This window comes from Psittacula echo, assembly GCF_963264785.1.
Source record: "Psittacula echo genome assembly, chromosome: 4".
Classification (NCBI taxonomy): Eukaryota; Metazoa; Chordata; class Aves; order Psittaciformes; family Psittacidae; genus Psittacula; species Psittacula echo.
Genome location: NC_137738.1, coordinates 99,667,428 through 99,739,516, shown reverse-complemented (window position 1 = coordinate 99,739,516; position 72,089 = coordinate 99,667,428). Strand labels below are relative to the sequence as shown.

Here is a 72,089-nt window from a genome sequence, read left to right as displayed (position 1 = left end):
TCTTTAAGAACTCTGTAGTTTTAGTCTAAGAAGTAACCACTGTGTATTTTCATTGTTCTCTTAATTCATTTCTGCTTAGCATAGTTCTGCAGCATTTCTGAAGTGTAAAATGGGAAAGGAACTATTGAAATCCTTAGGACCACAGTCCTGCCTGCTATCACGAGCAACTGTTTTCTTATGCTAGTCATAAATCTATTGAACTAATCTCTAAAAATGTTTGGGTTTGGTCCTTTAGATACTATCATTCCTCTGCAAATAGTCATAGACTGATGCATAATTTCCAGGTTTCAGTCTTGATGTACCTTTGACTGCCTTATTTTGAGCCTGTAGCAACATAATCCTTAATCTTGTATGGCTCTTCTTTCTGCCTGTGGATTTACAGGGAATCAGCCATAGCCTTCAGACTTTTCTAGGATAGAAGTATCAGGCTGCTTTGTCCCCTCCTGGAAAAAACCCATTTTGTTTCTGCATTGATTTGAATAGTCCTTTCGTTCCCATCTAGTTTGAGTCCATGTTTGCTGAATGTGAGTAACCGGAAGTGCTTAGAATGTTCTACATGTACTCCCAGCTGAAATTATTTTCACAGGAAAAATAATAGGTAATTGCTGTTACATTCTAATGAGTAACATGTAATACATCCCTATCACTAGTACAAATATTTTGATTGATAGAGTTTAAGATGGCAGCTGCTTTCCACTTAATCACAGCTCAGTATTCACAGTTATCCTGCCCATAGCAATATATATAAATCCTTCCCTTCCTTTTTTTTTTTCCCAATATAAAATTTTCTAGCTTAAAGCAGAAGTTACTCCTATCTGTTCTTAAGTGAATGACCTTTCCCTTTGTAATATAGAAATTCATGTTATTCCTAATGTCCTAGTTCTTGAGATAATTTGGTCCCTTCCTGGGTGACCTTCTAACCTCTTCTGTGTTGACTATAGGCTAGATCCACAGAAAGGTACAGCAGGATTCAGTCAAAATTTTAGGTTTGCTGGTTTTGCTGAGTACCTCACTATCTCTGATGGCATTGTCATTATATCACCAAAAAGTACCATAATAATTCTGTTTCTACATGTGCCCCAAGTTTTGATAGTGAGAATTGAGGCTGATGTCAATTTAATTTTCAGACCAACCTTAACAGCATCTTTCTATGAACTCCTTTCTTACGATCCTTCCTTTGCTTTCTTTTTTTTGCAGCACTCATACCTTCCCTCTGGACTTCTGGCAGTTCTCCCTTAACCCTTCCAAGATTTAACATTTTTGCTGATCTGCTCCTTTTTCTTCTTCATTGCTTATGTTCTGTTTATTTTAGTGGCATTTTCTGACATAGTCACTTATCGAATTAGGCTTGGAGTTCTTCCTTTCAGGGTTTTTCCTCTTGTTTAACATGGAAATTCTGAAGTGGTATTGAAGTAAAGAAGTTATATTCTTCTTCCACATACTTATCATGATCTTCATTTTTTTTCCCAGAAGAACAATTTTCTTTTCATAAATGGTTGTTAGTGGCTGAACAATCCTCAGTTTCCTAGAAATATTAATAATCTACTTATTTTCCTTCCCTTGTCAAATCTTTATCCTCATCCTTTGGAAGAAAAATACTCTGAAATTCCAGTGGAAGAATCACTGAGAATAACACCACTTTCTTGAAAGTTTTCTCTAAACTGGCATAATCTAGATCTCTTCCAGTAGGAAACCAGCAGAATCATTGTTTTCCAGTGCACCTAAAAATTAACACAGTTTTTCAGGCTTTCTCAGGTTCATATTTCGTATCCTTACTTTTAGCAAACATATCCTTTTGTTCACTGTATACACTTCGATAACAAAATATACTGGCTTTGGTGGCTTTATAAGTATTTCTTGTTAAGATGTTTTGCAGGTTTGTAGACTTGATCTTTCCTGTACTTGAGAGAAATTCCAGCATTTTTCCTCCCTGATTTTCTTCGGTCCTCGGGTCATGGCATTCCATTTTATCTTGCAGTACTTTGCGTATTATCTTCATGTCTCCTTGGACTCTACTCTCCCAAGCTACACCCACACTAGTAAACTAAACAGAATGGTGGCAATTAGGCTTTACCTTTTTGTTACGGCTAAATAGGATAGTCAACAGAATGTTTTCAGCCCAGGCCAACAAGCACTTTCCCAAATAATGCCGAGGCACCACTTGAGACTTATCTCAAGTCAGGAACCATTCCCAATACACATACTGCATGTGAGCTCCTTGTTTGGTGACATGAGAGAATTTAACTTGATGGACATGGACTGTATCACAGCCCCTGGACTCAGACCCAGAAAGTGATCCTTTACCCATTTCATTTTTTAGTACAAACAAACCCAGCTGTCCTCATTACCATTTTCCCCTGGAACTAGTTGAATTTCTGTTCTTCTTTGCCAGACATTTTCTGTTTGTCTCTTATTCTCCCCTACAGGAAATCTGTTTGTCAAATCAGTTTTTCTGTAGTAAGGGGTATCTTCATTTCTGTTCATGAAATAGCCTGTTTGCAGTCTATTTGACTGCTGACCATTTAGTGTTTCAATGCAATCCTGCTTCTGTGCTGTGGCTGAGTTAGATGTCCATCAACAGTGACTGAAGGCAGAAAGCTTCCAGCACAGACTCAGCTAAGAGCTGACATAGAAATGTTAAGCCTGTGTGTAATTTCATTTCAGGATCATTTTTTTACCAAAGAGTAAATTCATGGGAAAATTTCAAACACTCTCCCAACATAAATCTCGGCTAACTGAGATTCAACATTAGGCTTGATATTAATCCCCTGAAACTGAGTAATAAAAGTTCTAACATCTGAATTTCTAAACAAAACTGTCTTTTCAAAGAACTGGAGAAGTTTTACATTCTTAGCTTCACTCATTTCAAACTGTACCATCCATCATGAGGGAACCTGATTCTACATTCTACATTCTTCCTTAATCTACATTCTACACTCTTACTTGGGTGAATCATTAATTACTTTAGTCAAGATACTGGAAAATAAAGGTATATTGATGTAAGTCTGTTGAGAGCAAATTTTATGTGGGAACATAATTGACACTTTGAAATGTTTCATGCCTCATGAATTAGTATTCAGACTAAAAGATGGATTTTTATAAAATATAAAGTAGACATACAGATACAACTACACTCTTTCCCCAGCAATATCAGGTGATAAGATCCCAGTCCAGCTAGAATAGGACATCCAGGAGATAATCTAAACCAAGAGGTACATAAATGGATTGACTTAAACCAGAGGTCTCCAGAGGTACCTCTGAATCATGTTTAATACTTGTTTTTATTCAGCTGGTTTAGCTTTTACATTCAGATTTATTGCCAACTTTCAAATTCACTGAAAGTAAGATTAAATAAACTTAGACATTTAGTATCATTTTTTCCTCAGTGGACTATCTGTCTTCTCTGACCTTCAGTTTCTGACTGAGAAGTATGCAAATCTCCTGTTATCTCCAACCACCATACATATGTCCTTGATACCCAAAAAGCTGAAAACAAACTTCGATGGCTATATTTCAGGAACTTATTCCACATGCAAGCACCCCACAAATGTCTTCTAGTACTGCAAGAAAAGGAGTTTCTCAGTGCTTTTCATCCTTCTCTGTATTTGTAATTGGTTTGTGTGCCTTTATCTTATCTCCTCTTTAAAGCAAACAATTACAGTCTCTTTAGTCTCTCTCAGATAGTAATATTTTCCATGGCTGTGACCTGCATATCTCTGATACTTCTCCGTGTCTACTATATATTCCTTGAAATGGAACCACAGGAGCTGAATAATGGCTTTGTTTGCTTCTATTATTATTATTGTTACTGTTGAGAACATACCATTGTTTGCATTACTATAAAGCTGTTACAATATTTTGACACGGATTTCCATTCTCTTCCTTCATTATGTGCTTTGTTTTTTTGCCACTGGTACACACTGACCACAATTCTGAATTGCTGAAAACTATGTCCACATTCTCTGCCCAGCAAATCCTTACCATTACAGTGGAATACATCTTATCTAAATTTACTATAGGAACACTGTAGGCCTGAAATCTACACTAGCCAAGGAAATAGTGTAGAATTATTGCATCATGGGCTTAGGAAATGGGCAGAGGGTTATTTCAGGAAGCTCCACAGTAAAGCACTTCGAGGTTATATGTAGTTTAATGCAACAGAATTGGCTATTTTAAAGAGCTGAAGTGCTGTGAGATGAGAATCTGCTAGATTGTTCTCCCAGAGGAATTATGGATGAGATGGTGGACTACAAGGGCTGAGTGAACAGGAAGGTGAAGAGATTATTTCAGCAGTCTGACACCAAAGCAAGACTTAGCAAATGACAAAGCAGAAGTAAAGGTAACACTGGGATACCATAAGTAATGTGCTGAAACAGAGAAAATCATAGGAATAAAAATCTAAAGAATAACACTAGAGAATAAAATTCTTTAGGTGCAATTGTGGCAATGAAAAATCAAACAGAGGTACCCGATACAAGGGGAAAGATGGTGATAAGTCAAGGAATAGAATGGTGAATGGTGGAGCATCAAATTACAGAGGAAGCTTCAGAACTGAGCCAAATCGTCGTATCAGATAGAGTAACATAGCTAACTCTGTCATTGTCAACCAATTCATTACTGCAGATAAAGTGACTGTTAGTGCTAACATTTCTTTATGAAACCTGTCATTTTTCATTGAACTATTTCATTATTGGCATGTTGATATGTTGGGATTTTAGGCCAAAAAAATATAATTCAGAAATCGTCATTCTTGCCAACTAAATAAATATTTAAATGTTTTATTTAACTTGATTAAGCATGCTTTCAAACAACTTTAAAAAATTAACTTCTGGAAGTTTTCCTTCGGTTACTAAATAACAGCTGAACTAAATGACATTTGAACAACAGGATGTTCCCTTTTCTTCTGTGAGCCCCAGCTACTATTGAAAGATGAACTTTAACCTATTTTTGCAGTTTATACCTTATCTTAGTGTTAAATGAGGTTAGTTTCGTTTGAATGATCAGCATAATGAATCACTGCATTGTTGATAGCAGAGGCAATTGGACAGTCAGACAAAACTATAAAACAAAATGCTCCATCTTCACTAAACCCTTGATGTAAAGGAATTTTAGCTTAAGTGGCAACTTTTTGCAACCCCTTATTAGCCAGAGAGACACATTTTTCAAAGATGTCATGGACTGGTTTTCAAATCCTCAGACCTCAAAACAGAATCTTTATACAAAAAGAATTCAGTGCCCAATGTGAAAACCCAACCATATAATTTGATACTTCAAGTTGGAATCATGTTACAATGTCACTGTAGCCCCTGGGACATCGTCAAATGTGTAGGGAATGCCAGTAAGAGGTAGCATGCTTATTTCCAACAGGATTATTTCTGGCTGTATTGTGACATTAACAAAAGTAACATGATTTTACTAATAAAAATATACTAATATTGGACATAAGTTTTAACCAACACTTCAGATTTTGAAACCCCTTGATTTTGTCAGAAGTCCATATCAATCAATGCACGGATTTGCATTCCACATGCAAAATCTTCACAGTAAAACTCCTATTTACTATGTGAAATAATAGGGACAAGTTAGTATTCTGAATAAATACACTTCTTTTATGCTGATTTATATTCCATATCATATTCTCATATTCCATCAAAACTGAATTTCATTTGCAAACTTATAACTGTTAATAATGTGGATTTTAGGAGACACATTTTCATTTTCAGTAATACAATAACAAAAAAAAAAACAAAAACAAAGTCTCATGGTGGTTAGAAGACTGCTACGTTTTTTTCTTTTTTAATGTCTTTAAAATATGAATCTGATTCCTGTCAGTTGTATGTTCATCTAGGATGACATATTGAGTTTAAAGAGGAATGCAAACAGAGGTTAAAAAGACCTTTCTTCTTAGAGGACATTTCTAAAAATCAAGAATTTTTGTTATCATCAGTAGAATTGTGCTGTTTAATCAGATGAGTAAACTGAAGATATGTCAATGACACAATGCAAAACTTCTTTAGGGATAAAAGACAGGGTTTTTTTCTCAAATCTCTGTGACTCTTGGCTTGTCCTAGAATTTAGAATCACAACCACTACAATAACATTTTTAATTTTGAAAACATTTTTACCCTGGGAAGGAAACTAAACGCACTGCTCGTTAAGGCTGTATTTATGAAGGTGACCAGAAAGGGAAAAGCCTTTGATGTCAGTACCAATAAGATGAATGACATGTCCCCTTCCTTCTAACTTTTCAGAGCCTCAAGCCTAACAGGTGCAATTCATCATCCAGTAATGAAATTTATAACCTGGTCCATATATAGATTAAATATCAGCCCCCACCTGACAGCTATATCTACTATCACTTTTGTGGCTTCATACATTTCATTATCATTCCTGGTAATGTCATGCAAAAAGTACTGACTCATTTTTATTTTTTTCTTTTCTTCCTTGTATTACATCAGTGCCTTAGTAAGATGAAAAAAGAAAAAAATCTCTTTCTCCTCCTCAGATGAGACACTGGGCAAACCTATTTCCTTAATTATCATGTGCGAGCTTTGTCCACAGAGCCTTCATTGTGGCCTTCAAGCAGCTAATATGTCATAGGGGGTATATTCCGCAGTATTAATTATCTAACATTAGGAGAAAGCTAGTAGTTAGGGCTTCCTATGCTCTGCAAGGCAAGGTAGTCCATGTGTCGTTCTATTCCCTATTGCTAATGTAAAGACAAAATTTTTTCCCTATCTAAGAAGAACAGTGTCTTGAAAAGGCTTAAGAATGATCTAGTAAAATTCCCTATAATATTATGTAGAAATTTGTGTGGCACAATACCTATCAGTTAAAACTATCAGACTGATGGATCAGCTCAGACGCTGAGTGAAGACGACATGTCAGACTGTTTGACTTTGAGTGATTATTGAACAGCTCTCATAAGCAGAAAGAAAAATGAACTGTTCAGAGTAGTGGAAAAATGAGCTCCCAAAACAAATGGAAAAGATTTAAACATTATTCCTTGGTGTATTTTTGAGCAGCAGAAGCCAGCAAAAACAGCAAGTCAGTAGTTCTATAAACGATAGTTCTTACAGTCAAAGCTTCCATTTATTTGAAGTGCTGAAGGCTAAGTATTTAACTGTAGTGTTGTCCATTTGAGGAACATGGTCTTCTGTAGAAAATTAACATGTGACAGATAAATATTTGAAAAGAAAGAATAGAAAAAGGAAGGAAACTGTTTCTATGTTGATGAACTCAATTCATAAGTCTGGAAAACAAATTGAGTCTCTGAGAAGTGGCCAGATGCAGAGATGAGGTAAAGCATCATAGAAAGCGCAGTAGTGGTGTGAATTAATTTTGGGAAAGCAGTTGGAATTTTGCAGGCAGAGATGACATCCTGTGTACATGAAAGCCTGTGAAGACAGCATGAGCTCTGGCAGTATGAAGGGTTGAAACCATGGGAGAAATGAAGCAAAGAGGTGCACAGATTTTCAAGTTGGAGTTTTCAAAAACCATGATACACTGAACCACTTATGTCATGACACTCCACTGGAATATGATATGTTGTCATGGCTGGCAATACTGGACCATTACAACCTGGACAAAAAGGATGAGAAAAACACCACTGGTTCAATGGAAGTTACTAGAACAGCAGCAGGTAATTTTGGTACAGGAAATCCCTGGATTGTCGTTGTGAAAGCAAATAGGTTATTTCTTAGTCTTACCTTTTTGCGGATGCACTGAACATCTGTACCAGAAACAGTGTTATTAGTACTAAAAGAGACAGCAGATCAGTCTTCTAGTGGTGAGCTTAGAAGGGAACGTTTGAGTGAAATGTATGGATAAATAAGAAATTGGAATTAATGGGGTGAGGATCAGGGTGAGAGAGAGAGAGAGGGAGGTGGAAACACAGAAAAGATGCTGGTTTAGAAATATACTGAGCACTTCACAGTGTCACCTTGTTGGTGAGAGACTGTAATAAAGTAGAGGTTTGCAATGTCTTCGTAGGAATCTCATGGCAGAATTCAAAATTGAATTTAGAGATCCCAACCTATCTCAGTTCAAAAGTACATTACTTTGCCTAGGGACAAAACAGAAAATGAAGGAACCGGGCAAGTTTAATACTTTGAAAGGAGTGCATGAATAAAAGGTTCAACAGAATCCGTACATTTTTTTGTTAGCTCAAAAAGACAGACCCTATGCCCAGGAATATTCTCAAAAGAACTGAATAAATACGTAAAAAGGAAACATTTTCCACTACCTACAAGGAGAGAAATTCTGGAGGAGATGCTTGTGCCAAATATTTTTCTACTCCTGATGCCTCAGCAGGCTTCTGGCAGTGGTTCTTAGACAAACAGAGTGTATGTTTATGCACCTCCAACACCTCCTTTGGGAGACACAGTTTCCTCCAGTTGCCATTGGGTTATAGTTAACACCATAGGTGTTTCGCCAGAAAATACAACCATTTTTCTCTGATGAGGGACATGCAAAGACCTAAACAGATGACACTGTGATCTGGGAAACATAGTGGAAGACTAAGGCCAATGTTTCCAAGGAGCTCCTAAAGAACCAGAAGTGCTGGGCATTAATGTGAATGAGTAAAAGCAAAAAAAAAAAAAAAAAAGTGAACACTGTGTAGTGGGTATATCAGAAAGAAGAGGAGAAGAGAGGAGAGGAGAGGAGAGGAGAGGAGAGGAGAGGAGAGGAGAGGAGAGGAGAGGAGAGGAGAGGAGAGGAGAGGAGAGGAGAGGAGAGGAGAGGAAAAGTATTATGTTTGCAGCTAGGACTTTGTACTTCCAGATACATGTCCCAACATGCAGAGGAGTTGTTTCATTATTTACTTGTTCAATTTTCTGGCTCTACAAACTTCTAATTGTGGCTACGTAGTAGTCCAGATTCATCAGAATGGCTGCTTCCACCCAAAATTACATGTAGCCTTCTACTTAGGACATATACATAGGATCGAATCCTATTAGAATCAAACCCTGACTCATGATAGCAAAGCAGGAAACTTGGTCAGCCAATTCTCAAGCAAGTGCTGCAGTTCCAATGGAAATTCACCTGTTTATCAGTCATTTAAAGTAGAGTTACCCAACCAGATGCATAACTCCTTCATGTATGTGTGAGAAGGCAGTAGCCTGTTAATGCTGCAGCTAGATTGAAGTCCATGAAGGACAGAATATTAAACGATCGTACCTTCATAACTGGTTGGACTCCACTGTACAAGGCCCAGAGCATCCTGATCTGGTAAGATATGTTTTGAGTGTGGAGCTGACTAGATGACTCTTAGAGGTCCCTTCCAAACCAAGTTTATTCTGTAAGTCTAAAATTGCTAAGGCTTCCATGTGATGTCAGATGATGTCAGAGGTTTTCCATATCCATAATACCCATGCACAAATTGTCTCTCCATAAAAAATTAATTCAGCATATTGGAAGTATTGTCATACTTACTATATTTCATAAGATCATTACTTGAGTATGTCTGACGAATGCGTGAAGATTTTTGAACACCCAGTCCATGCACGTATGTGTGGCAAATTCAATTTATCAGTCATTCTTTATGTATATGAACTGCACTTGCTCTGTGTTCTACAAAGAATCTGTACATGTTTTGTGCATATTCCATGCTTTTAATTTTTAGGTAGAACCAACATATGAATGTGCAGGACATCCTAAACCAATGACAAGATTGAAGAATGAGAGGAAGAAATGAAGAATGAAGAATGAAAAAAAGAAGACATAATTGGCAAAATTCATTAATATATGACAGCTCTAGCTAGCTTATTTCATCAGAATTAATAAATGCCCTAAACTTTCCTCAATAAGCCATGAAATTTCATTTCAGAATGGTTAGTTTCCAGAAGCTGATGACATATTTATCTCCTTTAAGGCATTTTCCCCTCACTAGGTTTTCCTAAGGAAAAAAGGTGTGGAATGTCCAGAAATGGTTCCTCTCTAAATATAGTTTCGTCTTTGGTTTTTAATATTTTTTAATATTGGTATTTAAGGTTTTTGAAAGGAATGGTGAGCCAACTTAATGGTCTCTTGGCGGTACCTACTGATTCAACAATGTTACCTTACAAGGGTGAGTACCAAGGCCCAAATTGTCCTTATTTCTAAGCTTTGTGGACTAAGGGGAAAAAAAATAATTTTAAGGGAAAAGCAAAAACAAAGCAGTCATCTCACATGGTCTTGATCCAAAGACAACTGGAGAACTTCTGTTTAAGGGATTTGAGTTTAGATCAGGACCAAATCTGTGCAGATTAGAGATACACAGCATATACCACAGGTTGGAGCAATTTCCAGTGTAGAACATCAAGGAGTAGAGCTTGAGGTTCCTGTCATTCTTTCTCTTTTCAAATCTGCACCAATAAACTGTGCCTGCCTTTGCCATAAAACATGCAAAAGATACAAAGATGTAAGACCTGTGATTTAGTCACCAGGCTTTAGAATGGTTCCGTCTCCGAAGTCTTCATTTCACTTCCAAGAGACGCACTCAGAGGAAAGTGGTACTTAGCCAAACATATTGAGAAACACAAAGAATGAAATGAGATAATATGATTTAAAACAGATTAGTATGGAAGATAAACTGTGTTCTGGGGTCAAAGCCCATGATTTCACGGACAAAGGTGAAATAAGAACTTCGTTGTCTAGCTCCATGTGAACATTGACTTCTTCCAATGAGATGAAAACATGAGGATTCCTTGATGATTGAATAGGTAAAAGCAGTGTGTGGCATTTTGTGGCACCTGTTATGGGAAAAAAAGCTGTCCCTTGACTAGGTAATCCAGCAATATAAACCTGTCACAGTAGAGTGGTGCACCCTTTTTATCTGCATGCTTATGGGCTGAGTCATAACTTCTGTAAACTGTTTATGTCCATGCAATGTTATATTAATACAATCAGCTTCAGTCTGAAGCCCAGATGACCACCTGGAGGCAGTGAGGAGACACAGGCAAAATTGGGAGATAGCTAACAAATCTGTCGATGCTGGACACTTCAGAGTTCTATTTATCTGCAGTGCTAAAGTGAATAAATACGTGTATTTTAAGTAATAATCAAAACTTCTTGATGTTTTAAAGGATTAAATTCTATGTGAATAAAAATATTATATTTATGTACAGTCTCTTTGGCAGAATCATGCTACAAAATAAAATCATTATATATCACAACACACATTGAGGCAACTGTGGACACAAAAGTAAACAAGAAGCTGTGTCGCTTTTTGGAAGTAAAAAATAATGATCTCCTATTGGTTGTTTTATTGTATCTGTGATTGGTATATGCCAAGGACAGAAACCACAATGGAAAAATCTAAGAAATGCTTTCTTCATGATGCCTCCAATACTGATGAATCCACAATAGAAATCACTGCAACAAATCTCTGAAATAGCATGCTCTTGTTGATGTCATCAGACAAAATCCTAATTACAAAGGAAGATGTCTTTGTTATTGGAAAGTACGCTCCATTGTACATCAGTGCTTACCATTTGGTTGAACTGATGTTAGGAGTTACATGGTCATAGTGCATCCTGGGAGATATAACCCAACTCTCAAGTCTGAGAGAGGGTATGAAGAAATTAGAGACTTTAAAGATAACTACCAGGATGCATGGTAACATGGTAACATTTCAAGGGGAAAGAAATTACTGCTTAGCTAAGACAAAATTTGGTTTTTGAGTCAACTGGCTAAAAGGAAATGTTTTGATTTGGGCATGTCAAAACATTTCCGTTTCATCAGATACATGAAAATTAAATTTTCTGAACAAAATGTTCTTAACTAATTCCGTAGTATTTTTTTTTTTTACTGCAGTTAGCTTTGATAGATACAAGTAGAGAAAGAAACTAAACTCAAATTTCTAAAGCCATAAACCCAGTCTTTTTTACCAATATGCATATTCATTAAAAGGTTCTTTTGTTTATATTTTAATCAGGTTTATCTTCATTCAGATAAATTTTATCATCTATTTTCATATTTTTGCTATTATTAGCAAAGAAAGAAATTAAAAATAAGGAAACAAAAGAATTATGCAGACCTTACTTTCAGCATGAGCATGACTGGAATATTGCAAGTAAATGTAAAATTATTTTTAGAATGGTAAATGACAAACTTTGGTGCAACAGTGGAAAAAAACTAAACTTTCATTCTTCTGCCTGTAAAGGAGAGATGTCTAAATTGCATAATATTCTCATTTTCTCAAGTACCCATGCCCTTAAGCCTCTCAGCATCTATACTGAAAGCATGCTACAGTGATCATTTCTTCTAGCTATAATCTATGAATTGTAATTGTTCCTGTGTAGATGTGGGAGATTTACTTGAATACATTGTTAGCTGGAGGACTTTGCTTTTAGGACTCTGTTAAAGAAAAAAAAATAAATGAAGTGGAACAGTGACTTATCCACAATATATGCTCAGTCTTCTGCCTTCAGGGGCTCCCAACAAGCAAAGTGGAGCATTGTCTGGAGTGCAGTGAGTATCTGGAACTCTCACCTTTGGACCTTTGGCAATTTGCTCTGAGCTTTCTAAACCGTTTGCCTCAGCTGCTTGCTACACACTATATAAATGGAAGTCCAAGTCAGAAGGCTCATTCTCCCTCTGAGGCTGTAGGGAAGAGGTGAAGAGGGGAGGGAAGGAAAAACAGTGGAAAATAAAAAGCAACAAGAGTGTCCAGGGCTCACCATGGGCCCTGTACAGCTCTTGCTGCTCTTGCTGCTGCTCAGCAGTGGTGTTCTTACACGTAAGTACTGCTTTTAATGTTAGTGGTTTTTTGCTGCTTTATTTATGAACCCATTAAAACAACAACAATGCAAAAATCAACAGGACAGTGGCTTACAGAATTAGGGTAAGTGTGGCAAAGATCTCATCTCTTCCCTTTGTAGGAATGGGCAATCAGGAAGATCCCATCAAAAATTCACAAAATTTTCTGGTATCTTTTTATCAGATTTAATGTATTTTGCAACTTGTAAGGAATTCACATAATTTATTTTGGCCTCATTGTTTTTCTGTAATGCTGTCCTTTTAAACCCCCATGAAGATACTGAAGTTTGGAGATACCATACAGATTTATCCAAGCTGGTTTTAACCTATTTTGTGGCAAATGTGAAGATAGGGAGCAGTAAAGCAAAATGTCTTTGGCAGGTAATACTGACATTTGAAACACAATTTTGTGTTAAAGGCACATAGTCATCAGTAGTAGTAGTGGTTAAAGAGGTAAGCCAATAAAAGGTACTTTTCCCCTAAAATCAGAAAAGACAGCCTAGATCAATATGATGCTGTGGAGTGTAAGCTATCCTTCCTTCCCAAGAAGTGGCTTTTTTAGAATATGACACTGTAGTGTTACTTAAGACTTCAGGAAGCTTAAGGAGAAGACTGAGTCTGAGGCCAATTATGCAGGTCTGGTTTTATATATAAATTGAATTCACCATAAATACACCTTTGTTGAACTAATATTCTACTGATGACTGATACACAATTTCAAAGGATGCACTTTTTTTCTAGTGATTATTAATAGTGTTATTACTCTTACTATTGTAATAGTAATTGTAGTATAACTATTGCTATTGCTGTTACTGTAGCTAATGAGACACTCTGTTTCTATAGTGTGGTCAATCTTAGAATTAGAATGGTCAATCTTAGAATTTCCAGAATGAAAACTTTGAAAGTGTGCAGAGAATATTGTGATAAGTGCTGGTGTTCATCCTAAAGAATGACATAGCATCAAGTGAATGCAGCAAATTATAGATTTGCTGCACTACATATTTTCTATATTATATATATGATATACTTTATTTTATTTTAAATAGAGTCATATGGGACATATCTAAAACAGATTGGAGCAAATTATTCTTCCTAATTTGAATAGGCTTCCAATAAGTGTTCTTTTCCTCCAAAGAATGAACTCTAAATATTCAGAAAAGATTTAATAGAAAAGAAACGTAGTATTAATCTTCAAGATTTTACCTTTTTAAATGCACAAGAAGCAAAATACAGCCATGTATCCATTATGCAGTACTTTTTGTGCTCAAATAGGCTAAAATTTTAAAGTAAACCACGTTATATGGCACATTTCATTTGTCTACCTCTATACATTGTTTGCTCATAATTTATAAACTTTCTATTTCACATAACATAGTGTTTTTAAAAATACTTGTTAACCAAAAAGCTGATGCTTCTCAGTTTAAGTCAAAATAATTTAATTCAGTGACTTAAAGACATTATTCTGAGGTCTTAGTTCACAGTATCATTGCAACTGCTGTAATTCCCTCTGGATTTGACTCTGTACTGTTAATAGTAGCTTTGTTATTTACATCAGTGTTCAAAAGTTGGTATGAATTTAAAAAGCCTGACAATGAAAATCTAGTATTTCTGATTATATTTCTATAGCACTTGTTTTATAGCTATAAACTGCTTTTCCAGCTTTTAATTCTTTGGGGTTTTTTATTCTTTACAGAAGAAGAAACACCTGAAAGTGGAAATCCAGGATGTTCAAGTAACTGATTTCTTAAATCTGCTTTTGTTATCTTATTTCACTATAGTAACTGAATACATCTTTCTAAGGCTGACTTTTCCATAAACCTCTTCCTCTGAAATAGAAGTGATGGTAATATTCTTTATTGCCACTTACTTTAGGTATTTAATTAGCCAAAAAGCTTGGCTCAAATAATCTCAAAAGTTTCCTAAGTAGTGATTGAGCTTCTAAATTTTTAAAAAGCTGCCATTAATTAACTACTTTGTTTTGTTGATTTCTTAATTGTCAGGTGCAAATTCCTTAATCTAGAAATCCCAGTTTATTAGATGTGATACTTTAGCAGTGAGGTTATGTACATTAAACTCTACCGTGGGCTGAATTTGTCTTCCCATTTACCCCTTCCAGTGACTGCTAAACTCACAGAATTGCACTTGGATATGTAACTAAATACCTGTAGAATAAATCATCAACTCTGTCAGCAAGGACAGCAGTTTCTTTAAACAAGTCAAGACTCAGGAAATGCTGACTTTATGCCCTATCTTTGTAATGAACTCTGACTAGCCTTGACTGCTTGGTTAGATACATAATGTTCCACCATAGGGTCAAAGTACTGCAGAAGCTGTTTTGTTCTCTGTCTTCGTTGCCTTTTTTTCCCCTTGTTTTTTGCTATAGCGCCATCTCCGGGCAACTGCGTTTATTTCAGCTGCCTGAACCAACTTGGAGACTTCTGGGCTTCATCGCCAATTTCTCATGTATTTTGATGCAATAAATTACATTATATTTGCAATTCTAATATAATAATTTCCCTATTCCTTTTCCATTTATTTCTGTTTAAAAGCAGGACATGAAGGAATAATCAGCCTTTTGGCTTTAACATAGTAGATAATGGTGTTGAGAAAATTTTTGAGAACATTCCGTTAAACAGTATTATAGTTCAGGACAGCCACAAGTGACAGGGATAATGCTGAATTTTCTTATAGCAGTTAATTTTAGTGTTAATTAGATAATTCAGTTTGCAGATGTTTTTGATGCTAATTACTGCATGATAGTATTAATTGTATTAATTCTGTTTAGAAATACATGAAAGTAATCTCGATTGAAACATTATTACATTATGTAAAGTTTATAAAAGTGATAGTCCAAGGAGGAAATATGAGATTTATAGTACTATTCTGTTCTCCTTTTAAATATGTAATTCTGTCACATAAAAAAAAAGCAACCTACATTCATGGCACATATAGAAAGGCAAAATCATACAGATTTGATGGTGAGCATGTGGGTTTACACCAAGATAACTTTACTTTTTTTTTCTATAAAACCAGATCAGGACTCTAATATGTTCAAACAGTCACAAATAACTGCAAAGGAGCAATTTAGGAAATTCCTTTTCACTCAGCATCGCAACAATGTCATAATCCCAGTGAGCTGTTCAGTCTAAACAGAAGGAGCAGTAACTTCTGGTTCAGATAGGCTTAAACTGCTCTAACACAGTCACTTAATATATCTGATCATCATATGTTCATTTAAAAAAGAATTCCTGCAGTTATAATGGGAATGAATTGTAATTGAGAACATTGTTTGGCCTACATTATGCATTCCAGACATCAAAGGATCTTATAACCCTATGTTTAATACTGAAACAAAAAATTCTTTTCTTTATGTCTCTATTACTAAGTTCATTCCTACTTTTAAGGTTTAGAATTACAGGTGAATTGCTCTAAAAGCAACAGGAACAGATAAAACACAGGTGAAATTCATCCCTTTGAGGAAGCTCACTAGGTTTTGAGGCTTCCTTTGACAGAAAAAGAAACACCTCTGCAAATACTTCCTCCTGCTTTGTTCTTAGTCATAAGTTAGTGCTTTTGCCTTGTTCTGGATGCTTTTCATATAACTGATGTCTTTCTCCATTAGTAAAATTTTATGATCTAATAAGTGAATTAGAGTAGATCATGTTTCAGGAGAGTCTGGAGCAGAAAGATACTCTGTAGATTTGGGTGAAATGATATTGAGGAATCCTAGATTTGGTGTTCTGTCTCTTTCTGTGTCTATTTGCTTTCAGTCTCAATCATGTGATTTAGATAAAGCATCTCCTTGCATTTGAATTATGATGGATAAATCTAAGCTGAAATTAATAATTTTGTTACCAGTTTGAAAGCTACCATTTGGTTGATTTAATTTAGAAGCAATAGGGTCATTTGAGCAACCTGGTGTAGTGGAAGGTGTCCTTGTCCATGCCAGGGGGTTTGGAACTAGATGGTCTATAAGGTCTCTTCCAATCCAAACAATTCTATGATTTTTAAAATGTTCCATATCTGAAGTTTTCTCCTGCTTTTGTCAGTAACTTTAATGGGGTATTATTTGAAGGCCAGATGGGGTCATGTTGTCAGATCTCATCATACAGAGCAGTGGACCCCAAAAATTATGTCTCCCCCACAAGTTTTGTCTTACTCTTCAGAATATATCTCTATGACATTACTTCTTTGTCTGAAAGCTGTTCCGCACAGCAAAATAGTGGGAGGGTCCTCATGCTTCCTTTATATGTGGCATTCATTTTACTTGCACAACACTAAACATGTATTGTAAGGGTCTACATATACATATTCTACACGAATCATAAAAGCACTCTTGTTTTCCCAATTTCAGAAGATGCAGCCAGATTTAAACACCTCAGAAAATATGTTTATTCATATGAAGCAGAAACATCAAATGGGATCACGGGAACAGCAGACTCTCGAAGTGGTTCAAAGATTACTTGCAAGGTAGAGAAAGAGGAGTAAATAAAACTGATTTGGACTGTTATATGTTATCTGTACAGAATAACATGGAAGCTGGCAGCTGGGGAGCATTCTTCAATGTTTTTCCAAACAAGATAATTCTTTTGAAAGGCACATGTTAAGAGTCCTGAAGACTAAGCCCTTCCTGTCCCAGAGGGGGCACTGAGTGAGGGTGGCAGAAGTCCTTCATACCACTGTGCCAAATGCATTTCAATCCTGATCTAGCTGTACTTTTACATGAGAGAGGGAAAACCTGGTATTTTGGTTTTCCTTAGCTCTCAGGCTGAGTCTGCCAATGTCCACAAACAATTCTAGAAGTTGAACTAAAACAGCTTATTGGTGCCATGAAGACCACTTAATTGCTTGTTGATGGTAACAGTCAAGGCAGAACTGGAGCTATAGGAGTAAAAGATCCTGTAGGTGATTAAATTACCCAATGTCCCTCCATTTAACCCCAAACTTTCCCTATCATGGGTTTGTTGGTTGTTTTTTTTTCTGAAATGGATAACTAAGGAAAATATTTTTTGTTTAGCACACACTGTTCATGACAGATCACTGACAGTAATCAGTGCAATGACTCAAGTTTTCATACAGTTTTTCTAGCACTAAAAATTTTCAGAACCTAAGCTGATTGCTTAACATGTATATAGCATACTCCCTACCATCAAACCAAGCAAAGACCTGCTTTTATATCATTTCCCTCAAGCTACCATAAGTTATTTAGAGTACTCTGGAATGTTTCCCAAAAGTTTCTGGCAGGGTGATTCTGACACTCCGAAAACCCAAGGCATATCATATTTTCAAAACTGTATTGGATGATCCTGGAAAAATTATAATGAAAAAAGGATAAATACATCATATTTGTGTTTCCAGGTTGAACTGGAGGTACCACAGCTGTGCCACTTCATCCTGAGGACAATGCATTGCTCCCTGAGGGAGACATTTGGTGTTGACACTGAAGGAAGGGCAATGCTAAAGAAGTCAAAGAACTCTGAGGACTTTGCAAATGCCATGTCCAAGTAAGCGTTATCAATTATTATAAGTACTTGTAGCCTTAATATGGAACAGGCTTCAGTGTTACAGTCCACCCTATGTTTCGCTAGGCATAGAACATGTTTCACGATAGCATGTTAGATTTATAAGCTGGTTCCACGGCAAAGTTTTTTAAAGCTAACTTGGCACAGTTCTCAATTGCTAGTAGAGGAGGTTTTTCCTATCCAGAATTTTCACCTGGAATATTTTTGTTGTCTATATCATCTACATCAAGAAACTGTTGGGTAGTCTCCTAAAAGATTATTACAAGTGGAATGTTTCTTCTTATAAACAAATTCTTAAATAGCTCTGTGCAGCCATTTTAAGATAATTTTCCTCTGTTGACATGGTACAAAGACTGTGCAATAGAAAGGCATTAGAGATTGAAGTCCAGGTTTCCTATCCAAATCTTTAATGACCTATGCAACTTACCTTTTCCTTACTTATCTGCTTTCGTAACTTATTGCTGCTACTCCCTCCACCCAGCTAGTCTTTAGTGCTTGTCAGTGCATGTTTTACTCATGCACCGTCATGCTGTTTCAGTGCCTCAGTATCCACTCCCTCTTGTTTCACAAGCCATAGATCTCAAAACAACTTGAAACAATTAAACTACGTTTTTCAGAAAACAAAGTATAATTTAAAGACTGCAACTAGTAGAGAATCCTTCGGATCATTTTGTAGCCTATTGCAGTAGTTAATAGTTACCTCATTCTAAAAACTAACTTTTCTCCTCTCTGAATTTGTGCAATTCCAACTTCCAGCCATTGCTTTTGATATTTGCTTGTCCTTAGATGACGTAGTCTGATGGTATCAGAATGACCTTAGTTAGAATTTTGCTGCTTTAATAGTAATACTTTCTAATAGTAACAACAGTGAATTGTAAATAATGATAGACCAAGATAAACATGTTGCTTCATTCATGCTAGCTATTGCCCAGCAGTTTATTGATAACATGTTCTTCACTGGGTGGCTTTAATGTAATTTCACACTAACAATGATTTTTTTTCGGGGGGGGGGGGGCAGACATGAACTAAAATTCAGCATTCAGGATGGAACAAAAGTCAAGCTGTATCCAGAGAAGGATGAACCTCTGAACGTACTGAATCTCAAGAGAGGGATCATCTCAGCTCTACTTGTGCCAACAGAAACAGTAGAAAGCGTACAAACTATTTCAATGGTAGGTGTTTTGAAAATATTCACTTTATTTCCTTAAAAAATGGAAGAAACCTTACCTAGTAGAATTACTCCTGAACACCGTTTTCAAAAGACCTCTTAATTCAGATCAGAAAGGGTACCTTTCAGCTAGATCAGAAAACGTCTGACAGCATGAAAAAAGACACTGATTTCTTTCCTACTTCCAGGATACTGTATATGGAAAGTGTAACAGTGAAGTTGAATTCAAATCTAGAAAAGGAAATATTGCAGAAGATATTTCAATTAACAGAGACCTGAAAGCCTGTGACAACTTCAGTCCTATCAGAGATTATGTCAGCCCTATTGCCATTGTAAAGGGACTAGTAAGTATGCCATTAAAAATTACATGAAATTCTTCAATACATCACCTAAAATTATAAACAACTACTACTATAAACTGTTTATATACTATAAACAACTAAATTTTGTATTTATCTTCTAAAAGCTCAAATAGGTTTTCTGCACCCTTGCATTAGGTCACACTGTGGTTTTGTTGGCAAGCAATAGAGAAACAAAGATGCAGAGAAAGAGTGTAATTATCTTCTTTCATATTCTTGTTATTATTTTTTAAAAGAAAACTTCTCTTAGATGGACTTAGTACTATTGATTACATGATAACCTATCAGGTCAAATCCGTATTTTTAGTTTTGTGGGTCAAAATTTTCACCATTCCAGTTTCACAGAAAACGTGTTGTTCACCAAAACCCTGATATGTATATGATGTGCAGGAGGAGAGGGCTTTAAATGCTCCAAAGTAAATGGTTTTACATGCTGTTCAGGCTACCTCTTAATCCATGATGATCAAATGCAGTTGCTTGAATATCAGCAGATTTTTTCCTGGTTTTATGGCATCTGTGCTTTTGCGTGTTTCCTCTCAATTATTAGGAGTTCATATCATGCTAAAACCACATTTTATATTTTCTGCCACTTCTACAGCTTGTAGAAATATGTAAAATTTGTATGATAAGAGTGAAATTAAAAGGAACATGAGCTGTTACGAGGGGCTTGAACTACTCTAAAAATTACAAACTGGTTTCTATGAAGGAGTCCTTTGTTGTAGGCAGCAGGGGATCAATCATGAAGTAACTGCTAAGCCAAACACCTCAGTAAGGCCTGAGGGAAAATTTCAGTGGGATTTTTGCCTGTGAAGAGACTCAAGACTAAAGATTGTTACTGGCACAATTTTGTCTTTGTGTGAGAATGATTACAGTTATGCACCTTTGTTTCTAATATGCTGTAACTTAATAGTACAGTAAAACTATGGCAGCCTCAAAACTGTTTTTTTCCCATACAAGTCAGTAAAATGACTGCCAAACTATTTATTTTACAGAACATCCCGTTATCTACCCTTCTAAGGAGCACACAGTTCTGTCATTACAATATTGATGCAAAGAAAAGGCATATAAGGGATGCTGTCTGCAGTGAAAAACACCTGTTTCTGCCTTCCTCATACAAGTGGGTTGCTCACTATTTATCATTACACTTTCTTTATGAATATTCATTTTAAATGGTGATGTATCACATTCTGCAATGACTGCATCCCCAAATATGCATTTTGTTCTCAAAAAGGCAGGAGACCCCTCAGTGGTACTTAGACTCAACTAAAGGACTGAATTTTTCTTTATTTGCTAGAAATCGCTATGGTGTAATGACGGAGGTCAACCAGACACTGAAGCTTGAAGATACCCCAAAGATCAATAACAGAAATTTTGATGGAGGTATAGCTGCAATTCTCAATAATACAAGCACAAAATACAGATTAAATACAGGGATATTTAAAAAAAAAAAAAACAAAACAAAAACAAAAAACAAAACCGCCAAAAAACAACACTGGATTAAATAAAGATGCAGTTGAGGGGACCAAAACAATTCATAATTTTTAATGATTGTTGATAAATTTAGCCAGGAAAAAAGGTTGAGGCATAAAATGGAAAAACCAGAAACATTTAAAACCACTGCAATTTTGAATAATCTTTGTATTCTCATTTTATCTTTTAAAAAATATTATTTATAATTAAAAATTTTAAAATTGCTTGGAAAGTAATTTTAATCTTATTGGAAGTTACTTTGATGAACCCTTTTTAGCTAAACATAATTTCTTATGAAACTTTTAGCTTCAGCTGCCAAACCTAAACAGTCCATCATTACTATATATTTGGTTCCAAAACATTTTTTTCTGATATGCAGTTGGTAATTCTAGTCATAAATAACTCTCCTAAGGTATGCTCATTAAAGGTTAAAAAATCAAACTATGCTAATTTAAAAGGTGTTAAGGAATCATCTTAATGAAAATTTAAAAGAATTATGCAAAAGTATAATTTGGCTTTTGAGGGGAATTATATTTAAATTCTACTCCATTATTTTTAGTAACTGTTCAGCTGTTAAACTTCAACAATTATCATCTAATACAATCCACAGACTTTATATTTATACTAAATGTATGGTGGAAGATAAAAATGAACATAGCTCCTTGATAAAGACATAAAGAATGTGATTTTTTTAATTGCCAGATGGATTGGAAGAGAAGGGACTTGCCCTAGAAAGTACAGATGCCAAATTTCCCAAGCAGGGGGATGCTGTTCTGAAAATCCTTCAAGAACTGCAGAAACTTACAGCTTCCCAGCAGAACCAGCAGAGAGCAAGACTGTTTTACAAATTTGTTTCTGGGCTCAGAAGTTTACACGACACCACTCTTAGCTCTCTTGTGCCAAAGATGATGGAAACCTCAAGGTATGTTACAACAGTTCATTGCAAAAGCACAACATATCTCAATGCCACATTCTAAATTTTTGCTGCAAGTGGTTTTCCATTAGAGGTTAATTAGATGTAAACAGTGTGTTTCAGAGAGATTAGTATCATCAGGATTATCTAGAAAAAGAAATAAGGAATTGAGAGTAAAACCTGTGGATTACACATTTTTCCATCAGAAACACTCAGTTGTTAATTGAAACTTGAATATTAAATATATGAGAACAGTATCAGAATTCAAATAGATCTGAAAGTTCTAGCCTTCTATGAAGAACCCACAAAACCTTCCAAACTTATTGGAGAAGCCAAACTCTAAATTAGAATATAATGTGGCCCAGTGCAGGGTTTTTTCCTCACCACCATCCCATGCATGTATGCCAGATGCAATCCTGTGGATATGTTATTATAGCCAAATATCTTGAGTTTTGCTCAAGGACAGTGACTGTAAGTTCAAACTCCCAAGTATGACTTACAGCAAAAAATACAGTTTTTAAAACAAGATTTCTGGAGACATGGAAGAGTGCAATTCTTTGGTCTAACCATGCCCTCTACTTCCTACCCATACTCTTCTGTCCTAGCTGGCATCAGTTTGCACATACTTAATGATCTCAGCCTGTACAGAGACTAGAGCCTCAGTCTAGTTCAACATATTATAATACTTAGAGTTGTAGGAAAGCCTCTGATGAAGAAAAAAAAGATATGTCTGTGTAATTATAGTTTTGCTAATACTTTCTTGTTGTTCACAGCTAATCATATTATTAGTATAACTTAAGTAGTCTCTTTTCCTTTCAGTTCCATCACAGTTCAGGCCCTGACTCAGTGTGGGACTCCAGGGTGCAATGGTGCAGTCCTTCAAATACTGAGAACTGGAAATGTGAATCCACTTGTGGTAGACCTGGTCACATATACACTGGGACTATTGCCTTCTCCAACTCCAAAAAGAATACAGGAAATTCTTTACATGGCCCAGTATCAGCCAAGTAGAGCTTCTTTTTATGGCTTGAGTCATTCTGTTACTAAGTAAGTAATGATAGCGTGTAATTGGACAAAATATCCTCAAGAATGCTGAGAGTAAACCCTAAAACTAGTCATTTTTTGAGGATTTTTGGTTACTCTCTTTTTTGTTATTTATTGTTGTTTGGGATTAAAAAATAGACATTCCTCATTTTCTCCTTTTTTTCCTAATGTGTTTCTCTATTTCTTCAGATTCTACAATGAGAAGATGACTGTGACAGAGGAAATAACAAATGTTGCAGACTTCATGATTTCACTGCTTGGTGCTGATTGTTCTGGGGAAGACGAACTCACATACCTAACGCTTCGGGTATTTTTATTTCCTTTTTTCCTTATGCTGCTACTAGTTTGAATTGTAGCTCAAATATTACTATCTTAGTGGAGAAATTATGTTTATCATTTTTCTGTGTTTTCATTACTGACAGGCTATTGGAAACATGGGCACAGTTATGGAGAAAGCTAAGCCCAACCTGAAGTCTTTTCTTAAGACATGTATGAGAAATGAAGCTGCATCACTTTCAGTTCAGAAAGCAGCCATCCAGGCATTCAGGAAAATGACTGTTACTGAAGAGGTAAATTGAGTCACAAGAACCAGCACAAACTGGTTTTACTTCACTTTGTTCAGAGAAGTTATTGAATATGCAAAACCATTCCCATTATTCGATAGTTTTGTTATCTCCCTTTTTAGCTGTCTCCTGCTTTTTTAGAACTCCTTTAGTTAGTTTCCATACACATATCTGAGAAGTTCTGCAGAGTTCTGACTCAGTGGCTGTTGCTTCTTTGAGATGCAGTTGCTTTGTATAGGCAGTCTCAGTTTAAATGTGAAGTCTGGATCTGTTCCTGTTAATGTCTTAAATGGAGTTCTACTTATTTAAAAGTGGTTTTAATTAACAAAGCACTCAATTTAAATTTTATTGTCATTGTTATTAATAGTACTGGTTAGATTTATTGTCTAGGTTATTATTACATTACAATGCCATTAAAGCACCTTCTACAGAATGGGTGCCAGCTTAGTATATTGATATAGTTTCAATATCAAGAAGATATGCTCTTGTTTCCTGACAAGGCTTAATGAGACTGGGAGCATGGAAACACCTGGAGTTCACATCCTCAGATTCAGTTAAATTTAAAGAATTTTTTTTAATTCAAAATATGTTTTTAATTTTCTGCAACAGAAGATTTTTATCACCTTCTCAAACTGAATTATCTTTTTCCAAAATTTGACAATTTGTCTGCTGACCAGAACTCTTCTGATTCCCAAAAATGAAAACTGAGTATTCTAAACAAAAAAGTAACCTGCCTGATATAGGATAAGAAAACTAGCTTTAATAAACCCATCATTTCTGTGACATTTTCTATCAAAACGAATTTTATCAAAATAGCTTCAATGAAACATTTTTGATCAGTTGTAGAACTAAGGCATAGAAATAGTTATGCAGTCTTGAACACATTACATCCTGGAAGTTATTTCACCCTATATATTCCCAAAACAGTTTAGCAACATCATCTGCTAGCCAGCTCATCAGTGCAAACCTTTCTTATATAGGACCGTTCAGCACTTCTGAAAGCATTCCAAGAAGGGGATGCACCTACAGACAAACGTCTAGCAGCTTATCTCATACTGATGAAAAATCCTTCCCCAAATGATCTTGCTAAGATTTTGAGAGTCCTCACAAAGGAGAAGAATGAGCAAGTGAAAAGCTTCGTTGCCTCACATGTTGCCAACATCCTAGACTCTGAAGAATTAGGCATTGAAGAGTAAGTAAAATTTAGTTAGATACTGGTTATGTGCTGGTCTTCTAGGGAGATCAAAGTTCTGACCATAATTGCAGCACTAGTTATTTAGCAATGCCTTTTTTCTCTTTTTTCTGATTGTTTGGGGTTTTTTTTTGGTTTGTTTTCTTTGTTTGAACAAGCATATCACGTGAGTAAATCTGTGGCTGTTAGAGCAGTGCCAGCTTACAGTCTTATTTTTACTGTGCAGAGCACAGTGCTAGCCATTTGCAATCACCTCAGTCGTATGAATGTCTGCAAGTGTCACAAGAAATCCCTCAACTAAGACTAAATTACTTTTTGGAATTTATACTAACCATATTTGCATTGCTGTCCTCTTTCCTAGTCTAAAAAGCCAAGTTGAAGAAGCTCTGAAAGGAAACCAGGTTCCAACAGTCAAAGATTTCAGAAAATTCTCACAAAATTACCAGATTTCCAAAAGAGTGTCTGTACCTGGCATTGATCCCATCTCTGCCAAAGTAGAAGGAAATGTTGTATTTGATCCAAAGAGCTATGTTCCTAAAGAGACTATGCTAAAAACCACCCTGAACGTGTATGGATTTGGCTCAAGTGATATCTTTGAGGTACAATTATCAAAAACTTTTGCTAGTATTCAGCTGTTTTCTTTCTTATTTCTGTTTTCTTACAACAACTTTCTCTGAATAATGTATTGTTTTTACAAGCTTTGGGAGAAATCTAAATATCACTATGCTTACAAGGGGACTTTCATTTAATCTCAATGGGTTTTAGAGCAAGTCAGCCATTATGTGATGTCACTTGGCACTGACTGGATGGACGACCTTGTTGGAGTTACGAAAGGCCTCAGCTAGGGTAAAATGAACCCATCTGTAACAAATTGCCTTCATGCTAATGAATCACTACCGGCACACTGACATACTCATAGTAGGGTTTCAGTAAGATCCAGCTTATTTGTAGGTTTTTTGTTGGATCTCACCAGAGATGTATAATCAGTTGTAATACCTAATATTCCATATCTTCCCTTAGAAATTGTAGACTTGCAGGATAGCCTTGAAATGCATTGTTTGTTGCCCAGAAAGTCTCTTTGTTGTAAAGCTCTGAAGAAATGGAGAATCTGTCTCAGTTATTGCATTATCCTGTTTGTTACAGCTTGGATTGGATGGAAAGGGGTTTGAACAAACACTGGAAGCTTTGTTTGGAGAGAAGGGATTTTTCCCAGACACTGCAAGCAAGGCCTTGTACTGGGTTGATGGCAAAGTGCCAGAGCCAGTTTCCAAGATGCTTTTTGACTATTTTGGTTACTCCCAGGATGGCAAGCATGATCAAGTAAGCTTGAAAACATTCTCTGTGCAGCATGGCATTCCTATATTTACACAATAATTACAGCACTTCCCTCTTTATTGTATATGAGCCTTTTCCTCTTCTGATAAGCTAAACCAGAAATACTTAATGCTATTTAATAATGGTTTTTTTCATAATTGTATGAGAGAGGGGCCTTTGAAGGCAAATCTGTGAGAATTGCATGTGCAGATTAGTTCACATTCACTAAATGACTGTTCTAGATACATCGTCTTACAGATTTCTCATAAATCTGTTTTACTTCTTTTTTATTGAATTCTCAGGATGTCATGAAAGGAATCATTCTTAACCTTGAAAAACTGCTAAAAGAATTGGGCAACAAAGAAGCTCCTGAAGGAAGAGCATATCTGAGAATCCTGGGAGAAGAGCTTGGGTACATGAAACTCAATGATTTCAAATTGCTGGGAAGCATGATTTTAAAGAGTGTTAAAACTCTTCAGACTGTTCCCGAAATGGTATGTTTCTGATGCACGAATGTGTATTATTAATTTGGGGGTTTTCGACAAGATTTTTTTAAGACTTAGGCTGTGTTTATGATGTAAGGAATGGCTATTTGATACCAACATGAAAATAAAATTATTTAAAATATCCAGGTTTAGTGTGAAGAACTCTGAGAAACCGATGAAGACTCCTGTCAATATCCAAGTGGAGTCCTCCCGGAAGATGGGTGAAAGGAAAGGAAAAGGATTTTATTGTATGACTGAATTACCTACTGGAACAATGCTCTAAATCTTTTCTGGCGATTATGTTATACTACTAAATATCTAATTATGAAAATGCATATTAATATTAAACAACCATTCATCGTGTTAAGAAGAAAAGAAGTTGTAGTACAGTTGAAGTACAGGAATATTTGGTGAAAGCCTTCTTTCGTTGAATTTAAAAAAAAAAACAAACGCTTTGCCATTGACTTTGGGGAAGCCAGAATGTTAAATATTATCTAAACCAATTCACATTTGTGTGTGTATGTCAGCGTAGATGATCTGTGTGTATGAAGGCAGATAATAAAATCCAGTATTCATTTAAAGCTGAGATTTTGATGAACAGTCTTTAGTGCACTCTTTTGAAGCAAGTAATCTGTAGGAATTAAGATTCTTTACTATCTATGTAACTAATTTTTGGATTATGCAGTTACAGTCATACCATGATCAATTTTTAAAATATGAGATGTACATATTCCAAAGTGTAGATATTAGTGTTTATTTCCTTGTTTGCTTCACAGATTGCACAAGCCATTTCAAAAGGTGTTGACAGGGATTTATTCATCCACTACATGTTCATGGACAATGAGTTTGAGCTCCCAACTGGAGCAGGCTTGCAACTGAAGTTTGCCTTGTCTGGAATAGTGACACCTGGGGCCAAAGTAGCTATGAAGCTTCATCAAAAAAGTGTAAGTCTTGACAGCTGTCAATATTTTGTCTCCTAGTAATCTACAATCTCATTCCATGATAAATGTGTAACACCAGAAGAATTTTAAAGACTATAAAATACTCTTGAAATGAAAAAAAAAAGAACTTACTTATTAGAGGCCTTCAGTTAATTTTTGGATGACATTTACATTGAAGTAAGAAGTAATGCATATAATAAATTAAGTATAAGACACAATAAAATTTATTAAAGTATTTTAATCACCCTTTCAAAAATAATCCTTTTAATCTGTGTTTATTTCTCACTCTCTCAAATGAGAATATTACAAATTCCTGTTCAAACCAACCAGTTTATAAAAAATTCTGATGTGACCAATTCAAAGTGATTTTTTTTATTTTCAGTTAAAAGAAATAGTGAAAATTGAGTTAAATGGAACATTTTTTGATCAGAAAGGAAACATTTTAAAATTATAACAATTAAAGAGCATGTTACACAAAAGTGTTTCTCTGGATAAAAGAAAAAAAACAACACCAAAAAACAAACAAACAAAAATAACTTTTTTTTAACAGTTTTAGTAATTATTTTGCTCTAATTTAGTAAATATTTTATATAAATTTGTCAATAGTTTCAGTTCACCTAAACTTTTAATACATGATACAAATAAAAAGTACATCCTCAAGTTTAGTGCTGATTGCCTTTTAGTTACCTTTGGAATCTTTTCCAGAATTTTTCATTCTGTGCATTCTTTCTGTAATGGCCAAACCAAAATCTTGAAATTAAGCTGTTTTCTGTTAAGAGAATTTAAAATCTTGGATCCATTATTTTTTTGTCAGACAGCTTGCTCACTGTTTTTGAAAATTGCTATTTTTGTTTTTACAATGGAAAACTGGCTCTTTTCTTCAGATTTAAAGTATATGCAAGTAGTCCCATGTACAAAATCTTTCTGAAGCATGAATATTTTTTACATTAAAGTGGGTAAGGTTCCTTAGTGCTATAGTTTTGCTGTATTTGTCATTTTACAGTCACCACTTACTGGGTCACATTATATATACATATATAGGTGTCCCTGCCCATGGCAGGGGGGTTGGAACTAGATGATCTTAAGGTCCTTTCCAACCCTAACTATTCTATGATTCTATGATTCTATGTGATCCTTCTGCCTGTGTGACTTGGGGATCAATTTTTTTTAATAGCAAAATCAATTATAGGAAACTTACTTCTAGATTATCAACAATATTAATTTGTTTTATAAACCCAGGAAGTTATTAGACAAATAAATACAACATTTTGTTTTTAAATAGATGCAAGCAGAACTCCTTGCTAAACCTTCAGTGGCAATTGACTTTGTAACACACCTGGGAATAAACATGCCTGAATTTGCTAGAAGTGGTGTGGAGATTAATTCTAATATATTCCATGAGTCTGGAATTGAAGCACATGTTACTATGAAAGCTGGACAGCTGAAATTCAGCATTCCTGCTCCGAAGACTCCAACAAAACTCCTCAGTATCAGGTAAAAAGAACTGAATGAGAACTTTCAGGGCTATGGTCTTCCCTTCTCTTCATTATCTTTATTGTGATGGAATTGAGAGGCTAGGGCTGGCATGGAAAAATTTTCAGTTCAGAAAAATCCCAGGCATTGTAAAACTGGGTTAACTTCTTTTATGAGATAAGCAAATAGCCCAGATAAGTGGACTCTTTAATTCATCACTATTTTATGAATTTTTCAACAACACTTCTATTTTATAATAGTAATGCTCTTTTAAAATTGAATTTAAATCAACTACTTACATTAATTTTAGAAAGAGTGGCTAAATAGATAGCATTATAATTGTCAATAATCATAATAATAAACCACTTTTTCATTTAACCATCAAATGTTATTTCATTAACCTCTACCTTAATAAGTGATTTTTTTTATTTAGAAAATACCCTTGTTAATAGGACAATGTCTGAACACATGTCCTGGGAATAAATGGTTCACCTTTCTGTTCCAGCAACACACTACATTTGGTGTCTCCAACCAAAAGTGAAGAGATTCCGCCTCTGATTGAGAACCGAGAAACCTGGACTTCATGCAAGCCTTTCATTGCTGGTCTAAATTTCTGCACCAAATTATTGTACTCTAATGCCAGTGCCACAGAGGCAGCTCCATATTATCCCTTGACTGGAGAATCCAGGTAAGTCATATAATCTTTAACTATGTTTATTTTGTGTTAACTAACCTTCTCTCTTAAAGCTTAGCATCTACAGTATCCTGTCACATAAAGCTGACCTTTAAAAATCTTTAAAAACACACTAGCAGGAGCAGCTCAGGAGAGCTGTTGAGAACTGTATGATTTCTTATGTTTGTGGTCATGAACAAAATAGTTATTTACAAAACATTTGTTTACTCCTTCTTTAGATTTGAAGTTGAAATAGTGTCCACAGGTGAAGTGAAGGAATACTCTGCAAGTGCAAACTATGGCCTGCAGAGAGAGGGAAATTACCTGATAGACACCTTAAAGTTTGCTATTCAGGCAGAAGGTAAGAGTTTGAAAAAAACAGTGTGGTTTACCTCAGTTTGGAACTGTGTCATTTAATATGAAAAATATTCGTATGAATAAATCATAATATAATTCTTAACAGTATAAAATAGAATATCATTTTCACATCCAAACAGGCCAAAACTTTTTCATTTCATATATGCAATCCCAGTGCAAGATTTTCACAATCATAGGCTATTTTTATATCCCCAAAATGCTTCTCCAAGTTTTAAATAAAACTGTGATATTGGTGAACAGAAGCAAGGACGAGACGTTAATGGATTCTGTATAAGCAAGAGAAAAATGCCATTTCTGATGAAATATGGATGTAAAGCATAGAAATTGAGAAGAACTGCATAACCAGCAAATTTTTTCAAAGGGAGAATCTGTGGGATGGTAAGTTTACGTGACAGAAGTAGTGATGGGATTAGTGGATCAGCACGTGGTATGTTTAGAAGATGAGAAAACAGATGACTCAGTTTCTGATTCAAGCTCATCAAAAGTTGTGTTAGATCTTCAGGGTGATATGATTTCCAGTTGATCCTTTTTAATTCTCCTTTTAAGAAAAGTCCAAACAGATTTCATGTTTGCTAATAACCAAAGTACACTGTATTTTCCAGGTGTAAAGCAGCATGAGGCCACACTGACCTTCAGGTACAACAGAGACAGAACGATTTTGACCAGTGATGTCCACATTCCTGATGTGGATGTTGACTTTGGTGCAAACTTCAGAATTACTGATGACTCCATCCCTGGGAAGAAAGCATATACCTTTGTCTTAGACTTTAACAACAAGAAGATTTCTGAAGTTACTCTTACTGGCCAGATAAGGTAACTCAGAAAACCACTTACATCTTTGTATAAGATAGCTGAATGTTCTACTGAAGGTAGAAAATTTTATCCCTTTGTGAAGAAATTGCTTGTCATTTCTTGCCATTCAAACCCTCTTAAAAAACCCTTGAGGTATTTTGTTTGAAATACGTCATGTATACAGCTAATACACCAAGTGATCTTTCCTACTGTATGTATATCTGTAATTTGTATTACAAGTTCCTTGAGCTAGTTCTTCTGTGTTTGCACACACATGACTACAAAAATGACATTGTACTAATGTTATTGCAGGTGCGATAATCCAAGGATATAAACAAGGCAAAGTTTGTTCAGAGAAATATTATCTTTTACTGGTTATTTTCAGCTCTACAAAAAGTTGTTACATCTCCCCATGAAAAAATCTAATGGCACTCAATAAGCAACAAAACCAAAAATAACTGAGAGCTTCCTGTAAAAATTCCCACGCTTCATGATGAGAATATTTCCGGGAACATCTACAGGGGAGCTAACAAAAATGTTCAGCCTGCCAGGGTTTCTAAAATTGTCCGCCTCACAAGCCCATAGTGAAATGAGCTGATCACATTCTTTAATAAACCTCAATCTTCCATGGAATTCTGTGATCTTGATGGTGCCCCGGGGAGTCTTTGTCTTTACTGTTCATGCAGAATTGCCTCTGATATCAGTGGGAGCTTTGGACAGATGTCAGGGACCTCAATTCCCTTTCATTTGCACTAACATAATATTAAAGTTTGCTCAAGTCAACAAAGCTACAGAGATATAAAATAGATGTGAATAAAGGAAAATGAAGCCCAGTGGTATAATATATTTTGACAAATGTTTTGTTTATATGTGATTCATGGCCACAGTCTGTATCCTTAGTAGAGAATTCAGCTTGAGTAACGAGTTTAGAATTTGGTTCAGGTACAACTTTACCAAGACAGGTACATATTTCCATCCATTTTAGTATTATAGAATTAGTACTGAATTATAGTGTGCATCTGCACAAAGCATCATAATAATTTACCACATATTTCCCAAAGTAGCTAGCGAAGCTGAAAACACTAATTGAATTAGGACAGAGTTTACAGGTTTTATTTTGGTTTTTTATAACACCTATTCTGCCTTTACTATAGATTTAAATGCTGAAATTGCTCCTGAAACATAACTGAAAAAGTAGAGTGAAATGTTTAATATTCACAGCTACTTTTTTGCTTTCACAGGTATGCTGGAATGGGAGAGGCAATGTTAAGGGGCACTCTTTCTATTCCTCGTCTGCAAACTGAACTTAGAAGTGAAGCATTGGTTAATTATTCACCAAACAAAGGGTATCTTGAGATGAGCTCAGCTGCAACAACTCATGGAAACTCAATTTCAGAAAGAGTTCTTCTCAGATATGGTAGGGACAAAAGCATGATCCACAAGTGCAACCTATAAAGTTAAACATCTTGTTGCATTAGTTTGCAGTATATCCCTAAATAGAATAAGAATATTACTAATTTTAACTTTTTCTTTTACATTGATGATTTTCAGATTCTGAGAAAGTTGAGCTAGAGTGGAATTCAGGCGGCAGTGCTGCTGTGAAAAAAATGTCTTCTGCCTTCCAAATTGACTTTTCAGACTACCCAAAAACTTTAGAGAAGCATGCCAATGAACTACTGGATCGGAAAGTGGCTCATACAGATATGACACTGCGACATATTGTGTCACAATTTATTGTGGTATGTTTTGACCTACCGTAGATATTACAGATTGACCATATAGCCCTGGTGAATTCCTGCCTCCCCCGTGGAAGTCAAACTGGGAACTACTTGTAAAAGCACTCATCAGATTGAATGAGATGTATATTTTCAACTTTGATTGAGCCAGACACTTTATCAGATGCCTAAGGCTCAGTATATGGATGGTTACGAGGGCTTTCAGATTACTTAGTGGAAAGTCTTAAAACTTATTATTTACTTCAAAAAACTTGTCTCCTTATTGCAGGCAACCAACACCTGGCTGCAAAAGGCATCAAAAGATGTCCCCTATGCCCAGACTCTGCAAGACAAACTAAGAGGACTGCAGGAACTGAACATTCAGAACATTAACCTGCCTGTTATCAGAATTCCTGAAGAACTTTTCCTGAAAAGGTATGGAGAGAAATTAGGACAGTCACACAGGAAACTGAAAATAGATATTTGTTAATATTTTTGAGATATTTTATCTTACTGTGTTTTATAAAAACAGCATGAAATTGCTCTAAACATTAGCATAAAAATGGAATTATGACAACAAATTTTAAGACCACAGAGACGAAATTGTATGGAGGAAATTATGCGTGTCTTTAATACAGATTTGACTTTACAACAGTCACTCCTGTATTATCTGAATATATCCTGAAGTATTGTATTATATAGTAAGAAAACTAAACAAAAATACAGTGTTCAACAATCTTTACTCCAAGCTACAAAAGTGATTAAGCCAGGTTTCCCGCAGATTTTTGCCTTGTGTCCCTACAGGCCCTTTGTCTTTGGTCATAACCCTAATATCTTTACTTCTTTCTGTGCAGTCCTATTGGACAGTTTTTCTCATTCCTTTGCGTATACTGTTTGACCTCCACTAATATAGTACTCTGACCTCTTCCCATGTGTGACTCCATCTGTCACTTGCTCAGAGGCAACATGTGCCATAGTTGTAGACATATGGACTGGATGCTTGCACTAGTTTAGGCCCATCTCATCCACCTAATGGAGAGTTTCACAGAACTTGCATGAATTTAGAACCTTGAAGGTTTTACCCTTCTGGCAAATTTGATAGAAATCATCTAATATGTTTAAAATTCCTAAGTAAGGTTTGAAAAACAAGAAGAGAGACTGGAAGGAAGATAAATACCTTTATTCTGTTTCTAGGAAATGAGACAGTAAATCAGCCAGAGTAGTTCTAGGCTTTAAAATACTGATGCACCTGCCAGAATTTGCTCTCACTATGTTCTAGCACCTATTGTTCTTTCTATTTAGTGTTCATATCACATTGCTGCTCTGCCTTTGCATAAGAGTTTGAGAAACAGTGTTGCTTGGAAGTATCTTCAGAATACACTCGCAGCTACCACTGTGATAAATACAAACATGTCTATAGTTTTCCCATAAGCTAGGTAAATATTGATGGCTGAAATGAATGTAAAGAACAACAGAAGTTAGTGTAATACTGGATTATAAAAACAGATGGAGAACAAACTTGCATTTTATCTCTCTTAGCACTGTTTTTCCATGTACACTGTGGTAATATGAAACTGTAGGCTAATGACACACATCTCTATTGCTTCCATTGTGTTCCTAAGCTAAGTATACACAAGGAAAAAGCTGTTTTTTCTCCTATATTCCTATCAGCAAAGCACAATATAATAATAATAATAATAGGAACTTCTATTGCTCTGTCATGTTGATTTCTTAACCATTTGATGGAAAAGAACAAATTTTAAAAATGTTTCATTAATTTCCATCTTAGGATGTGCTCTAAGTGTAGGAAAAAAAAAAAGATTTTGTAATATAAAAGACCAGTTAGGCAAACAAGAAAAGCATCTTTGCCGGCTTATTATTCATGTACAAATAAGGCTGAGTTTCCTCCTGTTTTGCCTTTTTGCAATTATAGATTTCCCTACAAGCTTTTCAGCTGACAATCCATTTTTCCAGTCCTAGCTTCTGGTGAAATGGTTAGATTTTAGTTTATTTTTATTGAGAATAAAATAAATGAGGAATATTTGTATGAATGTTTCAAAACACTTATAATCAGTAAGATAAATTCCTTATAATTTGGGTTCTTATAACTTCTAATGCTAACAAGAATGTTCATGGATTTCTGTAAGAATGCGTCAATGTTTTTCTAAGAAGAATATAATCACCTTTTTCTGATACTCAGCATGCCATGTTGCACAAGTATTACCATGTTTTTGGAGGGTTTTTTTCCTACATGACAGCTATTTTCATTCAAATTCCTTCATTTTGAGGATCATTTTCATGCCAGTACATCTTTTCATTAAAGTTCATAAAGCAGAGTTGGATTCTCAGAGTAGAAAATCAAACACAAGATTCATAACAGTTGTGTATTTAGCCTCCTGAATGACACTTTCCACCTGTGAGCTAAAATTAGTTAAGCTCTGAACAAAGAATCAGGAACCTGTGAACTCTAATGCAAGGTTTTACAGAAAGAATGTGTTTCTGGGCTACTTGACCTATGAGTCTCACAGATTATGAAATAAGGAGAAAAAACATTGACCAGAATTCATCAATATCAGAAGTGCATTCACTAAATTCTGATAGAGGAGTGCTTAAAAAGATGATGATAATAATAGATCATTATTACATTTCATTATGTTTCTCTCTAAACCTAATGTCAGGACATTGGTGTAAGCATGTAAGCAAGCTTAGTATCATGGGAATAATAGGAATTGTGGAAATTTCTGTATATGCCTCATAGACTTACAGTTTCTAATAGAGTAATTTTTTTTTTTCTAGTGAAGGACGGATCAGATACAGCTTAAATAAAAACAGTTTTATAATTAATATCCCATTGCCATTTGGTGGAAGATCATCCCATGACATAAATGTGCCACAGACCGTTAAAACACCCCCTCTGGTAGTGGAGTCAATGGGAATAAGTGTGCCATCTCAGGAGTACAGAATCCCAACATTTACTGTTCCAGAATCCTATCCACTTCATGTGCCTTTACTTGGTGCTTTAGAGGTATCTGCTAATGTGTACAGCAACTATTACAACTGGACAGCAGCTTACACTTTGGCTAATAGCACAACAGAGAAAACAACAAGCATAATAACTACTTATACCACGAATGCTGATTCAGTTTTTGAGCTACTTTCCTACAGTGTGAAAGGTAAGAATGTGTGCTAATACAGCAATGTCGGCAGAACTATTTTAATTACTATATTTTCCATGTATCAGTTACAGCACATTCATTTTCCTGTTGCTTATTTAAAGAAAGGTGTTGTACAATCTCAAATCATATATATATATATATATATATAAAGTCATTTATATATGTATATATACTGCGAAAACTACATAGCAGTTATCCCGGACTCAGGCTGGATAGGTCTTAAGACTGGCGTTTTTAAGTTAGTTCCCCTAAAATTGCAGTTTGAAATCTCAAATCGCAAAAGGACAAGTTAACTTCAGTCTTTTTTAAATGCTCCACCATAATGAAGCATGATAAAAAAAACATTAAAAACCAGGAATGTTAAATATCGGTTATTCTTCTGAATAAATATTCTTACTTTAAGTTTAAATAATGACATAACTTTGTATTGTTTTACAGAACTATATCTAGTAGTGTAGAGATTTAATTTATTCATAGTTCAAAACTTTAGCCCCAAATTTAAAAATAATAACAATTTTCACAGAAATATTCATGATTTACCAAAACATTTTGGCCTTTAAAGCAAAATGGTATAATAGCAGTAATTGCAATTCAAGCAGTAACATTGGCATCAAAGTCTTAAAGACAAAAAGGTATAAGTTACACCATTACTTTTGTCTTCTTTTTCTTATTTTAGGTTCTGGAGAAGCATCATATAATAGAAATGGATTCACCTGTGCATACGAAAATCACCTGAAGCACAGACTGTTAACATCAGTTTTCAAGGTGGCCAGGACAAAGAGTTATGAACCTAGTCCAGTTGCAAACTACACCATATCACTTATGGCATCCAGTACTCTGGGTCCTCAGCTCTCATTTTCCAGTGATATTGTTTCTGAAAAGACAAGTAATGTGAATATTAATAATGTCAAGATGGAAGGGCAGCTGGAAGTGGCTTCTGTCTTTGCAAGAAGCTTTTATACTCTGTCCAGCTCATACAATGAAAAGAGGCGGGTGTTAGAAGGAAAATCAAATCTGAAGTTGGATTCTTCTTACCTTCAGGCAACCAATCAGATATCTGGCAGATACAGTGATGATTTAGTTTCCATTACTTCAGTTTCTGATGTACAAAGTGGACTATTAAAAAACACAGCTTCACTGAAGTATGAAAACAGCCAGCTAAAAATCACATCTGAAACAAATGGAAGGTGTCGATATATTGCAGGTGTCAATAAGCTTGATTTGATTTTGTCAAAGAAGATGGCAGCACTTCGATCTGAGTACCAAGCCACTTACAAGCAAACCCAGTGTTATGCCTTATTTGCAGGTTCTCTCAATTCCCAGGATCTTGTTTTCAACACTGATATCTCTATAACTGATCAAAGGAATCGAGCTGCACACAAGTCATCACTCAATGTAAATCAGTACGGTCTAGCCAGCAGTGCAACCACAAGTGTGCAGTTTAGTCCATTGACAATGCAGAGTGAAATGAATGCCAAACTTGACACTGCTGGAGGCTCCATGTCGCTATCTTCTTATGGGCGGTATGGTAAAAACAATGCAAAACTCAATCTAGGTGGAAGAGTGAGCCTAACGGAAATAACGCTGGGAAGTGAGTATCAGAGTACAGTTCTGGGTATGGACAACAAACATGTTTTAAACTTCAGAGTTAATAGAGAAGGACTCAAGTTTTCAAATAATTTCCAAGGATCATTCAAAGAGATTAAGTTGGAGTACATAAATGACTTGAATATTCCTGGCTTATCCTTAACATTTGCTTCGAAGTTAGACAACAGCTTCAGCTTTGATAAGTTCCACAAGCATGTTTTTGACCTACAACTGCAGCCTAGCTCACTTGCAGCTAAACTGAGCAATAATGTTAAATACACTAAAACAGAGGTTTCCAACAAAGCAGAACTTCTTCTGGAGCCTTTGAAGCTGAACTTAGGTGGCAATGTCAGAGGAGCCTATGGAGCAGATGAAATAAGGCATACCTACACCATTACATATGCTGATCTAGCTGCAAACTTTAAAACAGATACAGTTGCAAATGTTCAAAGTGCAGCAGTGAGTCACAGAGTTCATCTGAATGTGGCAGGACTTGCTTCCTCAGTGACTATTGACACAACCTGTGATTCCAAATCTCTCCGTTTCAGCAATGCTGTGCGTTCCACTATGGCCCCATTTGCTATCTCTGCTGACATACGTACCAATGGCAATGGAAAGCTAATTGCTATGGGTGAACACACAGGAGACCTTTACAGCAAATTCCTGTTTAAAGCAGAGCCTCTTGCTTTCACTTTCTCCCATGATTACAGAGGATCTACTAGTCATAGCTTGAGGTCTAGAGGAAGATACACTACACTGCTTGATAACAAAGTTCATATGCTTTTTACTCCATCAGAGCAGTCAAGTGCTTGGAAATTGAAAAGTCAGCTAAACAATAATGTGTATTCACAAGATCTCAGTGCTTACAATGATGCAGAAAAGACCGGTGTGGAACTTAGTGGGAGAGCTTTAGCAGATCTCTCTGTAATGGATATGTCAGTCATACTACCATTCGCATCTGAAGAAGTTAATGTAATTGATGCATTGGGCCTCAGGGACAGTGTGTCACAGCCTCAAGAATTCAGCATCTCTGGTTCAGTGAAGTATGACAAAAATAAAGATATGCATGTCATTAACCTACCATTCTTAGAACATTTACCAGTTTACTTTGAACAAGTCAGAGGCACCATTCTATCCACACTGCAAGCCATACAAAGTTACCTGAAGAACATTGACATAGAACAACATATGAGAAAATACAAAGCAACTTTGGATAAAATCCCGCAGCACATTAATGATTACATGGACAAATTAGATATGAAAGGCAGAGTTAGCAGCATGAAAAACAATTTGATTGCTTTCACAAAGGACTACAGAATAACATCTGATGACCTCCAAATTATGCTGGAAAAAGTTAGGGACAATCTTCAAGAAATACTGTCTCAGTTGCAGGTCTATCTGATACAAATTGAGCAATACATCAAAGATCATTATGGGCATTATGATATTAAAGCACTTATTGCTCAGCTTCTTGATCAAATAGCTGAAACACTGACAGATCTAGATAACAAATATAAATTAAGAAATACTGTAGTTGACACTATTCAAAAAATTCAATTTTTTTTTTACCAGTATCATCCTAGCAAAATCGGAAGCAGCGCTTTGGCTTGGATTAAAAACATAGATGATGAATATAGGATTACTGCCAGAATACAGGAAAACCTAGAACAACTCAAGATTCAGATTCAGAATATTGATGTCAGACACATTGCAGAAAATTTGAAACAGCAGATTAAAACCTTCGACACTAAAGAAGTTTTAGAAAAATTGAAGCTTTCATTACCAATTGAAAAAATTAATGAAATTCTTGAACAAATCAAAAACTTTATTCTAAATTGGATGGAGGAGTATGAAGTGTCTGAAAAGATCAGTGCTTTTCGAGATCGTATGCACAAACTGATTGTAAAATATGAAATTGATAAGCAGGTATATTTTTTAATGGACAGAATGGTAGAACTGCTTAACCAGTACAGAATAAAAGAAACTGTCTATAAACTGACTATCTACCTGAAAAATATTGATGTGAAGTCATGCTTTGATAAAGTTGTTGCTTTTATTGATGATGCTGTCAAGAAAGTGCAAACATTTGATTATGAAATGATGATAAAGGAAGTCAACAAGTTCCTGGATGTGGTTATTAAAAAGCTGAAGTCTTTCGACTATAACCAGTTTGTTGATGACACAAATAAGAAAATCCAAGAAGTAACTCAGAAAATAAATGAGGAACTCAGAAATCTTGAGCTTCCACAGAAAGCAGAAGCTCTGAAACAGTATATGAGAGATTTTAGAGCTGTGATTTCAAAATATGTCGAACAACTAAGAAACACCAAATTTGCTGTAATAATTAACTGGTTCAAGGAGCTCATAAACTCAACAACATTTGCTAACCTTAAAGGCAAGGTAAATGAACATCTGGAAGACCTGCGAGAGAGGATTTCTGAAATGGATATTTCCCAGGAATTCCACTGGTATCTTCAGCAGATAAGCCAATTGTACAATTCTGTTGTCATATACATTTCTGACCAGTGGAACATAGCTTTTAAGAAAATCGTTGCTTTGGCTGAACAGTATGATCTAAAAAATTGGGCTGAAAATTTAAACCAGTTTGTTGAAGCAGGATTTAAATTCCCTGAAATCAGAGCACTTATAGTCACTATACCTGCCTTTGAGGTTAGTCTCCGAAGTCTTCGGGAAGCAACATTTCTAACACCAGACTTCTTTGTTCCATTGACTGATCTGCATATCCCCTCCTATGAGATAAATATTAAGAGACTAAAGGACATGAAAATCCCAGTGAAATTTACTACTCCAGAATTTACAGTTCTAAATATCTTTAAAGTTCCTTCCTACACAATTGACTTGAATGAGATTAAATCCCAGATTTTGAGAACAATAGACAAGCTCATGTCTGGTGAATTTCAGTTGCCAGCAATTGATTTGTATTTTAAAGATCTGAAGATGAGAGATATGCCTTTTTCTGACATTTCTTTCCCAGAAATACAAATGCCATCATTTCAAATACCAGAATTATTGGTTCCAAAGCTAACTCTAAATGAGCTCCAGATTCCTAACATGAAGATACCAGAGTTCCAGCTTCCACGTATCCCACATACTGTGATTGTCCCTACATTTGGCAAATTGTCTGGTGCTTTCAGAGTCACCTCTCCGTTCTTTACACTGTCTGCACAAGCTGAGGTTCATAATACTACAGCATCCACAAACAGTCCAGAATTTGTGACCTCTCTTTCAGCTCAAACAGCGTCCAAATCAGACTTCCTAGTTTTCAGTGTTATTGCAGATTCACGTCTCTTAGCCCCTGAGATGAAGCAGCTGAACCTTAAAAATTCCATGAAGGTCAACCACAGGTTCCTTAAAGTTGATCACACCAACGAAGTAGTATTTTTAGGGACTTCTGTAGAAGGTGAAGCTGAAACTAGAGCAAACTTATATACAACGAAAAATTCAATAGAACTACAGAATAATTTAATGGTCAAGCTGCAAAGAAAAATTTGGATCCAGAGTGGAACGGCATATTCCCACAGACTGAACATTCCACAAGCTGATTTCTCCAGCCAGGCTGATTTGGTGAATAATATGACAACAGAGGTAGAAGCAGGACACATAGCTTTTATTTCCACTGGTAAAGGAAACTGGAAATTGGCTTCTCCTAATTTCTCTGATGAAGGCACTCATGATTCTCATGCCACTTTCAGGGCTGAGGGCCCCATTATTACATTTTCTGCCAACAACAGGATAAATGATAAGTACCTGAAAGTCAACCAAGCTATGAGGTATGAATGCGGTGTCCTGAATTATGCAACACTTCAGATTCAGTCTGAAATTGAGTCACAGCGTGTGGGGCGTAGCGTTCTGAATGTAAAAGGCTCAGGACAGCTTGGAGGAATGAAAGTAGAATTAACAGGCTCTCACAATGCTCGGCTCAATGGACGGATTACTGGAACTGTAAATAATGAGTTTTTCTTCTTGGCACAGCCTTTTGAAATTCGTCTATTAACAAACAATGATGGAAATGTGAAAATCAGCTTCCCAATGAAACTGACTGGGAAAATTGACTTCCTGAATAACTATGGTTTTGCACTCAGTTCCTCTGTTCAGCAGGTTAACTGGCAAGCTACTGGCAGGTTCAATCAGTACAGATATTCCCATAATATGTCTGCTGGCAACAATGATGACAGAATTGAAGCTCATGTTGAAATGAATGGAGATGCCAATCTGGACTTCCTAAATATTCCTCTAACCATTCCTCAGCTTCAGGTTCCCTACACTGGAATCAAAACTCCTCAGCTAAAAGATTATTCATTGTGGGAACAGGTAGGCCTGAAAGATTTATTGAAGACAACAAGACAATCCTTTGATTTAAATTTGAATGCTCGGTATGAGAAAAACAAAGACATGCATGTAATCCCACTTCCTTTAGCAACAGTGCATGAAGCACTTAATAAATACATCATATTCTTCAACAAGTATTTTGAGAGAGGAAGAAACATCGCTTTAGATTTTCTCACAAAGTCATATAATGAAGCCAAAACAAAATTTGACAAATACAAAATACAGACTTCACTGAACAAATTACCACGAACCTTCAGGATTCCAGGATACACCATTCCAATTGTGAATATTGAGGTTTCTTCTTTTACTGCTGAGATGCCAGCCTTTGGTTACATGCTCCCAAAAGAAATAAGTACAACAGGATTCACAGTCCCATTTATTGGCTTTTCGGTACCATCTTACACACTTGTCTTACCTTCTCTGGAGCTTCCAGTCCTTCATGTCCCACAGGATCTGCGCACTCTAAAGCTTCCTAGATTCAGAATCAACAGCCCATCAAACCACATCTTAATTCCTGCCATGGGAAACATTACTTACGACTTCTCATTTAAATCCACTGTGATCACTTTAACTGCAAATGCTGGGCTATTCAATCAGTCAGATATTGCTGGGCAACTCAGTGTCTCATCCTCTTCTGTCATTGATGCACTGCAATTTAAGCTGGATGGCTCAACAAGTTTGACAAGAAAAAGGGGGCTAAAGCTGGCCACAGCATTGTCCCTGAGTAATAACAAATTTCTAGGAGGAAATCATGACAGCAGTGTTAGTCTCACAAAGAGAAACATGGAAACTTCAGTGGAAACAAATGCAGAAATCAACACACCAGTTTTAAAAATTAACTTCAGCCAAGAACTTTCTGGAAATACTAAGTCTAAACCCACTCTTTCCTCAGGACTAAAACTGATGTATGATTTTAATACTCCTAATTATGGTACCAGTGCTAAGGGAGGAATTGCTCACAAATTTGCTTTAGAGAGCCTTACATCTTACATATCAGTAGAAACTTCTACAAATGGGGATATTGATGGAGCATTTTACACTGGAAGTGCATTTTCTGGACATCTAGACCATGAGGCAAACACCTATCTGAATGCTAATGGGGCTCGGTCATCTCTCAAGCTTGAGGCGCACTCCAAAGCAGATGGACTCTGGAGCAATGAAATGAAAGAAATACTTGCAGTTGAAGCATCTACCCGTCGTGTTTATGCTGTCTGGGAGCACAATGGGAAGAACTATGCACGACATACACCTCTTTTCACAACAACAGGGGCTCAGAAATGCAAAGCAACCTTGGAGCTGGCTCCTTGGCACATATCAGCAGATCTTCAGATTCAAGCCAATCAGCCAAATACCTTCCTGGACACAGCCTCAGTTAATCAAGTTGTCGCAGTGAAAATCAGTACTGCAAACCAGAAAGTTAGCTGGAAGGGTGAAGGCCAAATTCAGTCATTATCTCTTAGTCATGACATGCAGTTATCAAATGAAAACTCAAAGGCAAAGTTTGATATTTCTGGATCTTTGGAAGCATACATGGATTTCCTCAAAAACATGAAGTGCCCCATTTCAGAAAAGAGCTTATGGGACATCTTGAAATTGGACGTCACTACCAGTACTGACAGAAAACAGTACTTAAATGGTTCAGCATCCCTTGTGTACACAAAGAGTGATGATGGTTACTTTTTCCCCATACCTGTGAATAAGCTCACCGATGGCTTCACTTTCAGTATTCCAGAGTTACACCTAAAGGCTCCAAGCCCTGTTCTTAGCACTCCAGAGTTCAGAGTTCCTTTCACCACTCTCCAGATCCCAGCACAAACTATTGACTTGCGCAACATAAAAGTTCCACACACTCTAAACACAATGCCGTTTGATGTCAACTTACCCACATTGCCAAAGTTAAGATTCCCCAAAGTGGATGTAGGAACCAACTATATTACATTAGAAGAATATAAAATACCATATCTTGAAGTGACAGTACCTGAATACCAAATAACTGTGTCTCAATTCACTCTTCCAAAGAGTATTTCTCTTGGCAGTTTCCATGTAGATCTGGATGAAGTAGCTAATAAGATTGCAGATTTTGATCTGCCTACAATTACAATTCCTGAACAGAAAATTGAGATACCCCCTCTCAAATTATCCTTGCCTGCTGGAATATACATCCCATCATTTGGTGCCTTGACTGGATCTTTCAAAGTTGCTTCCCCTTTGTACAATGTCACCTGGAGAACAGACTTAACAAACAAAAAAGACTCTTTTGAACAGTCCATTGACTCTACCTGCAGCTCAACATTGCAATTCCTGGAATATGACTTGAATGGTAAGGCATTAAAATTCAATAAGCCACGAAGTTGGGGGTAATACTTTATACTGGCTTTTTTCAGGGTTAGGTTTGGGGTTTTTTTTAGTGATTTTTCTATGAAGTTGTTGCTGTCTATTTAACATTGACATTAGACTATACTTTTACCAGTAGCAGAATGTTTTCATGAATTGTTATCAGTCAGTCACATCAGTCAGACTGTTGTCAGTCACCCTGAAGGCTAGTGGCTAGATATATTTTTTCATACTGTGAAAAAAATGGGAAAGATCTCTTTTTTGTGTAGCAGTTTCTTGCTTTAAATTGTGAGTGACATAACATTTCTTCATTACTTACATGCAAAGGAGAGAAGGCAGGCTCACTTTTTATCTGATAAAGAAATACCTATGTTTTACCTTAGGCAATGAGCATATTTGATTTCAAAAATTATTTAAACTCCAAAAACTCTGGAGTTCCATATAGCTCTGAGTTCTAGACTTTATAATAATACTAAAAATATGCATCAGAATAAATTTCTAAACACTCAAGAAATTAGAATCCCCATTTATGAACTGATGAATGCAAAATGTTCTATCCATGTTGCTATAAATATGGAGAGAATTGATTTTTAAAATACTCTGGCTGACCAAATATTTTTGAATCTTTTTATTTGGGGCATTATGGGCATTCAGTTTCTTGATGCATAATTTTACATCTTACTGAAACACCCCACAACTGGCTATTTAAGGTACAATTGGATATGTATTTTGCATTGTTTGCTGGAAAGTTCTTGAAATACACAGCTGAAATCTTTTTCACAGTGGATTCACACTATAAATATGAAGAAGGTGTGTTAATTATGAAGACAACTGGCAGCTTTTCACATCGTGATATGAGTGCAAACTACAAGGAAGATCTTACTGTTTCAGGAATTAGGTAAAGATTTGCTCTAATAACATAATGTATAATGGACAAAATTGCCAATGAAGTATTGTTGCTTTGCTCTCTAATGCCCCAGAGTGCTTTGTTGTAGTTAATAAGAATGTGTTTAGCTACCATGTCATTATTGGCTGTGCATTTTTCCCTCTTGAGATAGCTGGAAAGCTATTCCCTCTCAGCAGCCCCATTTGAGAAAACTGTTGAGATATAAACACAGTATTTTATAATCAGATCAGTTCTAGATCCAACCATCAACATAGCTGGGGTTATTTTTCACTGAATCCCTCTGTCACCACAAGCCATCAAAGAATAATTTTTATTTAGAAGTACCAGTACTAGGGATTACAGACTTGGCCTTTTAACTGCCTGTTTTGATCTGCAAGTGTTCTCTTGATATGTCCAAGGGACAGAGTTTGTGAAGTCAAGTACAGATGCAGATAAAAAGTACTGCCTCTAGTTGTGTTGGTTTAAAACAACACAGCTTGTGCAAAACTGTAGAAAGCTGACAGCAGTACAGCTAAAGGTTTTGTTTTGCTGCCCTAATTTAATGCAAAATCTTAGCAAAGCTCAATATACTTTTATCTAAACCAGGAAAATTAGAGTGATGTGAAGTTCTCAATACATTAGGCTAAGAAATATGGATAGTAAACTCCTACATTTTTGCTTGATGACAAAGCCATTGTTTACATGCATTTAATAGGTGGTATTGTATTTAGGCGTCCTGCATTGGGCTTTTTGCTTTGTGCATTTATTCACAGCTGTGTATTCATTGTTGCAGTGTCACAGAAAACAGTGCATCACTAGACATCATCAGCCCAACTTTCATAGATATTCATATGCATTATGAAGAGACGGAGAGCAGGTCATCTGGCTCTGTATCTTCACCCTCTGCTGGGACCTTGGGCTATGTCATTGATTTGGGCGATGACATTCTCACAGCAAAAGTTTACTACCGAACTCGGGTAAGCTTGATATGAGCAAAAGAAAGTAAAAAGGTTGGGTGTGGCCAGGGTAAAAGTTAGCTTTTCAGGCTTGTATATGTTTATGTTGAGACATAAATTAGCCACTCTTTCTCCAAAGTATATTATCAGTAATCAAAGTTTTTGATTCTTACATTGGCCTTTCCAGTACTAAAAGTAGCGTCTGTCTGAGGCTGTTTCAGCTCCTCCACACAGTTAATTTACCCTCTCCCGTGCTGAAGAAGACACACTTGTTGAAAGTGAAGAATGTACAAAGCCATTTTTAGATAAGCCACCCATCAGCTTTAAGGTATACCCATCAGGCTACTTGTAATTACTATAGAAGTGGCTATTCTAGGAATCAGGCCACTGGAAGAAGTCACCATCTGTTGACTGTCTTTTTTAATCCATTAATACATCACAATACATTCTGAGAATTAAAAATCTTACTAGATTTACTAACAAAACATTCTGGTTTTTTGGCATACTACAACAATGTCAAACTTAAAATCTTACCTTCCACAATGAAATGCTAATTTAGGAATCCCAAGCAACTCAAAAATCACTATTATGAGTGAATTATCACCAAAAAATGGAAAATTTGTTTCTGTAAATTGTTTCTCATTTGAGGACCTTTAATTACTCTGGGTAACTAAACTGTCTCATTGATTTAAATTATTACAAAATTGAATTATTTAGCATTTTCATATGAAGAAAATGCTTTTTTAATTCACTTTAAGTTATTTCAAGAATGAGTAGGCTTATTTTCCCAAGTAATTCACATGCCTTATGAGACATGAGAGGCATTTATTACAAAGGAAGAAAAAATCTTATTTGCAGTCTAATTTTAAATATTAACAGGCAGTTATGTTCTGGTGCTGCTATTTGAAGAGGCACATAGTAGCTTGATACTATATATTTTTTTCCAAAATAACTTTTCAAGATGAGAGGAACACACAGTAAACAAAAAAATTTTAGTGCATTTGTCTTAATATATAATAAAATTAAAGATAGAAAATGAGGGTGCTGAAATACAAAGGCTCAAAGGTAGGTGGTGCCAGACTCTTCACAGTGGTGCCCAGTGACAGGACGAGGAGCAATGACCATAAACTGAAACACAGAAAGTTTCACTTCAACTTGAGAAAGAGCACCAGAATAGGCTGTGGAATCTCCCTCTATGGAGACATTCAAACCCTACCTGGACGTGTTCCTGTGTAACCTGCTCTATGGTGGTCCTGACTTGGGAGGGGGCTGGACTAGATGATCTCCAGATGTCTCTTCCAACCCTAATGATTCTGTGACTCTGTGAAATATGCCCACAAATAATTTTGGATTTATTTCATATACAAGCTACCTTTTTCTTCTTCTTTTCTATATTTTCAGTTTGCTCCTCAGAAGGACATTGACATATTAAAAAGTGAGATATCCTCCAACAAAAATGGCCTGATTCAAATAAAATTCCACTGGAAAGAGGATGCTGCCAAAGACTTGCTGTTGGGTCTAAAAGAAAAGGTACCTAAAGTGACAAATGCAGTCTATAAGTATGTTAATCGGTATCATAAGGAGCATATGGGACTGGAAATTAGTGCTGCTACCTTAAAGATGAAGAATATCATGCAGAATAATGCTGACAAAGCATACACTTTTGCTGTAAAACAAATAGATCAAATAGATGCTCAGCTTCGCACAGCTGCCAATGAGGCCTCTGGCAAATATCAGGAGATGAAGGTCAAAGCTAAACAGCTGTATCAAAAAACAGCAGATCAAGCTGAACAGTTTGACTATCAAAAAATAAAAGCAAAGGTTTTGGATGCTACAATTGACATAATAGAAGAGTATCACAAGAGAATAAAACACCTAATTGACTCAGCCATTGAATTCCTGAAGACCACAAAATTCCAGGTCCCTGGGCTGACTGAAAAGTACACTGGTGAAGAAATATACCTTATGACTACAGAGAAGGTAGCAAAAACCACTGATTTATGCCTTTCAAAACTTCAGGAGTATTTTGATGCCTTGATTGCAGCTATCAATGAGCTGGAAGTTAGAGTTCCTGCTTCTGAAACAATTCTGAGAGGTCGTAATGTACTTGACCAAATTAAAGAAATGCTGAAACATTTGCAGGAAAAAATCAGGCAAACATTTGCTACTCTCCAGGAAGCTGACTTTGCAGGAAGGCTTAAGCAACTGAAACAAATAGTGCAAGAAGTTTTTCAGAAGGTAGAAGAAATGGTGAGAAGCTTGCAATCTAAAAATTTTGAAGACATCAAAGTCCAAGCACAGCAGCTGTACAAAGATGCAATGGCTTCAGAGTATGCACAGAAACTGAGATATTTGGCAGAAGATGTTAAAAAATACATTTCTCAGCTTAAAGATTTTAGCCAGAAGACATTCCAGGACCTTTCAGAAAAGCTGCACCATCTGCTCCTTTATGTAAAGGCTTTGCGGGAGGAATATTTTGATCCAACTACACTTGGATGGTCAGTGAAATACTATGAAGTGGAAGACAAGGTACTAAGATGGCTGAAGAATTTAATAGATACACTAGTGGATTGGCACAACAAATACGTCAGAGATCTTGCTGACTCAGTTACACACCTGACAGACCAAGTTAGAGAACTAGTGGAAAAGTACAGACAGGAGTATTATGACGTTATAACTGATGTTGGAGGAAAAGGAAGACAGAAGGTCATGGAGCTATCATCTGCTGCTCAGGAAAAAATCCAGTATTGGTCTGCAGCCACTAAGAGGAAAATCAATGAATATAACAAGGAATTCAAAGAAAAACTCCAGGAGATCTATGAGCAGCTTAGTCATTCCCAAGAAAAGCTAGTCAGTGAGGCCAAAAGGTTAATCGATTTAACTATAGAAAATTACTCTGCATTCCTGCAATATATCTCAGAGCTTCTTCGTTGGTTTGAGCAAATAGCAGCTGAGAGCATAAAGCCATATATAGCTGTTGGTCAAGGAGAGCTCAGAATAGGTGCCCAAGCCATTTGATTGGCAGTCCATTTACCAAATGCCACCAGAAAAGCAGGAGCACTCAGAAAAAAAGTGGAACTAACATACACACTGATTCAGCAAGGCATTGAGCAAGGCTCCAGAAAATAGGAAGAAATGCAAAGATTCATTGATGAACAACTTGCAACTGAGCAACTGAGTCTTCAGCAGATTATGGAAAATATACAGCAGCACATGAAGACCTGAATGGACCTCCAGAAGAAGAGAAGTAGTAAGTTTGCACCACAATGTATTTAAAAATAACAGCAATTAACATACTGGAGCTTCAGTTAGGTACTGTTTGAATCTGAATTTGTAAATGAAAAGTGAATAATCTACACTAGGTTATTTTAATAAGCTTAATAAGCAAATAAATGAGCTCTTTATTACATTTTTGTGTTTTTCATTGCAGCTGCTTTTACTTGGACCATAGGGCTTAATCCAACAGTTGTCAAGGTCAATGGGAAGTCTTTTCTTCAATTTCACTGTATGTTGGATCAAGCCAATAATGTGCAATACATTTTGTAAATAGTCACAAAAGCTATGGAATACGTAGAATAAAAAGGTTTTAAGAGAAAGGTTACATTCATAAGCCAGTTGAAGAACAATGTAGAAACATATGTATTTCCCAGCACAGATACCTTCATAGATAAGTTTTGGAAAAAAAGAACAGCAAAAATATACACAAAACCATGAAGATAAAAAATAATGAATTATGGAAATAACATCAAAAAGTAAAAAAAAACCATAGAAATATAAACATATATAGAAATCTGACTCCTGGAAAACTGCAAATAATAATGTCAATGTTCTGTTAAGAAAAATTAATTTATGCATGTACCTGTTTTCAGAGAACTATGCCAAGAATTTTAGATCGTTTTTCTTTCTACTGGCTAATTTATAATACAGAAATACAGGGTTTTCTTACCTGTTTCCCCATGATATTTCTGGTTTCACATCAAATTGTCTAACTTCTAGTTATTGTGAGTTTAGTTAACTGTCAAAGTTTCACTGACATGACTGTAAATGATGGGAGTCAAGAAGTTTTCCCTCAGCTTCCTCAGCTGAAACCTAGGCCTCATTTAAATGAATTCTCAATTTAAAGATGAATTTAAATTATGTTGAAGAATTCACTCAGAAAATAGGACTGCTTTTGAGTGGAAAATATGTGGACCTCTTCTGGTTTATTTTCAGTTATTGGAATACTACATAGACAGTCCTTGAAAAAGGCATACTCAGGCTGAAATAATGTTACCTCTTTGAGAATAAACTCTTTAACAAACAACACTAGAAATGTTGTGTATATGTTTTTTATTCAATCAGTTCACTCTGCAATATGGTTGTTGATTGTTCATTACTGGATAAACAGAGAGTCTGATTTTATTCCATTGAATGATTGGTTACATACATGAAGCCACAGAGCACCAGCTTACAAATACCCAAATGAGTCTGGTGTCAGCAGATACATATTTACAGCAAAGAGCAGAACCATGTAAAGATGGTAGCTCAGGTCCTGGAGATGGGAGATTCCAGTGCATGTGTTGAGTTTATGCAGCAATAATGCTCCCACCTCTATAGCTGATCTGCACCAACATACCCAGATCTCAGAGCAAGTTGGGCTATAGAATTTCAATATCCCTATTGCCAGTTAATATTGTTACCTAAGTCTGCCAGTAATGATTTTTATCAGATGAGCTACATTAACCTCAAAATCAGAACCCGACAAGCACAGCAGTATACACAAACCTATCTAGCTGTCAGCAGAGGGGGCATCTCTTAGAAAGTAAAGTAAATCCCTTTTCTCTTTAAAGCTTTCATCCATTACAAATACAGCAATAATTCTCAGATAAAGAGATGGAGTAGTCCCCTGTGAACTGTAAAATAAGGAGTTTTCATTGTGAATAGAATTAATCTGCATATGTCACCCTGCCCAGGAGAACCAGAGGTATAAACATCCGTGTTTACTTGTCCTACTGAGTATCCCAGTAAATAAAGATGTTGGCTGCAGAGCCCTTTCATCTTCATTACCAAGGAAACTGAAGCCCATGGGTCATCTGATCTTTATTTGATGTCAATTTGCACAACTCATTTCCCTAAATTTCACAAATGTTTAAGCACAACCAGATTTCTCAGAGACTGCTCGATTCTTGCTTCCCTTCATCATGACAAACAGCCCTGTGAAATAAAAGAACAATAGAAAAAAATATAACAGTTATGGGAGAAGAGAGATTTAGTTTTGTTTTATTTTGTTTTTCCCCACATGAGTATTCATTTCTGTCCATCATCCATCGTTCTTGGGAGGGTTATAAATTCTAAAAAGGATTTACTTATAAGGAATGGGTTAACTGAATAATAAGTATGCCAAATAGCATAAATACTGGCTTTCTTTGGCAAGAGTGAAGCTTCTCAAGAGCAAACACAATAGTTTGCACACTAAACTGTGGTTAGAGGTTAGAGGAGATTTTCAAGTCTCATAGCAGCATTGCAGCCAATTGGATTAAAGCTCTTAATCCTGTAATCGATGTGACAGCCATCTTGTAATCATCCCACAAGTTGGTTTTGGGAGGGACTGGAAGCACAACATTGCTCTCAAAAATAAAATCTAGCTAACTTAGCTGCTGTTAAATCCCCACACCAGAGAGGTCACCTGAAGCACCCCTTTGAAACTCTGGCATTCCGACACAGGAAGGAGTTGTGCATGTTTACATGTGTGCATAGGTACTTCCCACAAGCATATGCAACCAGGTATAACTTTAATTTCCATGACTTTTCCTGTTGTTTGTTGTTTTTCTTTTTATTTCAGCTTTTAGAAAATTTTAACCTTATTTTCCACATATGTTACAGAAATGTATACAAAACCAGAATTATCCAAATATTGCTGCAATTCACTTATGAAACTTTTGCAATATTTGAAATATTATTAGTTCTATTTTGGCTTCTTTTTTCAGTCTAGTTCAGTATGTCTGGTTCTATATTTCATTAAATTGAATCGTGTGGGAGATAACAGGGGATCAGCAACTATCTGGGGCTCAGTGACACTGTTTCTTTTCTTCTTTTATTTTTTCCTATAGTCTTCATCATCTGAATTCTCATAAATGCCAGAGGGGCTTTTCTTTATAATTTACAGCAAGTGTCAGACATAGAGCAGAACTGGTTGTAAAAGTTTAATTAAGTGAAAAATTTTAACAAGAAATTCAGAGAACAATATGCCCTGCTCTAAGTAAGTGATTGTAGAAATAACATTGACAAGAAACGTGTGTGTTCCTAAATGAAAAACTTTTGCAGACATAATACAGCAAGACTGTTCCAGAATTTTAGATTATGCAACTAACTAGAGCTGGTTTTTTATTAAATGATTTAAAAATACATGTATTATTTGCTGCATATACAGAGATTCTACACACACATCCACGCACACCATACAGTGCATCATCCACCTCTGGGTCTAAATTATATTACTGATACTTTTAGAGCAACTGTCATTATGGCCTTACGGATACCTTACAAAGTTAATATTGAAACATTTAGTTTTTCAGTAAGTGACACCAAATTTTGTACTACTCTTCTGCTGGCAGATTTATTGCTCAGGTGGGAAACCAGAATTTATTAAAGGCCATACGGACATACAGAATTGCTTGTATTCCATTTCTATACAGCTAAATCCTGACCCAAATGAAATCAATGGCAAAATGTCTTTTGGCCTCAGCAGGAGTAGGCTTTGGCCAGTTAGGTGTATAACTTGAGAAGCACTTTGGGATCCTGTAGAACAAAGGCTATATTATTATCTATAAAAATCTACACAAAAAATATCTTTGAAAAACCATGCAGACAGGAAAATTAATCACTAACAAATTCAACACAGGCCAGAACATAGGTTACTTACACAACACCAACCAGAGTCCTTTTACATATTTTTACCCAGTTTTACCTAGTATCACAGAGAAAGTCTGCCAGTGCCAAGAATCCTGGGTTCTGGTTCCATGCCTTAAACATGGAAACATCCATATACCTCTCATCACCCTCTCCCTAATTTCATTATCCAGTCAAGGCATTATGGGAAACTGGGACCTTGTATGAACAAAAGCATATGTTGGAGGTTTGCAAGACCCTGCTTTCAAAGTCTTAAGTAACCCAGTCTGAGTTGAAGGTTGCCCCTGCTTCGAGCAGGAGGTTGCACTAGAGACCTCCCAAAGTTGTCTCTAACCTGATACGGCTTTATTTTACCTTACTTAACACTGTATTTGCCTTTGGTAAATGGTTTGTGATAAATTGGCTCCATAATTATTCTAATATATCGTTATACAAAGTTTTATAGTATCCCTGCATATAAATGCATTATCATCCTGATTGCAACCGTGAGACACAGGCCCCAATACCCCAATACCACTCAGAGGCAACTCCTTATAAAGCCTTTAAAATTCTTAAGTTTTAAACCAGTGACTGGCTTGAGAGGCAGTTAACGTACAAAGCCAATAACAAGATGCTAGTAGATCCCTATGCTAAGGCAATCAAATCAAGATTCTGGATTTAGCCGTAAAACACCCATTTCCCAGGTTTATGCTTACTCCCTCACACTTCACATTCCCCATGAGTCTATATCACATTATACTGCAAAAAAAGAAGGAAGAAAAGGGAAGCCATAGTATTGCTGTCTCTCAAATTCAGCATAGGTGTCAGCATAGGTGTTAGTTTAATTTATTTCAAGAAAACTACCTTTGAATGTTCTCAGAGACATTAATTAAAAAAAGGTCTCACAAACACCTACCATGTTTCTGTTATGTGACACTTCAGGAAAACGTTTTTATTGTTAGCAGGCTGTTTGTCTCTCCATAATGGTGTTTTTCGGTTGTTATTATATTTGTTTCTTTAATAAACCTTTGTTTTTCTCTATGGTAATGACTGGCTTACAACTACCTAAAAACAAAATGGAAAGTTATATGAAACCGTTTAATTTTAAAGTTGCAGAACAGAAAACCAGCCAAATTTGAAGGAACACACATCCCTCACACATAGCCTGTATACACAAAGCTATGAGGTCAAATGCATTACAGCAGTACAAACCCCACCTCGTCTCTCTCTCAGACACATCTGTCTATATGTGCACACATGCATACAAACACACGCACATGTACAATGTACATTACTGTCAAGTTAAAAGCCTAAATGTGATCCTTAATCCTTAGGTCATCCCCTTCATTTTAGCACAGCGAGCCAGGCAACTCTTCCCAACATGCCTGTCAACAGTTAGCTGACATAACTCTTCACACTCAGGTCCCATTAATTCAGTAGCTTCACCAAGGTGTTCCAACAAGTTCATCATCTAAAGCTTCAATTTTTGTTTGAACACAAAAGCAATAAGTTTTTATTTTTAAATGTTGCAGTGGGGCAGATTGACTTAATTTTGTTCTTCCAGTGGAAATACTCTGATGAATTTGATGTACAATTTTGTGGATATATGGTTCATCTTATTCAGCATTGGCCAGTTCCTCCACCAAAAGATTTGAACTGAAGTTTTCCAGTCCTTTTAGAACAACATTTTTGTTTTTAAAAGGTTTGTTGATATTTTGGTAGCCCAGTAACAACCTGGTGACATGTTTGTGGCCATGTGTATGCGTGTGTCATCTGGACTTCCGTGTCTTCCCTCTTCAAGTTTCTACTGAATGTCACTATCCTTCTGCTTTTTACAAATCTTCCTAATATATACCCCATGTCTGATTACCCATACAACATATTATGGAGATAGGATTTAGTTTTAATAGCTCACATTCTGGATTAGGGTTCAGTTCCTGGCCAGTTTGGGATCTACTGTATGATTCAGTCACCTCATTTTCTGGTATACTAGCTTCCCATAAGTAAAATCAGAATTATACTTCTCTACTTTTCAATGGAGTTGTCAGAATAAAACGAATTCATTACCTGGAGGTAATCTAATAAATCTAATTGTGCTGAAGATCACAAAGTTGATAGGCACACTGTAATAGCAACAAGAAATCAAGATACATATAATGACTTCTCTCTCCCATCATCATGTTTGTTGTTTTAGAAACTTGGAGTTGATTTCATGTGCTAAATCAATCAGAAACACTCTAGTCCACCCCAAAACCATCATACATACCAGGCATCAAATATATAACACTCTCATACAGATAAATGATCTGAGGAACAGACTCAACGGCTGCTAGCAGTTAATTTATATCATGGTTCCACCATAAACTTTTAACTTTGGAAATAATCTGCCATCCGTTTCAACTTTTGGCTGCCACATAATGCACCTTTGCGAAGTCGCTTCTACGTCTAATAGAGATGTTTCTTTTTATGGATGAACATTTGTTTAAAAATAGTTATCTCATTTACCATTCACAAAAAGTGTGCCACTTAACTGTCTGTAACCAAGCCCCATTTCATCTGGTTTAATGTTTAGCAAAGCATGCAAAATAGTAGATATTATAGGGAGATGATTTATTTAATAAAATTACATGACTTTTTTTCCATTAAAAAAACCCAACAAATAATTGCAACAAAAAGTGTTTAAAGTAGAAAAGCATAGCCTGCAAAGATTGATAGCAAAAAGTCAGCACATTTTGGAAAGTCTGATGCTAAGCTCAGCCGCTTCTTCATCCCGTCTCCACTTCTGCTCTGTATCTGGTGTGCAGCCAGTCTCCGTTTCTGAAGTTGAGTACTCCCATAGTGATTACTGATATCCACCATAATGTAGTTAGCAGATATCCCATTTGTTCCGCTGTGGATAAGGTTGCAACAGAACTTCTTTAAACACAATTTTTTCCATTGGGGACAATAAAGTTTAGGATATATATAGATATAGAGTGTAATATGCCATGTATAATATATACATTTACATGTTATATCTATGATCTACTTATTCGTGTTCTCCTTGTGGACAAGAAATTGAACAGGAGTCAGCAGTATGGTGTTTTGCCCAAGAAGGCCAGCTGCATATTGGGCAGTTGTAACTATCAGGTCAGGGAAGAGATCCTTCTCCTTTATTTGGCATTTGTGAGACCACATCTGGATTACTGTGTCTGGTTTGGGGATTCCCAGTGAAAGACATGGACATACCGGAGTGAGTTCAGCAGTGGCCAGCAGCCTAGTCAGGGAGCAGAAGCATACAGTGTGTGAACAAGGGGGAGATAGATGGATGGACAGATAGATAGGTCTATTGAGCCTTAAGAGGAAAATGCTAAGGGGAGACATTTTTTCTGTCTTCCATGACCTGTTGCACAGTCACAGAGAAGAGAGAGTCAAGCTCTTCTCAGAGCAAAAGTCTTTTCACAGAAAACAATAGATAAAAGACACAGGAAGGAAAGAAAAAAGTCACCATGTGAGTGATCAAACACCATCTGAGATCCCAGACAGGTTGTGGATACATTCACACCTCTTCAATGGCAAAGATTCCTCAAAGGAAATCTTAGTTATAGGTGACCCAGACACAGGAAAATCTTAAAGTGCAACTCATGATCAATCATGCAACCTAAATGTATATTAAATCTGGCTTCAGCACTTCTTGTGCTCCCAAAACTGTTTAGTGTAATGTAAGCAGGGGAAGTTCACATTTCCCACTCACACTGAAAGCCACAGAAAATTGCCCTAGACAACATTTTGTGGTCATAGACTCCCTGCTTTGCTGCTGTGTTTATCTTCAACTGATGGAAAAACTGGTTTTGGGAAACTATAGGCAAATAAATGTGATCTTTAGATGTAATGCATTCCTTACTCATTGGATGCCTTTTTGAGATTAATCTAAGATTGTTGCTCTTGCAATCAACCAGATAAGGCTTTTTTCTTTTGGAGAAGGCAGGGGTGGGATGTCTCCAATTTTTTTGGCTAAAGCAACGCTGATACTTTATGCAGTTGGGCCTTTGTTCTTAAAATAAACACATAAACTTGGCTTAAAATAAAAATAGCAGAATTTGTTTGTTACTAGAATGCACTTGTAATTAGCAGAACCATTAACTGCAGCTGTCCTCTTGCACTGTGTGAGAGGACCACACCTTCCCCACATATTTTGAAGGGCAAGAATGGCAGGTACTACAATGTTAAGGATGTCAGAAATATTGAGGATACCTTTTAAAATACATTTACTGCCTGTGTTTCTCCAGCTAAAGAGGTACTGTAAGAAGGCAAGGAGACTGAACAAGATGAGCAGTTTATGCCTGATTAATTTTATCTCTGAGCTTGTCTTCTAATAGTGCGTTGTTAATGTTATCCCGAACAGTTTGTTTGGGATACTGCTGTCTAGGGAAAAAAAACAACCAACCAAACAAAAAAACTCACAAAAAAGACCATTCATGCACTTCTTTCTAAGGAGTGTCTGTAAAGTCTACACTAACTCAAACATGCACACCAGGGTTTGAGAACCCTTTTAAGAGGGCTGCAATTGCTTCAATCCCTTGTACTAAAAGTTGTTTACGCCCTTTCCATGTCCCTTCAGGTACTGCCCTAGAAGTGACCGGAAGAAAGCTAGGAGGGATTTCTCCATATTCTATCCTTTCTTTAAGCCATTGATCTAGCTACCAAAAGGCATAGTGAGTGCCTGTCAGACCATACCCCTGTTTGCTATATACTTTCACAGAATCAGACTGGTAGAGGTTGGAAGAGAACTCCAGAGGTCATCTTGTCCAAACCCTTTAACCAAGAGGCCCATCAAGAGCCAGCTGCCCAGCACCATGTCCAAAATGGCTTTTGAATGTCTCAAAGGAGGCAGACTTCACAATGTGCTTGGGCAGAATGGGCTGGTGCTCAGTCACCCCCTGATATTAGAAGGAACCACCTGTGTTTCAGTTACGCTCATTGCTTCTGGTCATGTAGTTAAAGAGCATGCAGCACTTTCAGAGTGAACCAAGGAGGTGAAATATTACCTTCAGTCAATCTGATGAGCATTTTTCTTCCAGAATTTAACCTCCAAATCTTCAAATCCCAATAGCAAGCAGCAGCACAAGCCTTTAATTCCCCTTCCCAGCATTATAAGTTGTTGTTTATTCTTATTATTTGATTGTTTCTTCTCACATGAGTGGTAGAGGATAATACATGTCACAGTGATGCACCAGCCCTGGTGAAGTCATGGCCATGTCACAGCAGGCAGAACGTTGTGGTGGCCCTGTCACAGGTGGATTGGTGACAAAGCCAGGTCCGGTGGGTACAAAGAGGGCTTTGCCAACTCAGGCTGGCCAACAAGTTGGAGGTGGCTGAATGAACAAGGGCAGGAAGGAGAAGGTAGGGCAGAGTGGTGGCTGCTACACCTTTGTTGCTTTTCCTATGTATTACAGCCTCTGGCACTCAGCCAAAGAGCATTGCAACTTTCTAAATGGAAAATTACCTAAGATACAAGGAAATACACAGAACCCCAGTCACTACCATGTCCTATCAGCAGCTGGAGATTCCTCACTGCTATGGACAAGGGAGCACAAATCACCTACCATCTCTGTACCCCACCAAAGTCCTAAAGGCAGCTGAAAGCTCTATTCGCAATAAATCTATGTTGCACAAAAGAACAGACGTTAAACTGTTTAAAGCTAAAAGCAAGTGTGATTGCAATTGGGGAAAACTGTAGAATGCAAAACTTGTGCAATACCAGTCAGAACAGCACAAATTCAGGAAAAGCAGTGCAGCCCATGGAAGCCAAATAGTATCTTTAAGAAAGAGGTACTATCCAAAAGGTCACTCACGATTAAAGGTATCCTGTGCTGAAGAGTGAGAAAACAACAGCTCCAGTGAGAGCCCTGGCTTTAGCTAAGGCCTTATTAATACATGGATGCAAGAGGAGGAGAAAAAAATCTTCTTAAACCAGGCTGTTCCCCATATTTAGTGCATACATAGACCTCACATTGTGGTTTGACCTTCACTGGCCTAAGACACTTGAAGTACATAACTTTTGGCAGCTCTACAGTGGGGTCAGCAACCTCCAGCAACAGCCAGTAACAAAGAGCTCAGGTGCAATAACATCTTAAATCACCACAGCTGCTTGTTTGGCATATGTGAGTCATGGATCCAAGTGGATGAGTACAAAATCCTAAAGGTTACATCTATAGTAGTAAACTGAACAGTGTCAGAGCCATTAAGCCATCTGGAACAATCTGATCTCACCCATAATACTAAACTCTCTTAATCTCTAGAACAGGACAGCCGCCAGCATGTTGCCTGCTGGCAATGCTCCCTGACCTGTACTAACTCACAAACCATACCTAGAAATTGTTTGGGAGATTGTTAGTCAACCTGGGCCAAAACCACACCAAGAACTGTTCTAACAATTGAATCGCGTGGATGAGTAAGTTCCAGTGCCTGTGCCCATGCTTTGACACTGTTTAAGTTCCTAGAATACATGTACCCATAGTTTTCCAAATGTGTCACTAATCCATCTGCTGTCCCTACATTTTTTGTCTCTGAATTTAGATACGTAAAACACATGGAGCCTGACAGTACCTCTTTACTCTGCGTACTCCTAACCAGTGTGTTGGCATGTTGCACCCAAATTTTCCTCCATAAATATACATTTTTTTGATGACTGCAAATTAATACATACTTGGAATAACCCCCCCCCCCATGTTTGGTCAAGCCAAGCATACTTTCAGAACTGGAGCAGTGTGGAATGCACATCTGGAATGTACGACTGCTTTAAGGGATCCTGAATACCAGAAGATTAACAAGTTGGGCTTCTGAAGCTCAGCACTTACTGTATTTGTTGCAAAGGCTTTGACTTTCTCTGGTTGTCAAGCCTCTACAGAGACTGCTGTGGTGTGAAGTGCCTTGGTGGTTTTTAACCCATCAAGTTTTCACAGAATTCAGCAGACCCCGGTTCTGGTTCCAGAGACATATGCCAAAGGTAGGCTTCTTGTAAAACACCTCTCCCAGAAATATGAGGTCATTTCTGCAATCATCATAAATGCAAAACCATTCTTAGAAACCTCTGAAAGTGTATGCCCAAGCAAGTTGCATATGTTCCTACCTACTCAGACACCTGTTAGATGTTTCAGCCTCCTATGATAGCTCTTTAAAAGTACACAAGGTTGTATACACCACAGTGCCTCCTGTATATTGCAGCTGTTGCCCAAGCAAAAAAAGTCAATGGGTCTTCACATCCTCTCTTTTCCCAGTGTGTTGCTCATGCTCCCAGCCTCAGGCTGGAGAGAAGGAACAGTTTGGCCTGCAGGCCAGGGAGGGTCCTCAGCACAGATAATGTGATTATCAAAGTTCTTCCTTCCCCACCTCCACACCAGAAGTACCGATGGAAGATATACCATCAGGATTAAGCTTTTCCAGGACTCAGTGGTGACCTTGGTGGCCCTACAAATCAAATGTGATAATGGAAAAAGAAAATTCAAAGTTTTTCAGTTAAGCGAAACAACACAGAAGTGTTTTGCTCAAAGATTTTTGTGCTTACTATCAAAACCACTACTGGTTTGAGCACTGCCTGTTCCATGCCTCACTGCTTTTACTTTTCCCACGGACAAAGAGCACAGGGGGTTATAACATAGCGGCAGCAAATGCAAAAAACTGAGAATATGTGAAACAAGCCCAAAACATAACTTTCCTCCTGTAAGTTGTTGGCTTCTTCTTTGATTTAATCTGCTTTCCTTCCAAATACAATGTTTTTTTTTCTGAACATTAACATTCAACATGCTTTGTTATAATTTAGTTAGTTCATTTTTTATTACAGATCCTTAAACAGTTCTTTACATAAGAAAAAAATTAGTTTGCAGAAAAGACATGAGCCACAGATGACTCCCTACCTCCCAGGAATAAAGTTTCAGGAGCAGGAAGATTCTACCACTGTAAAAAGTGTTGTAAAAAAGTTGTTTTGACAACAATTGTTTTTAATATGGTGTCAACAAATCCATTCAGATTTGGAAATATTTTGGCTTGAATAAACAACAAAATTTTTTACAATAACCTTTTCCCTGTATATAGTCCAATAAACAGTGTCATGTTTTACTCAATAGTAATTATGAGGTGACCTTATAAATTATTGTCCAGTGATTCATGTTATTCTATAGACTTTAAGTCATACAGCTCATTCCAGACTGAAAGTGCTGCAAAGGATATATTAGGCTCTGGAGGAAACAGGGAAAGAATATAGTGTACACTTCATATTGGTATCATGGGAGACCTGGCTGTGAGAAAGCAGTTTGCAACAAAACGTACGGAAATTAGTGCAACAAACCTGAGCTGAAGAAGCAACTGGAGTGCATGTTTTCCTACTAACTAGAGAGAGGGAAGACCTCAGCTTGTCAGAAGAAGCAATGACTAGAATTAAATTTCCATAAGTTCTTTCTCTGTTCAGTGCTAGAAGATTAGGTGTAATAACATTAACATGGTTTTGCTTCACAACACTATTTATGATGATGTGACACTATAAAATAAAAATCTATGTACTTCCTTCTCTCACAAAATTTTCTTCAGTCTACCTGAAAACACTTTTTGTAGGAAGCAAATGGACCTTAATTTTAGATGTGGAAAACAGGCATGAGCAACTAAAAGTGAACTAAGCGTCCCTCAACCACTTAGAAGCCCAGAAACCCAGCTGAGAGCATGTGGGCCAAGGCACGTAACACATCTTTTTGATTTCCTGAGCCATTTTTTTCTGTTCCCAACCTGTGTGTCTCTTAGAGAAATCAGCTCCTGAAGAAGCTAGACAACCTCCCTATGCTCAGTGGACTCTGACAAAAATAAACAAACTAGCCTCTTTGAAAATCAATCAAAGCTGGCAGAAGAAGGAAGGAAACCCTTCACTAAACTGGGAAACCTATTTTCCCCGTCCTGATTTGTTCGATTTTGTAGTTTAGTGATTCTGTATTTTGCCTTTGTTTTTAATAAATAGTGGAGAGAAGTGTCTTGCTCCAGGAAAATGAATCTCTATTACTGAAGATGAACAGGTGTCTCCACAATTGACTCTCTCTCCACAAACACTGAGCACAACCAACCCTTCTTTGCTTCCCAAACTCACAACATTAAAAATGAGCCTTTTTTCCATGCCAGTTCCATCTAGCCAGTCCTGTCTGTGGGCTGCCCAGGTGCTGCTGGAGAAATTAGCTGTAAATCAGGTCCAGAGCTGTAGCAGGATCAGTTCACCCCAGATGGTATCTTCCTGGCTTTACTGGCTATCTCACACCTCATGTCACATCAGCAACGTGCTGGTATCCAGTATATGTCATGGAAAGGACTGAAAAGCCCCTTGAGAATGGCAGCTGAAGTGGGCTGCTCCAGCCAGGGTAGTTCATCCAGTCTAACCCTGCTTCCCAACCTACAGGTTCCAGAGTTCAGGAGAGGTGAGCTGCACAACTTTCCCTGCAACAGCATCCTCCTCTCAGGGATTTCTCAGACACTGTCAGAGGTTTATATAGCAGGAAGGTGAATTTGCCATATAATTCATGTGCACGAATGGTAATACATCTCATTTAGATCGGGTTAAAAGCACAGACTCAGATTGGCTTTACTGCACATGTGGCCCACATTGCCACCATCCCTGGAGGTATTTAAAAGACATGTAGATGTGGTGCTTAAGGACATGGTTTAGTGGTGGACTTGGCAGTGCTAGGTTAATGGTTGGAATCAATGATCTTAAGGGTCTTTTCCAACCTAGATGATTCAGTGATTTTATGATTCATCAATTCCAGATTTACTTTTCCCTCTCCAGAGTTTAGGGCAGGTGTGAGAGCTGCTGCACAAAGCAGCCAAAGGGTTATATAGTGCACCTTTCAGTGGGTGGTCCCACCAAATATTTTTGCATGCCCTAAACCAGTTTCCAAAATAAGGTCAAGCGAATGCATTGGAAACTGCTGCTGCCATCATTCAAGGAGCAAACAGCATCAAAACATTAAAACTGTGGAGCAAAATGTACCATATGTTACTGCTGTAACTGCATCCAGCTTTACCTTTGCAGCTTTATCAGCTCAAAAGACCCAGGCAGCATGCAAAATGCTTTGGCCGAAATGCTCCGCTCAGTCAGATGATGGCACTACAGACTCAGGTCCCCCGGCTGCCTTCTGCACTCATTAAAACGTCTGCTCGACCGTTCATTATTCTGGTTTCATTCTCCATCCCGGTTTTCCCCTGGTTACCTGGTTGGAAACTGTACCCCCTGATAATTCATAAGCTCGTGCAGACAGCCCATGGCAAACGTTGCTAAGAGAGGGACTGCCACCTGTTAAGAATCCGTGGTTTGGGGATGCAGTGAAGTGTGCTCCTTTCCCACACTAGTATTTTAAAAGGTTATAGATCATGTGTGCATAATAGGCAGAACATTAGGTCACTTGTCTCACTTACAACAATAATCCATTTTGATATGGGTCAGGTTGACACAAAGGGTCCACCCATACCAGATCTATTGACGAACCTGATCCCTTTCCCTCAAACTAATGAAATTTTCAAATAATGGGTACTTAAGTTAATAAAGTGTGCCACACATCTGCTAGAAGCTATTTGTAAAATAAAGCACTGGAGTTCAATTTTGAGATCATTGACATAATGTTTGAGTGGCATCCCACAGTGACCCAGCATGGCATCAAATTAAGGAGAGTAACACAATAAACGTGTGAGAAATAATGTTAGTGTATAAACAGTAAGTAAGAGCTTCTCTTTCTTTCAAGGAAGCGTAATACTACTTGGGGTTCATACCATCACTAATGAATTGCATGGGACAAATCCTGATCTCCCCTTGCAGCCAATGAGCATTTGGACAATGACTTCAATAGGACCAGGATTTAACCTGGGTCATTATTTTGACGGAAATTGGCAACAAGCTGGTTCTTATAGCTGACAAGTATCTTTTCACTGAACTTGTGCATGGCTAAAATTACCCACTCTGCTCTATTTTGTCCTTTCTTTTGTGGAGGAAGTTGAAGGGGAAAAACATTTCAGCAGAGCCTGAGAGATTTATTTTTTAATTCCTCAACTTACCTAACTTGATGCAATTCAAGCTAAATATCTCTTAGCAGTTACAAAGCTCTTCTTTTCCACTGCCCTTGGGGATTAGACAGAGGAGTTATTCGAGAATAACAGCTGAATTTTAATAGTCAGCTTTCCTATGCAACTCACTACAAACCAAGGAGCAGTGTGGAATATCAGTGGCTGTTTCATCATTTTTAGTAGCATTGCTTTTTTAAGAAAACCATACTTTTCAAAAATTGCATTCTTACAGTTGGCCAACATTTTTGGAGTAAAAACATTTTCCATTTAAAAAATGGAAAACAAGGAAGTTTCGACAGTATTTTTCATAATCAATTTTCTTTTCAAAAGGTAAAGCAAACATCTGAAAAAACAGAATTTTTTTTGAACAAAGAAAAATCATCTTACTTTTTTGTGGTACTTCTGTCTGATTTTGAAGAGGAAAATTAGAAAAAATGCTACATTAGTAAAACTAAAATTTGAATTAAAAACGCTGAGAAGGATTTAGAGTTCTGTTTACCAGTTACTCTTTTTACATAGAGAAGAGATATATTAGTTTTATAAGCAAGATCTTTATATGTCCTCAACGTATTCCTAAAGCAGTTTTTCAGTGACAGTAGCAATGCAAGATGATGTGGAAAGTTTATACTGAAGAATCAGCAGAACTCATGCCTTATTTACTGCCTCATTGCAGATGGGGATGAAACCTGGTTGTAGACAAGAGCTCCAGGCCTGCCTCTGCTCTGGAGGTTCTGCAGTACAACCCTTCAAAATGCTGTTAAACTGTGACTGCACTTACAACAAATACTGGAAATTATTCAGTCCATATTTTTTTCCTAATAAAACCCCAGCAATTTTAACCTGCTTCATTCATACCCCACTTAGATTAAATTGTAAACATGCTTCCTCCCCTCTTTTCAATCAGCTGTCCCCTGTTTCAGCTTTTAGCCTTGGAAAACAGGAAACAAATCCAAGTTCCTGTGCTGAGCCTAAATCTGGCCTTAATCTAAATGTGGTTGAAGCCCCCTTAACCACCCCACACTGGCACACGTTCCATCTCAACCCTCAGTGCATACGTGTGCTGTTCCAAGAATAATGTTTCTCACAATATATCTAAGCTTTCAACGCTGAGTCCAATTGTCTTTTACAGTACATATACAGGAGTGGGAATAGCTGGGGATGTGCAGAGGAAGATTCCACTTGAACATCACTGCTGTGAGGCTGTTTTTTCCAACCTGGTTCACCCCAGGATACGTTCATGCAATAATGCCATTTCCCAAAGCATCCCATTTCCCAAAGCATACCATTTCTGTGTTCATTGTCCTGTATCATGCAAATATATGGGGGCTTTCTGAGCAACTGCAGTAGGTTTGAACCACATCTTGCTTTTTTCAATAAAAGTAACTCAACTTGAGTGGACTCAGTGTCTGTACAGTCTTCTGTAGTGACCCATAGCTGAGTATGTGCATGCATGGACTTAGATGAGGGACTTTGATGCATAGACTTTGGTGAGGGAAATGTCCACACTCACTTAGGTCACTCAGCTGCCAGCCTTACTTGTTTTACCCTGCTGTCAAATATCTCCCAGTAGCTTTGCCTGTTCAGGCCTAAGTGGATGTCAGCTCAAAGTGCTAAATACTCGTTTTACTGAACTCCCCAGCAGCTGAATTTGGCAATATAGAGTTGTCTGGATCTGCCATCCTGAACAGTGTGGGCTGTTAGGAAGGGCCAAATCTGGAAGTAGTGGCAGCCCTTTCTCTGGCAGTGCTCAAGCCCAGGTTGTACAGGGCTTTGAGCAACAGGGTTTAGTGGGAGATGTTTCTGCCTGTGGCAGGAATGATCTCTAAGATCCCTTCCAACCCAAACCATTCTAGGATTCTATGAAGTCCAGCTCCCCTTTACTCCCATTTCACATCCAGACCTACATTGACTTTAGCTGGTTTATACCATTACAAATGAGAGGAGAAGCCACCCTAAAGGTTATAGTTCTGCACTCTCTACCAAGGTATGACTTCAGCTGGTGTCTTTGAGGAGGAAGCTGCTATAACTCAGGATGTTGTGGGACTGTCCTTTACCTATTTGGACAGATTCGACACCTGAGGCAATGGAAAATAATCTCCCTACCAGGCTGCAGAGTCAGCATGTTAAGTTTTAGCAAAATCTTCTTGAAATTGACAAGTAGAGCTGGTAAAAACCAAAATAAAACAAAACAAAAACCCAAACCAAACCAAGCTACTCTATTTCAAATGTTTTCATTTTTAAGTATTTTTCTTTGCCATTTTCTTGATTCCTCCCTGTGTTTCTAATTCAAAAAGCATTACGGGAATAGCCACCAACATTTTTCATTTGTCAGATACAAGGGGCTTGACACATGATATATTTTAACATAAATTTCCTTATGCTTTCTATAAAAATTTATTTAAATAATATTGGGGTGATCAGAAATTATTTCCTGTTCAAAACCCCATGCCAAAAGTCTGTTTGCTCATTCTATCTTTTGGAGAGAAGGAATTATCATCGTATCTACTATCAATTCTTCCTTTTTAGGGAAACACCTGCATAATTTGCACAGGGAAATCTGGCAGAACTCCATTTCAACCTCCTTGTGTCTGTGTTACTTTTACAGCCTGAGGTTAAATTCTGCTGGCATACACATTTATGTTCTGGAAGCAATTTTTTGTTAACACCTATGGTAGCTCTTAGCGTCAAGTTACTTAACATGACAATTAGTAGGAATCACAGCAGTTGTGCTCTTTTTATGCCAAATGCCTACCAAGAAACCAAAAAGGGAATTAGCTACATCAAATGAAGAGAAGAAACACCATCGAAGCATCATTTGGAAGAGGAAAAGTAACAGACTACATGAATCCTGTTATAAATTTATTTGTGCTGTTGATTTTATGCTAGTAATATTTAGACCTTATATACGCTCTATAAGTGTCAGTGCCTGTTTTAAGACTGAACAAAAAAATTCTCTTTAGTCCTTCCTTTCTCCAAGATAGAGTAAGATTTTGTAAGATTTCTCTTGACAAATAAGCATGCAAGCCAGACAACCAAAGGTGATTAAGATATTTTTCATGTGCACTTCAGAATTTGTCCCTTGCACATCAAACCAAATGGAGTTTCAGTGTCCTAACTGTACAATACCAATAGCATATACTGCAGAGCTCTGGAGCAGTGTTAATTACTGCATTGTGAACACAAGGTGAAATCCCTCTGCAAACCCATTACATACACCTAGAACATCATTTTAGAGTAAAAATCTGGCTGAAGTGACTCCACTTCAAAGTATGTGGCCATGACGTACTGCTGCACAAAGGCAAGAGAGGAATCCACATAGCCTTTTGAGGATTAAATTTCAGCCTCAAATTATCAGTCTATTTATGTGGTTGTAGATATGATCAAATTGGAAGTGGGCAAGAAGATGAGTTCAAGGAATTGGCATCTGGACCCCATGAGGCAATCACAGTCTTGACCCTCAAACACATCGAGGTACCTAAATGCCTTCATAAATTTTTATCTCAGCATCAACATAAGAAGGCAGCATCTGTGCTCCAAAGAAGATTAATTTATATATTTCCTAATTAGACATGCATATTTCTAAAAAGAAATTACAAATTTCTTAGAGAAAAGCATAGGGACAGACACAGTCTGCTGCAGAGGAACTGGAATCAGACTGTGCAAGCAGCATCAGCAAACTCCATCTGTAATTGTCATGTCCTTGGTGGGCCACACCATCAAGCATCTCCAAGGTCTATCATGGTCTCCTTTCTCTGTGGTGAATAAGGATATTCATCAAAAAGGTCCAGGTTCTCAGCTCTCACACATGGGTGGCTCCACTTGGGAGTGAAAGGATACAACTGTATTGGAAAATAGCCATTATAAATGCAGCAAAGGAAGGGATTTTGTAATAAACAGGGAATAGAAGAGACAAATGAGAAATAAAAAAATAAAGAGCCCCCTCCAGTGTCACCACATATGTGATTAATGAGACTTAAGGAATTCGCCAATAGACTCTCCAAGCAACTGAGTTTTCTTTCGATGGTATGCAGTGAAGTTGTATTTGTATTCAGAAATCCCAGCTGTACTTGATACCCAGGACTATTCCATGTATGTGGAAAGACTTACATGCAACTCAACTAAGGAAAAAAGGAATCACCATTCAAACACAGGATTTAAGGCCAGGATATTGCTACCGGCATTTTTGCTATCTAGCAGTTTCACCCTCCTTCTTTTCAGAGCAATGTAGAGAAATTGAAAAGAGATGAAGTTATTAAAATTTAAGTTTATAGTGCTTTTCAGAAAAGTTCAGTTTGGATGGTACAAAATGAAAAGAACAAAGTGAAAGAACAAAATACGAATACAACGAGGTGAAAAACTAAGATAATGAGGTTCTGTCTGCCTGACTTTTGTCTTGTTATCTAACTTGCATGCTTAGCTTTTCCTTGAAACTGATCTCACAGTCACTAGAAAGAAGACACACTTTCCCCAGGTACATTATTTTTCAGACTGCTGGCTTCAGATCTGAAAAGTCCCCTGTGCATCCTGTACATTGGTCATCTTTCCATCTGTTGGAGGCCACACACTGGGTCTTTGAGATTGTAGCAGTAAGACTGAAGACTAATCGACTTTACATCTGTAGAAAACTTAAGGAGAGAAACCTGAATAAATATTTCAAGGGGCGGATAAAGTAGCATTTATACAATTCTGGTCCATTTCTAATACCCACTGAGATCCCTGACTGTTTCAGTGTGAAGCCAGAAGTAAACCACAGCTGAGCTCCTTTCTCATTCATAGTTGTTCTGTCTCTATGTAAAAACAGTATTTTAAAACATCTAAACCATATGGTCTCTTTATAAACCGTCTAAAAATGTATTGAAGCTCCTTGTTAACTGATAATATGATCTGATGATAGTATCTTAATACTTGGATAAGAAGTAATATATAAACTAGGAATAATACCTAGCCTAAACCCCAAGAATCCACATGTTAGGACAATCTAGGAAGGTCTATCTATGGTGACTGTATGTGGTTTGCATGAAATGTTCTACAAGGAAAGATTATGTTTAGTCTGGCAAGGATTCACTTGAAAAGTGGTTTAATGATAGTATACAAAACACAGACAACTGAATTTTGGACAAAAGACAGAGGTATTAGAGAATCTAATTTCTTCAAATACTGTAAGATGATTAAAGTAAAAAAACTAAACAGATCTTATTCTAATAGACAACTGCTGGTCTTGTGTAGCCCTTTAGCCTTTTAAAAATAACCAGGAGAATTGCAGAACAATTAGTAGAACAAATATTTGTTCTTACAAAAGGCATATTGAATAGATTTGGAACACAGGATGCAAGTAATTATTAGAATCAAAATAGGCTAATGTTCTCCCGATGCTATTTGTAAAGCAATTTGAGTTTCATTATTAGAATGTGTATTTAACATATCATTTTGAATCTCATTACATGCTATTTGGGCTAAACTTAATAGGATTATTATTTTTGGCATTCATGGTCATGCAATATCTATAAACAATGTTTCCGAACCCTTTAATACAAGAAACAGACATATGGTGTCAAGAAGTGAGCAGACCTTTCTGCATTTTTAGCAGCACACTTATAATATGCCTTTCATTCATATATTTCTAGGAATATTTGTAAATGTGTCACAGTTAAAGCATTACTTGTCCATCTCTGCTTAGCTACTCTGTCTTTTATGGATCAGAAAAATTAAAAACCTTATTATACTATTTATTGTCCCTGGTTACGGTTCATTTTGTTGTTGTTTGGGGTTTTTTTCCTAGCACATTACTGGATAATTACTTAATGCTTATGAGGTGATAGAGAAAAAACGTTAGCACTCATCGTTCTAAAAGTACAAGGAAAAGAAACAACATGAAACTTACTGCTCAAATATGAGAACTCAGATTGTCTCCTCCCTACATCTAGCATATTTTCTAATATACACTGGAAAGCCCCCACAACTGTCAGTGGGCTGCACTACAATGTCTGCACAATGAGGCAATATCAATAGAAACATTTCAGGTCAACCCTGAGTAGCCCAACACCTGAAAAAGGTGAAAACTGACCTGCCCTTCAGATAGGAAACCACCATGCAGATATCAACAAAGCTTAGTGTTCTCCCTCTTTATCCACTGGTGAACATACCCATTACTTCCAAGCTATAGGCCAGAAAGGAAGGAAGCATAGAGCTAGAAAGCAGAAGCAAGAACCAAGGGACTGTTTCCTGTGCTTGAGGTCTGTGGCACCTGTGAGATCAATCACAGCAGGAAAGTTGTGACAAAATGAACTCACATGAAAATTGGGCATTGCTTCCATTTAGGATGGATGTCCATCATGTGCTGATGTTACAAATGGTCAGCGAGTTTCAGGATGAACATTTATGAATGGATATGTAGGCATAAAATCATAGAATGACAGAATGGTCTTGTTTGGAAGGGACTTTTAAAGACCACCTGTTCCAATCCCACTGCCATGAACAGGGTAATCTTTCTTCAGATCATTGCTCAAAGCCCCATCCAACCTGACCTTGAATATTTCCAAGCATGGGACATCCACAACTCCTCTGGACAACCTGTTCCAGTGTCTCACTACCCATACTATAAAAATTTTTCCCTTATGTCCAATCTAAACCTCCCTTCTTTCAATTCAAAACCATTGCCCCTTGTCATCCTACCACAAGACCATAGTAAAAAGTCTCTCTCCATCTTCCTTACAAGTCACCTTCATATAATGAAAGGCCACAATGAGGTGTTCCCCAAGCCTTCTCCAAAACTTTAAAAGCTGTTTTCTCCACACCTCACCAATCTCTGCTTGCTCTCCATCATCCATTCCATAGCACCTCTTTTGGGAAAGGCTGAAAAATAACTTCTGTCACTTGCTTCTACATCACGGCAAGTATCTTAACTCAGCCAGCTGGTAATCTGCCATGCTCCACTGGAAATGCCAAAGAAGAACACAGCACTTGGAAAGAATAAAATCTTTGTAATATGTCAGCAAGAAATGGTTAGTGGTTTGATCCCTGTGAAGTCAGTCATGATTGTCCTGATAATTTGTGCTGAAGGGAGGGAATGAATCTTCTGACAGGACATCAGATGGAGACCTCTTTACGAGAGGTTGTATTTTTGCCTGGTTTATCCATATTATTTAACTCAGTGTGATGTCTGTGGTATTTGCAAACAACTGTCAATGGATTTTGTGTGGGAGAAGGAAAGAAAAAAGAAGAACATGCATGAGAATATGGTGATTTTAGCCATTAACATGGAGTCAGGAAGAAGTTCAGAAGAACTGGAAACACCTAGGTAAATAGTTGGTGCTGCCTGACATAATGTATATCAAACCCATTCAAGTGATGTGCTTCTGAGTTTTTTCCCTTTAATCTTGCCTTGACTGACTCTTTGCGCTAAATTACAGTCTTTTTTGGAGAAAGACTGTGCAAAAGTTTAAGGAACACCGACTGCAAGAGAGTCACAATTACGACTTGGCAGCATGTAAGAAGTATTGAAGAAAAGAAGAATGAGAATCGGGCTTTTGAAATGGCATTGTTCAACCTTCAGTATCCCACAAAGATACAATTGAAAGTAACTAAATGGTAGGCTTAGTCCCACAGGTCTGAAAGAATTCATGAAAGAATTTCCAGCCTCTCCAAAACAACAAAGGAAGCTGCCAGTCTGGCATGTAAGGATAGATTGGTGCCTGGTGGAACTAAATTCCTCATCTGAGGCAAACATTTCAATTACATAGCAGGAAATCCTATACTAAAGGAGTTTCTGCAACATTCAGGAAGATTATAAGTGTTTGACTCTATACCTTGCAAAGCAGAGAATACTGAGAACATTTCTCTGGCTTTGAGCAAGAAAAAGGGTGATACTGTTCATTTGACACCTTTCATCCTTATTACAGGTCCCGTGATACAAGACTGTATCCAGGTATCAATGAAATGTAGCTCATGATGAAACTGCATGCAAGTAAACAGGAAGCAGAGGGAAGAGATGCCATCTCCTCTGAAACTACAGAGGAGTCAGCCTGCAATTATGCAATCAGAAACTGGCCAAGGGTGCAAAGTGTAGTAACTTCTTGTTTCCCACAGTTTGTTAATACATCCTCCACAATCAAAGCTTTGCA

At 36.9% G+C, this 72,089-nt stretch overlaps 1 protein-coding gene across 1 annotated transcript; it reads left to right on the top strand.

Annotated features, from left to right (window-relative positions):
• Positions 1–12,663: 12,663 nt before the first annotated feature.
• On the top strand, positions 12,664–49,257 carry APOB (apolipoprotein B; the record flags this gene model as incomplete). The annotated part of the gene is given in 32 exon segments (XM_080615989.1): positions 12,664–12,721; positions 14,435–14,473; positions 17,096–17,211; positions 18,100–18,245; positions 19,282–19,435; positions 19,620–19,775; positions 20,783–20,907; positions 21,085–21,170; positions 21,963–22,182; positions 22,993–23,220; positions 23,407–23,524; positions 23,640–23,786; positions 24,761–24,972; positions 25,334–25,571; positions 26,116–26,292; positions 26,589–26,780; positions 27,548–27,715; positions 28,995–29,206; positions 29,691–29,873; positions 30,098–30,219; positions 30,839–31,049; positions 32,270–32,445; positions 32,580–32,767; positions 33,033–33,178; positions 35,540–35,916; positions 36,596–44,176; positions 44,974–45,088; positions 45,870–46,053; positions 47,434–49,031; positions 49,033–49,088; positions 49,091–49,158; positions 49,162–49,257. Coding segments are annotated over 32 exon segments (13,893 nt in total).
• Between the last annotated feature and the right edge of the window lie 22,832 nt (positions 49,258–72,089).